General features: G+C 40.4%; 4 protein-coding genes across 4 annotated transcripts; 2 read left to right on the top strand and 2 right to left on the bottom strand.

The window, feature by feature from the left end:
• Positions 1 to 9,356: 9,356 nt before the first annotated feature.
• LOC121449114 (vomeronasal type-1 receptor 2-like) lies at positions 9,357 to 10,271 on the bottom strand. Its single transcript, XM_041653334.1, has one exon. It carries the CDS (start codon positions 10,269 to 10,271, stop codon positions 9,357 to 9,359), a length of 915 nt encoding a protein of 304 aa, XP_041509268.1.
• Positions 10,272 to 20,583: 10,312 nt separating this feature from the next.
• On the bottom strand, positions 20,584 to 21,537 carry LOC121449889 (vomeronasal type-1 receptor 1-like). Its single transcript, XM_041654551.1, has one exon. It carries the CDS (start codon positions 21,535 to 21,537, stop codon positions 20,584 to 20,586), a length of 954 nt encoding a protein of 317 aa, XP_041510485.1.
• Positions 21,538 to 37,947: 16,410 nt separating this feature from the next.
• Positions 37,948 to 47,008, top strand: LOC121449109 (zinc finger protein 551-like). Its single transcript, XM_041653331.1, has 4 exons — positions 37,948 to 38,259; positions 38,851 to 38,889; positions 40,952 to 41,075; positions 42,524 to 47,008. The coding sequence occupies exons 1-4, from the start codon at positions 38,227 to 38,229 to the stop codon at positions 44,311 to 44,313; spliced, it is 1,986 nt and encodes a 661-aa protein (XP_041509265.1). The 5' UTR covers positions 37,948 to 38,226; the 3' UTR covers positions 44,314 to 47,008.
• A 10,893-nt stretch (positions 47,009 to 57,901) lies between these two features.
• On the top strand, positions 57,902 to 61,161 carry LOC121449112 (vomeronasal type-1 receptor 4-like). Its single transcript, XM_041653333.1, has 2 exons — positions 57,902 to 57,980; positions 60,218 to 61,161. The coding sequence occupies exon 2, from the start codon at positions 60,226 to 60,228 to the stop codon at positions 61,159 to 61,161; it is 936 nt and encodes a 311-aa protein (XP_041509267.1). The 5' UTR covers positions 57,902 to 57,980; positions 60,218 to 60,225.
• The last annotated feature ends 10,928 nt before the right edge of the window (positions 61,162 to 72,089 follow it).

The raw sequence follows: 72,089 nt of genomic DNA, 5'->3' as shown, positions 1-72,089 counted from the left end.
GAAATGGATGAGAAATATAACAGAAAGTTTGAAGAATTGAATAAATCAGTGAATGATACCCTAGAAAACCAAGGAAAAACAATCAAACAGATAATGGAAACAGTTCAAGACCTGAAAACTGAAATGGAGGCAAAGAAGAAAACACAAACAGAGGGCCGTCTGGACATGGAAAATCTAGGTAAACGAATAGAGACTACAGAAACAAGCATAACCAGCAGAATACAAGAGATAGAAGAAAGACTCTCGGATTCTGAAGATACCATAGAGAAAATAAACACACTGATCAAAGAAAACAGCAAGTCCAACAAACTCTCATCACAAAACATTCAGGAAATATGGGACACAATAAAGAGACCAAACCTAAGAATAATAGGAGTAGAAGAAGGAGAAGAAGGGCAGCTCAATGGTCCAGAAAATCTATTTAATAAAATTATAGAAGAAAACTTTCCCAACCTAAGGAAAGATTTTCCTATGAAGGTGCAAGAAGCATACAGAACACCGAATAGGCTGGATCAAAAAAAAACATCCCCTCGCCATATAATTATCAAAACACAAAGCATACAGAATAAGGAAAGAATATTAAGAGCTGCAAAGGAAAAAGGCCAAATCACTTATAAAGGTAAACCTATCAGACTTACACCTGACTTCTCCATGGAAACCATGAAAGCCAGAAGGTCCTGGATAGATGTACTGCAGAAACTGAGAGACCATGGGTGCAAGCCCAGATTACTATACCCAGCCAAGCTTTCATTCACTATAAATGGAGAAAATAAAATTTTCCAGGATAAAAACAAATTTAAACAATACGCAGCCACAAATCCAGCCTTACAGAAAGTAATTGAAGGAAAATCACTAACCAAGGAGTCCAACAATGACCACAATAACTCAGACATCTAGAGACCCTTCACCAACACAAAACAAAGAAGGGAAACACACAAACTCTACGACTAAAAAAAAATGACCGGAGTTAACAACCACTGGTCATTAATATCACTTAATGTCAATGGACTCAACTCACCTATAAAAAGGCACAGGCTAAGAGATTGGATAAGAAAACAGGATCCAACATTCTGCTGTTTACAAGAAACACACCTCAACCACAAAGACAGGCACCTACTCAGAGTAAAGGGCTGGGAAAAGGCCTATCAAGCAAATGGACCTAAGAAACAGGCAGGTGTGGCCATACTAATCTCTAACAAAGTTGACTTTAAACTTAAATCAATCAGAAGAGATGGAGAGGGGCATTTTATACTCATAACAGGAACAGTTCATCAGGATGAAGTCTCAGTCCTGAACATCTATGCCCCTAATATAAAAGCACCCACGTACATAAAAGAAACATTGCTAAAATTCAAGGCCGCCATCAAACCGCACACACTAATAGTAGGAGACTTCAACACTCCTCTCTCACCAATGGACAGGTCAATCAGACAGGAACCTAACAGAGAAATAAGAGAATTAGTGGAGGTAATGAATCAAATGGACTTAACAGACATCTATAGAACATTCCATCCAAATAGGAAAGAATATACCTTCTTCTCTGCAGCTCATGGAACCTTCTCGAAAATCGACCACATAGTCGGTAACAAAGCAAACATCCACAGTTACAAAAAAATATTAGTAACCACCTGTGTCTTATCAGATCATCATGGATTAAAGTTAGAATTCAACAATAATGCTACCCCCAGAAAGCATACAAAGTCATGGAAACTGAACAGTCAACTATTGAACCATAGCTGGATTAAGGAAGAAATAAAGAAAGAAATTAAAGTCTTCCTGGAATTCAATGAAAATAAAGAAACAACATACTCAAACTTATGGGACACTATGAAAGCAGTCCTAAGAGGAAAGTTCATAGCACTAAGTGCCCACTTAAAGAAAACAGAGAAAGCCCACATTGGAGACTTAACAGCCCACCTGAAAGCTCTAGAAAAAAAAGAAGCAGACTCACCTAGGAGGAGTAGAAGACTGGAAATAATCAAAATGAGGGCTGAAATCAACAAAATAGAAACACAGAAAATAATACAAAAAATCAATGAAACAAAAAGCTGGTTCCTGGAGAAAATCAACAAGATTGACAAACCACTATCCAAGCTAATCAAACGGCAGAGAGAGAATTTGCAAATTAATAAGATCAGAAATGAAAAGGGGGACATAACCACAGACACAGAGGAAATTCAGAGAATCATTAGATCTTACTACAAAAGCCAGTATGCCACAAAATTGGAAAATGTAAAGGAAATGGATACTTTTTTTAGATAAATATCATATACCAAAGTTAAATCAGGACCTGGTGAACAATCTAAATAGACCTGTTAGTCGCGAAGAATTAGAAGAGGTTATCAAAAACCTCCCTACCAAAAAAAGCCCAGGACCAGATGGTTTCAATGCGGAATTCTACCAGATCTTCCAAGAAGATCTAATACCTATACTCCTTAATGTATTCCACAAGATAGAAACAGAAGGGTCATTACCAAACTCCTTTTATGAAGCCACAATTACTCTGATACCAAAACCACTCAAAGACTCAACCAGGAAAGAGAACTACAGGCCAATCTCACTCATGAATATCGACGCAAAAATCCTCAACAAAATACTGGCAAATCGAATCCAAGAACACATCCGAAAAATTATCCATTATGATCAAGTAGGCTTCATTCCTGAGATGCAGGGCTGGTTCAACATACGAAAATCTATCAATGTAATCCAGCATATAAATAAACTGAAAGAAAAAAACCATATGATCATTTCATTAGATGCTGAAAAAGCATTTGACAAAATTCAACATCCATTTATGTTAAAAGTCTTGGAGAGATTAGGGATACAAGGGTCATACCTAAATATAATAAAAGCTATATACAGCAAGCCGACAGCTAACATCAAATTAAACGGAGAGAAACTCAAAGCCATCCCACTTAACTCAGGAACACGACAAGGCTGTCCACTCTCACCATACCTCTTCAATATAGTGCTTGAAGTTCTAGCAATAGCAATAAGACAACATAATGGAATCAAGGGGATTCGAATTGGAAAGGAAGAAGTTAAACTTTCGTTATTTGCAGATGATATGATAGTGTACATAAGCGACCCCCAAAACTCCACCAAAGAACTCCTACAGCTGATAAACAGCTTTAGTAATGTGGCAGGATACAAGATCAACTCCAAAAAATCAGTCGCTCTCTTATACACAAAGGATATGGAAGCAGAGAGGGAAATCAGAGAAGCTTCACCATTCACAATAGCCAAAAACAGCATAAAATATCTTGGGGTACATCTAACCAAGGAAGTGAAAGATCTATTTGACAAGAACTTTAAGGCATTGAAGAAAGAAATTGAAGAGGATACCAAAAAATGGATGGACCTCCCTTGCTCTTGGATTGGTAGGATCAACATAGTAAAAATGGCAATTCTACCAAAGGCTATTTATAGATTCAATGCAATCCCCATCAAGATCCCATCAAAATTCTTCACAGATCTGGAGAGGACAATAATCAACTTTATATGGAAAAACAAAAAACCCAGGATAGCCAAAACAATCCTATACAATAAAGGATCTTCTGGAGGCATTACCATCCCTGACTTCAAACTCTATTACAGAGCTACAGTAATGAAAACAGTGTGGTACTGGCATAAAAACAGAGAAGTCGACCAATGGAATCGTATAGAAGACCCGGATTTTATCCCACAAACCTATGAACACCTCATTTTCGATAAAGGAGCTAAAAGTATAAAATGGAAGAAAGAAAGCATCTTCAACAAATGGTGCTGGCACAACTGGATGTCATCTTGTAGAAGAATGAAAATAGACCCTTATCTATCACCGTGCACAAAACTCAAGTCCAAATGGATTAAAGACCTCAATATCAGCCCGAACACACTGAACCTGATAGAAGAGAAAGTGGGAAGTACCCTACAGGAGCTGGGCACAGGAGATCGCTTCCTATGTATAACCCCAGAAGCACAGACATTAAGGGCAACATTGAATAAATGGGACCTACTTAAACTGAGAAGCTTCTGTAAAGCAAAGGACATAGTCAATAAGACACAAAGGCAACCTACTGATTGGGAGAAGATCTTCACCAACCCCACAACAGACAAAGGTCTGATCTCCAAAATATATAGAGAACTCAAGAAACTAGACTTTAAAATGCTAATTAACCCAATTAAAAAATGGGGCACTGAACTGAACAGAGAATTCTCAGCAGAGGAAGTTCAAATGGCCAAAAGACACTTAAAGTCGTGCTCAACTTCCTTAGCAATCAGGGAAATGCAAATCAAAACAACTTTGAGATATCATCTTACACCTGTCAGAATGGCTAAAGTCAAAAACACCAAGGATAACCTTTGTTGGAGAGGCTGTGGAGGAACGGGTACCCTCATCCATTGCTGGTGGGAATGCCATCTTGTGCAACCACTGTGGAAGTCAGTGTTTCGGTTTCTCAGGAAATTCGGGATCAACTTACCCCTGGACCCAGCAATACCACTCCTGGGAATATACCCAAGAGATGCTCTATCATATGACAAAAGCATTTGTTCAACTATGTTCATAGCAGTATTATTTGTAATAGCCAGAACCTGGAAACAACCTAGATGCCCTTCAATGGAAGAATGGATGAAGAAAGTATGGAATATATACACGCTAGAGTACTACGCTGCGGTAAAAAAAAATGACTTCTCGAATTTTGCAGGCAAATGGATGGAAATAGAAAACACTATCCTGAGTGAGGTGTCCCAGACCCAAAAAGATGAACATGGGATGTACTCGCTCATAATTGGTTTCTAGCCATAAATTAGCGCCACGGAGTCTACAATAGGTGAACCTAAAGAAGCTAAGTAAGAAGGTGAACCCAAGGAAAAACATATAGTTATCCTCTTGGCTAAGGGAAGTAGACCCAATTGCCGGGGAGAAAATTAGGATCTTGGGGGTGGGGAGGGATGGGGGTAAGGGGAGATGGGGAGAGAAAAGGTAGAAGGGAAGGAGGGGGGATTTGGGGAATCAGGAGAATTGGGATAAAGGAAAGGTGGATAGGGGAGCACGGAACCACAATTCTTAGTTAAGGGAACCACTTTAGGGTGAGCAAGAGATTTGACCCTAGAGGGGCTCCCAAGTGCCCAACATGAGGTTCCCAGTTAGTTCCTTGGGTAGCTGAGGATTGGGAACCTGAAATGACCCTATCCGAGAGCAATACTGACGAATATCTTGCATATCATCATAGAACCTTCATCTGGTGATGGATGGAGACAGAGACAGAGACCCACACTGGAGCACTGGACTGAGCTCCCACGGTCCCAATGAGGAGCAGAAGGAGGGAGAACATGAGCAAAGAAGTCGGGACCACGAGGCGTGCACCCACCCACTGAGACAGTGGAGCTGATCTACTGGGAGCTCACCAAGGCCAGCTGGACTGTGACCGAAAAAGCATGGGATAAAACCGGACTCTCTGAACATGGCGAACAATGAGGGCTGATGAGACGCCAAGGACAATGGCACGGGGTTTTGATCCTACTTAATGTGCTGGCTTTGTGGAAGCCTAGCCAGTTTGGATGTTCACCTTCCTAGATATGGACGGAGGGGGGAGGACCTAGGACTTACCACAGGGCAGGGAACCTGGACTGCTCTGTGGACTGGAGAGGGAGGGGGAGAGGAGTGGGGGGAGGGGTAGAAGGGTGGGAGGAGGGGGAGAAGGGTGGGAGGAGGGGGAGGGAAATGGGAGAAAAAAAAAAAAGATAAAAAAAAGAATAAAAAAAAATAAAGACCTCAAGAAACTAGACACCAAAATATCAAATAATCCAATTAAAAATGGGGTGCAAGTATAAACAGAGAATTCTCAGCAGAAGAATCTCAAATAGCAGAAAGACATTTAAGGAATTGCTCAACATCCTTAGCCATCAGGTAAATGCAAATCAAAACAACTCTGAGATACCATCTTACACTTGTAAGAACAGCTAAAATCAAAAACACTGATGATAGTTTATGCTGGAGAGGATGTGGAGTAAGGGAAACACTCATCCATTGCTGGTGGGAATGTGTAACACCCGATTCTGTGTTAACCCCTCTGTACAGTTCACACGCCACTGTACCGTGGGAGTTGGGCAAGGGCCTGGAGATTAAAAGAACACACAAGGAGATCTGGGTCATTTGAAAGGAGATCAGCCGAATGCCATTTTTCAACCTTGGGGAAATCCTTATATATCTCGCTGCTGCACAAGGATTTCCACCCAGGCAGGTGGGAAATTACCATACCAATGATGGAGTCAACAATGCCCTACAGCTAATCACCAGGCAGGGAAGAGGGAACACAGGAACAAACAATGTTTTAGCTGGCTGACCAGAAACTGTCCTCAAGATGCACCCCAGGAACAAGGGTAGACCCAGGCCCTACAGGAATGCAAACTTATACAACCACCCTGGAAATCAGTATAGCAGTTTCTCAGAAAATTGGGTATCAATCTAACTCAAGATCCAGCAATATTATTCTTGAGCATATACTGAAAGGATGTCCAATGGTACCACAAGGACATTTGCTCAACTTTGTTCACAGCAGCTTTGTTTGTAATAGCCAGAACCCTGAAACAACTGAAAGACCCTCGACGAGGACCTCTTTTCGGGAGGAGACCTCCCCAACGCCAAGGAACAGGCCGAGACCGCAGGGATGCAAATCGCAAGAGGTTTATTGAGTAGACACAGGTACCTGTGGGCAGCAAGATCTCTCGGAAGATTTGCGCACCTGCCAACTGGAGGGCGGGCTTTTTATAGGGAAGAGCAAAAAGCAAGTTTACAGAAGCAAAAGCGTGGTTATCGATCGACCGGAATGAGGCGGGGGCATGAATGGTTTCCCCTCTTAGCATGGGTGTCAGCAAGAAGCAAGTTTACAGAAGCAAAAGCGTGGTTATCGGAATGCGGGGGGGGGGGGCATGAAAGGTTTCCTCTCTCAGCATGGATGCCTGGCAACAATCATCCTGTTCCTATCTTATAGCTAACCTGCTTTGTTGACATCCTATCTTATTGACATCTTGCCTTGCAGTCTTCCTATCTCTATCTCCTGTTCTCTCAGGCACCTGGGATGTTCTAACGGGAGCAGGCTGGCTGCTGATCCGGAGATTTGTTTAAAACAAACAGGACGTTCCCCTGGGAGCATGCTAGCTGCGGGTTTTGGGGAGGGGGTCTGTAGGGTCTTTCACAACCTAGATGCTCTTCAACCAAAGAATAGATAAATAAAATGTGGTACATTTACACAGTAGAGTGTTACTGAGTGGTAAAAAGCCATGACCTCAAGAAATTTGCAGGCAAATGGATAAAATTAGAAAAACAAAAAAACTTAGTGAGGTAACCCAGACCAAGAAAGACAAACACAGTTTATATTCATTCATTCATAACTAGATATTGGATGTAAAACAAAGGATTACCAAATGGCAGTGGTAAACAGGTAAAGGCATCACAGTAACAAGGGACATTCTGGAACTGAAGCCCTTGGGGCCTTACCTAGTCAAGATTTTCCCATCAATGCTTTGCTTCCTGGCACAGCAAACTCCACCAGCTAAAATGCTGCCTGTTGCTCCATTGACATGGCCATTGACAGTATACGATGCTGAAATTCTAAGCCTGTCTCATCACCTAAGTTAGAAAAATATTTACACCTAATGTTGTAAGCCCTGGGGGTCAGCCTGAGTTGAAAGCCTCCCACATATTGCATTATTTACATCATCTGCCACCAAGCATTGTAATCTACATGTCACAAAAATGTTAAAAGAAAAAAATGTCCTCAGTATTTTGCCCTATTTAAATATGCTGGCTCCTCTATGATGATCCATATGATATATCTATATATAATTATCATTTAGGATTAATTACTATTGAATTACTTGTATTTGTTTCCTTAGTATTGTGACAAAAATGACAAAAATAACTTAAGATGGGAAGGGTTTATTTTAACTTGCAGTTTGAGCACACAGTCCATTGTGGAAAGAAATCATGCAATCACCAGGTTGATGCACCTGAACACACAGCATCTGTGTTCAGATAGCAAAGAGAGATGCATACCAGTTCTCAACTTGCTTTCCTTATTTAATTTAGTCCAGGAATCTAATAAGAGTATTGATGGCTATACAGAATTAGATTGGGTCCTCTTCCTCCATCAACCCAACTTAGAAACTCCCTCCAAAATGTGTCCAGATGTTTGTTTCCTGGATGATTTTAGATCTTGTCAAGTGAACTATCACAGTTGACCATCGTGTTACCTAATACCGTGTGGTCAATAATGAGACTTAGATTTAAACAAAGAATAGAAGAACATATTAATATATTAATGAACAAGAATAAATAGAATTAGTGACATAGATAAAATATATTTTATTATGGATGGAAAAACAGAGTGTGGAGACAAAGTCAGCAACATTAATGAGTACAATGAGACAGACTATGGAGACATTTGTAGAATGTACAGGTTAATCTCCATAGGCTTGGGTTGTCATAGGCTGTCATACAGAATACCAGGGAAGAAGCAACTGAATAGGAGGTGACAATGGTACATGGTAAGTTTGGGGTGGCTAAAGATGTCTCTGTGACAATCGAAGAAACAATGAACACAGTAAATAGGCATCACTTAATTTTTCTTCCCATAGAGAAACCTGAAAGTGGAGTCAAAAGCCCAGACCATAAGATCAGATGCAGAACAGTAGTGAAGCAAAAACAGGAATAAATACAGCATCATTGGTCACATAGACATCTTCTTCCCAATATGACACAGACAGCATCATTGGTCACATAGACATCTTCTTCCCAATATGACACAGACAGCATCATTGGTCACATAGACATCTTCTTCCCAATATGACACAGACAGCATCATTGGTCACATAGACATCTTCTTCCCAATATGACACAGACAGCATCATTGGTCACATAGACATCTTCTTCCCAATATGACACAGACAGCATCATTGGTCACATAGACATCTTCTTCCCAATATGACACAGACAGCATCATTGGTCACATAGACATCTTCTTCCCAATATGACACAGATCTTAGAGTTTTCGTTGCCCATCTATTCTCTCATTAAGTTGAAGCAGTGGGACAAGAGTTCAGGCTATTCCTGCAGAAAAATTTATACCTCAACACCTGATTAAGATACTCTTCAGTATATGGGGATCCCTAATTTCATAGCTTTTGTAATGAAAATAAAAAAGTATCTTAATCTCATGGAACTGTTTAGACAGCTTTACAATAGTTATAACAGGTGTCGATGTCAACAGTCACTGACTTGCTTAATAACACCTAGTCATGGGTGAGTCTAAATTTAATAATGGATAAAGGAATATTTGAATTCATCACAACAGACAAGTAACCACATTAAATTACCTTCTCCTACAGCAGGGAAAATGATTCTTGGGAGCAGACTTGTTATTAGGGACAAGGATGAAGGGGCAAAATGTGGGGAAGCACGTGTCTAGTAATGTAAATATGTTGATTATCCACAGCCTTGGATTGTCAACTATCACGGTATAGATAACTAATATGAAGGACATTGAGTAGGAGAGGACAAAGGTGCACACAAGGATCAAGATAGTTTTTGTGGCTCTGTCTTCAGGGGAGACTCTGAGGGAATACTGGGCACTGTGGATGTGCTGTAGCTGACTCTTGTGCCTATAGAGGGTACTCACCATGAAGACACTGGCCCAGACCATGAGACCCAAACACAGACCATCAGTGAAACACAGCAAGGACAAATGTAGCCCAGGTACAGAATTGCGAAAAACAAATGCTGAGCAGTACCCCAACTTGATTTTCTTGGTGAAGTTTTTGTTAGTACCAGATCCAATCACATCTACAGCTGTTTTGCTGTTTAGAAGCAGATGAACAAGCCAGCTGAGTGAGCAGGCCTGAACCATGTACTTGGAGACTGAGTGTTTCAGCTTCATCCACCTGGAGTTGCTGGGGCTGATTGTGATTGCTTGGAAACAGCTCAAGAGGCAGGTGCAGTGCAGGGAAATGCCCCGGGACACCCGGTTACTGTAGAGAGTAAGTTTACATAACAGGTCATCCAGGAGAAATTGTAAGCCCAGCTGTACCATTATGTGAGGAATTACTCTTGAGATGATAACCAAGGAATTGGCTAAAGTCAGATGCCTTAAAATCTGGTCTTTAGGCATCAGACTTTTTCCATTGAATTCAGACACAGCATAAGGAAGAAGAATCGACCAATTGCCCAAGATCCCTACAGCTGTCTGAGAGAAAAACAAAATCCCCATAGGCAAATTCTCTGGAACCATGTTCTCTCCACCTTAGATAAAACAAATTTAACTTTATCAGTACATTCAGAAATAGGACATTCAAAATGTATTAAACTTTAACAGTTCAAACTGTATCACTATCTCACTCTTATACATTGATTATAATAAGATCAGTCACACTTTTGATATGGATAAAGAGCAAAATTTATGAAAGATACCCTTAAGATTCCTCAGGTTTTCAAACTTCTCCACAAATAAAACTGTATCACATATGTATAGTTCATTTTTGGTGTCTTTGCATGTCTCATTTTGAAGATTATTATCTGAAGAGATATCTGTACATTCATTACAATATCAATGAGATTGTGTTAGCCTAGATGCTGATCAATAGATCAATGGATATTAAAAATGTGGTACATCAGGCCTAGAGAGATGGCTCACCAGTTAAGAGCATTTGCTGCTTCTGCAGAGGACTCCAGCTTGGCCCCCAGAAACCACATGGTGCATTATAGCTGCCTGGAACTCCAATTCCAGGGGATCTGGTGCTCTTTTCTGATCTCTGAGTGCATAAGGAATGCACCTGATACACAGACACATTCTGGCAAAACATCAATACACACAAACTTAAATAAATAAATGTATAAAAAGCAAAAAGTAGCACATATATAGAATAGAATTTTATTCACCTGTTAATAGAAATGATATTATGAATTTGTAAAGAAATTATTGGATTTGGAATTTATTATATTATACAATGTGTCCCAGATTCAGGAAGACAAATACCATATGATCTCTCTCATTACCAGGTCTCAGCTTTAATATATTATATTAATATATAATATATGTGTATGTGTATAGGTGTGTGTGTGTGTGTGTGTGTGTGTGTGTGTGTGTGTTTGTGATAGTGTTGATATAAGGCTTGAAATTATAAACATAATCTCAGGAGAAAGAAAAGAGGAGTTGTAGGTGTGAAGGTTGGCCAGTAGAACACACCTGTAAAGTCAAAGCAGAAAAGCAGCCTCTGAAGTTAAAAGAGTACAGGAGGGGATGCAGAGAGGGAGACGAGAACCATCCAAAGCTAATGACAGTTTTGTAAAGCATCACAAGTGCATGCTTGTTAGTCTGTGAAGGAAGCTTTCATGTTGTAGCAATGGAGTGCTACAGGGATGATGATCACATGGAAATGATACAAGCTTCTGGCAGTGAATGGTAAATGATTGAGAGTCACAGATCAAGTAGTCTTCTTCCTGTTGGTGAAAACCATAAAGATCATATTACAGCTTAGCATGTTGTTGTTCGTGGTGGTGTGTGTGTAGTCTGAAGGTCTGTTAGTAATAGCAGTTCCTGTTAAAAGATTTGATTTTGAGAGTGGCTGAAACCCTGTATTGTGGCAATGATGACAGAAAAGGAGGATTCCAAACATACTCCTATATCCTTATAAAAAGTGGTGAACACAACTGTTCACCCTCAGTTACTGTTTGTGTGTCCCACACATAACAGGTGAACACATATATCTGTGCAAGCATTGGTGGAGTTTTTACCAGAAAAGGAAATCAGTAAGACCAAATGTCTGTCATATCTCAAATTACCTAATCCATCAAGATACATACCATGTTCCAACATGTTGTGGTCAACCAGTTGTGAGAGTGAAGAAAACAGTTGAATTTGGTAAAAAAAAAAAAGGCTTACTTTTAATGCTTTTTAAGGAATATAGTCCTTTATGTTCATATTTCATTAATATAGTAAGGATGAAAAAGATTATCCTTCCTATAGGTCTATGACATTTTTCCAGCAGATATACAATATGAAGTTTATAAGTAAGTTGTCATCACCCAGCTGGAAAGCATTAACATATTCCACACAATGTCATCAGATGCTGGTGTCTGTCTGAATCCAGAGCCTCACACATAAGGAGTTGCTACAATGATCTGTTGGTGAACATTATAATCTCAGTCTCTCTGCAACATGAAAAAATAACATGAAATGTTAGCAAGACAGATCTAACAGTCAGTTAAAGAGACAGAGTCAATAACTGTATTGCAAGGATTAGGGTTAATACTGTATCAATGCTTGAATAAATCTGCCTTTGAGGTGCCAACTTAAAAATATAACAGAGAAAGAGGGGAATAAAAGGAGGGAGGGAGAGGACTAGAGAGAGACTATGAGAGTCAGGTTGTGTCAAGGTAACGTCTTTGAAAGGCCAATCCAAGACCATCTCCCTAACCAACTAAAGAACATCTCTGCCCTGAGCTAGCAGGTGCTGTTCCTTGACAGGGTCCTGAGGAGGAAAGTCCAGGGGATCAGAGAAAAGAAGGTAGAATAGGTAGGATTAGGAGGTCTTGTGCAAGCTATGTTTTGTGCCAAGCAAGCTTCTTAAAAAATAAAGTACAACATCTTATATGCTAATTTGGGGAAGAACGGGGATGAAATCAGAAGAAAGATAATCAGGCAGAGTTGTAAAAGGGGAGCACAGACTATCTCGAAAACATCACATTTCAAGCACATAGTTACCCTAGACTGATCATTACCATTTTTTTTCCAGGATGATAAGCCAAGTTCCCAGAAACCATAACTTTAACTCTTCTAGGCCCTGGTCTCTGCTGCAGATTAGCCCTGCCAAGTCTGCTCATTTGCACAGAACTAGGTTTCTTTTACTCTTTCAGTGGGGCTCTGGAGAAGTCTTGACCCAGTCTAGCTTTCAATACATCTCCTCATCATAATGTCATAAATACATGCAAATGAAGAAGATTTTGGTATAAGAAGGTCCTGGTATCAGAAGACATTCCTAGTGGTTCTTCTTTCTTCTTGTCACCACAGAAGTTCATTCGAATCCACATACTTGCTTAATAGACCTTCTGTTGTAAAGAGCTTTTATGAGGTAACAAGAGAGCAATCAAATACATTGTTTAGAACAAGAGACTTAACACAGTGCACTAGCATGAAATTAGACAAAGAGAAGGGAAAAAGACAAAATATATTGCTCTCCAGGGCAACAACTGTAAGGCTATTGAGCAATGTGGGAAAATCCAATAAGGTAATAGACACCATATTCAAACAGAACAGTTCTAACGAGTCGGATTTTGTGATAAATACCATATCTGTGATTAGTCATTTCACCAGTCTACAACAGGCAATTCATTCAACAAACTGGAAATTGAATATATAAAGAGAAAATGAAAAAGCAAAAAACAATGAATTCATCAGTAGACAGATGGTTCCATACAAAATGTCTTCAACAACATGGAGAAAATTTGATAAAAGACCCAGCCCAGAAATTGAATGCTAGTTGTCTACCTGACATACTTCCAAGGAGACTTCTTCATAAATTTATTTTGCAAAACCAGAAAAGTGCCCTTCAGCTTGGGCATCAGGGGAGCCGGAGAAGCTGTGTCTGCAATTATATTCTCTCTCTCTCTCTCTCTCTCTCTCTCTCTCTCTCTCTCTCTCTCCCTCCCATATATCTATCATCTATCTTTCTATCTTTCATCTATATATCTATCACGTATGGATATATCTCTCTTTTCCTATTTTGTATCTACATATCATCGATCCACCCATACATATATCGTGCATCTATCTATAATATATGCATATCTGTATCTCTCTATCTATCTGGACATTTTCATTTAATGTATATTTATATTTTATATAGAAATGAGTGGTGTTGCTATCACCAGATAAGAAGGGGCCCCTTCCTTGGAGGCATCAATTTGCGCAGAGTGGGAAAGGCAGAGGACAGCCCCTCCTTTGCCAGCAGGAAATAGTTCCCATTTCATGTGAAAATATTTTCAGGATCTTACTTAGCAATAATACTTAGCAATAGTGATTTTCTCTTATTCCCTTTTAACTATAGATACTCTGGTTATTCGAGACTTAGTAAAAAGAGAAAATGTACTTACAGTGTGCTCTGTGAAACCGCAGTAGAAGAGTATTGTAGTGAGCACCCGAGTCTGTCTTGACGAGATGAGACTCAGGTCCCTCACTTACAGGTTTATAATTCCTTGGTCTTCTTCCCCACAGGACCTGTAACTTTCAGCACTAGATCCATAACAGCATCTGCATGAGGGATTAAGAACACCTTCTCAACAGCAATGCTCCACTTAGCTGTAAATGAAAACAACCCAGATTAAGACAGCAAATCCACATAAGCAATTAAAGAGATGAGAAAAACTTTTCTGTGAGTCCTTAGAGTACACTGGGTTTTACAAGGAGAGCCACACAAGTCCCACACTAGGAGAGGGAATAGGTGGCATGGGGCACAAATCTATTATATGCTTCTGTTTGGGTTTAGATAGACATGGCAGCTTTTCTTTAACACCTGTTATCTTGGGAGATTTCCAAAGTTAGTAACTAGCATTCAAGAGCATTAAAATTGGATATTCCACAGTTCTTTTGTATCTTACTTTTAAAAGTATTTTTATTAAAAATAGAGTCTTTCTCATACACTATATCCTGATTATAGTTCCCCTCGCTCTAGCCCTCCCAGTTGCTCCATTTCCAGATAAAGTCTCTGTCTTTTATTTGAAAGAAAACAGGATACTAAGAGATAAAAACAAAACATAATAAAATAAAATATAAAAAGACAAAATGAAGATCACCCTATCAAATTTGAACAGCCAAGCCACTAGATAACTAAAAGAGCTCCAAGAGGAGGTACAAGAATCAGAGACCTACTCATTTACATATTCAGGAGGCCCATAAAGGTAATATGGTAATAGTTACAACATAAACACAGAGGGTGTAGACCCATGCAGACTCTGTTCTTGTTGCTTTGGTCTCTAAGTTCAAATGTCCTTACTTAGTTGATTCAGAGGGCCTTGTTCTCCTGGAGTCCTCCATCATCTCTGGATCTTACAATATTTTTGTCTGTTCTTCCACAGGGTTCCTTGATCTCTGAATGGGGAAGGATTTGATGGAGACCTCCATTTAGACTCTCTCTCAACATAATGTTTGGGTATGAATTTCTCCATCTTTTCCGTATACTAATGGAGGAAACCTCTCTGATGATGACTGGATAAAGCACTAATCCCTGAGCATAACAGAATATCATGAGTAATCATTTTATTGAGTTTTTAAGACCCAGAGTTTGGTTTTACCTTAGGATTCTGGGGTATCAAGTCTTTGGTTCTTTGTTTCTCAAGCAGGATCAGGTATGGGTTTCTTCTGATGAAGTGGGTCAAATCAGACTTTGATTGGCTATTCCCAGAAGGTCTGTGCCACCATTTCCCTAGCTTATTTTTCAGGCATCATGGATTGTAGGTCAAAGAATTATTGGCTTATTTGGCATCCACGGTTCTGTTTTGGTGTGCTGCGGATTACCTCCCCACCCAAAGAGACTATAATGTAGGGCTAAAAACTCCAAGTAGGCACCAGAATTCCTCTCCATGTTCAATGAGTTGTATGGTTGTTGTCCTTGGCAATGAGGCCCCACTGTCAGTGTTTGAAGAGCTATAACTCTTTATCTTAACAAAAGCTTGGGTTGTTTGGGAATTTCCATGGAACCACTTTGATCAACAACTCAGCTGAATTTTACTCAGATCTGCTACCTGAAACCTCCCTGGCTGTGAGAGATGGCCTGTTGAGACTCCTTATCACCCATTCATAGGAGTCCTTATTAGGATCACCATCATAGATTCTAGAAAGTTTCCACTGCACTAGGTTTCCACCACTCCCTAAATATTCCTCATTCCAGCTGTCTCTCTCCACACTCGCTCCCTATACTTAATGCTGCCTCCAGTCTGGTACCCCTCACTCTTGTTCCACCCTTTTCCAGTCTGCCTGAAAAGTCAATTCTATTGTCCACTTGCAGAGAGATCCATGTGCTCACTTCCCCCATTAAGAATCTCCACTTTACCCAACCTCTATGGGTTGTAGCTTGGCTATAATGGACTTAATGGTTAATATCCACTTATAAGTTAATACATGCCATAATTGTTTTTCTGGGTCTCATTGCCTCATTTCAGATGGCCTTTTTCCTAGTTTTATCCATTTGTCTGCAAATTTCATTTCTGTTTATAAGTGTTGGGTAATACTCCATTGTATAGATGTACCACATATTCTTTATCTATTATTCAGTTGAGGGACTTCTATTTTTTCTAATTTCTGTCTATTATGAATAAAGTTTCAAAGAATATAGTTGAGCAAATGTTCTTATGCTGGATGGAGTGTCCTTTTGGTATATACCCAAGTGTGATATAACTGTTTCTTGAGATAAATAAATTTTCATCCTTTGAGGAACTCTCCTATTGATTTCCAAAGTGGATGTACATGTTTTCACTCCCATCAGAAATGGAGAAGTGTTTTCCTTATTCCACATCCTCTTCAGCGTGAGCTGTCCCCTGTGTTATTGATCTTAGCTTTTTTGTGATGCATAGGATGAAATCTCAAATTGTTTTGAGTTCCCCTTTCCTTATAGCTGAGGATGTTGACTGTTTCTTTAAGTGTTTCTAAACCATTTGCATTTCTTTTATTGAGAATTTTCTATTTAGATCTATACATCATATTTTAATTGGGTATTTGTGTTTTGACATCTAGTTTCTTATGTTCTTTTTATATATGTTGATATTAGCCTTCTTTCATATGTAGAGTTGGAAAAAAATAAACCTTTGCCCATTCTTCAGGCTGCTGTTTTTTTTTTATGATGGTGTCTTTTTTGGAATCATTAGGTCTCATTTATTAATTATTGATTTTAGAACCTGTGCTAATAGTGTTGTGTTCAGAAAATCTCTCTTGCACCACTGTGTTCTAGGCTATTCCTCACTTTCTCTTCTATCAGATTCAATGTGTCTTGCTTTATCTTATGGTCTTTAATCCATTTGGAATTATTTATTTATTTATTAAAAATTTCCACTTCCTTCCCTCCTCCCATTTTTCGCCCCCCCTCCTCTCCCCCTCCCTCTATAGTTCTAAGAGAAGTCAGGGTGCCCTGCCCTGTGGGAAGACCAAGCCTTCCCCCCTCCATCCAGGTCTTGGAAGGTGTGCATCCAAACAGACTAGGCTCCCAAAAAGCCAGTACATGCAGTGGAATTAAAACCCGGTGTCATTATCATTGGCTTCTCTGTCTGTCCTCATAGTCAGCCACATTCAGAGAATCCAGTTTGATCACATGCTCGTTCAGTTCCAGTCAACAAGGCAACCTACTGATTGGGAGAAGATCTTCACCAACTTCGCATCATACAAAGGTCTGATCTCCAAAATATATAAAGAACTCAAGAAACTAGACATTAAAACTCTAATTAACCCAATTAAAAAATGGGGTACTGAACCGAACAGAGAATTCTCAACTGAAGAAGTTCAAATCACTAAAAGACACTTAAGGTCATGCTCAACCCCCTTAGCAATCAAGGAAATGCAAATCAAAACAACTTTGAGATACCATCTTACACCTTCAGAATGGCGAAAATCAAAAACACCAATGATAACCTATGCTGGAGAGGATATGGAATAAGGAGAGCACTCATCCATTGTTGGTGGGAATGCCAATTTGTGCAACCACTTTGGAAATCAGTGTGGCAGTTTCTCAGGAAACTGGAAGTCAACATACCTCGGGATCCTGCAATTCCACTCTTGGGAGTATACCCAAGAGATGCCTAATCATACTACAAAAGCATTTGTTAAACTATTTCATAGAAGCATTATTTGTAATAGCCAGAACCTGGAAATAACCTAGGTGCCCCTCAATAGAAGAATAGATAAAGAAGGTGTGGCACATAAACACTTTAGAGTTCTACTTAGAGTTAAAAAAAACAATGACATCTTGAATTTTGCATGCAAATGGATGGAAATAGAAAACACTTTACTGAGTGAGATAACCCAGACCCAAAAAGAGGAATATGGTATGTACTCACTCATAAGTGGATTCTAGCCATAAACAAAGGACATTGAGCTAATAATTCGTGATCCTAGAGAAGCTAAATAAGAAGGTGAACCCAAAGAAAAACATATAGTTATCCTCCTGGATATTGGAAGTAGACAAAATCACCAGGCAAAAGTTGGGAGCAGGGGGTGGGGGTAGGTTGGGGGTAAGGAGAGATGGGGAGAGAGAAGGGAGAAGGGGAGAATTGGGAAGAGCTTGGGGGAATGGGGTGGTTGAGATGGAGGAAGGGTGGATATGGGAGCAGAGAAAATATCTTAACTAAGGGAGTCATTTTAGGGTTGGCAAGGGACTTGGCTCTAGAGGGGTTCCCAGGTGTCTGAGGGGATTTCCCCAGATAGGTCTTTGGGAGGCAGAGGAGAGGGTGCCTGAACTGGCCTTCTCCCATAGCCACACTGATGAATATCTAACGTATCACCATAGAACTTTCATCTGGTGATGGATGGAGATACAGACAGAGACCCATACTGGAGCACTGGACTGAGCTCCCAATGCCCAGATGGAACTTACTTTTACAGTGGGTGATAGATATGTGTCTATTTTTATTCCTTTTTGTACAGACATCCATTTTGATCAGAACCACGCTTTGAAGGTGCCATTTTTTTCCAGTGTATATTTCTGTATTCTTTATCAAATTCATGTGATCATACTGTGTAGACTTCTGTCTGGTTCTCTAATTCCATTGCATTAATAATCATTTCTAGGGTTTTTTTGGTAATGCATGATTTCTTTCATAACTATAACCTTGTATTGTGACTTATAATTGGAAATGGTGGGACCTCCACCAGACATTTTATCATTAAGGATTGTTTTAAGTATTCTGGATTGTTTGCTTTTCCTTGTGAAGTTGAGGGTTGTCCTTTTCAAGGACTATAAAGATTTCTCTTGTCAGAGCCTGTATGAGACTGAACTATATATTTTATTCATTTTCTTCCACTTTTTGTTTGTGTTTTTCTTGAGTTTTTAAAAAGGGATTTTTTTCTTCCTTAAGGACCTCTATCATCTTCATACAGGCTTTTTAAATGTATTTTTCTGGTGCTTCAGCTGTGTTGGAACATGCAGGAGCTGATACAGTGGGCTTACCATGTTCTAGTGGGTACATATTGTCCTGGTTGTTTTTGATGGTGTTATTATGGTAGCATGTATGTGTCTGAATCTGGAATTGAAAATCACACTTTTAATGATAATATCTGATTGGTTTTGTCTTTGTTGGATAGGCTTTTGTTCCTTGGTTTCTGTTTTTTTCTGTTTTATAGGAGATTGTGGTGATTGTTTGGTGCCTGGAGGGAAATTTTCTGTGATCCTGATAGTTGTGGTTGCTTGGGTTGCCAGGTAAAATGTATTTCTGTATAATGGAAGTTGACACTTAAGAATGGGGATAAGATAGGGATCTGAGGGTGTTTGGAGGAGGGAGAAGAGCAGACTGTTCTACTAAGTTCTCCTTGGAATAGAGGTAAAAGACAATAAAGGGAGTTCACCCAGAAGGTTTGTAATAGAGCTTTTGGCATGACACTTGGGGATTGGATCTGGAGAAATGGAAGGAGAAAGAAACATCTGTGGTCAGTCTACCCTACTTGCTTTTCTGGCAGAACTGGTCATTGCATTAATGGGAAGCGTCTGTTGCAGTTGGCTGTTAGGATGAAGCCAAGATGAGGGTACAGTGGCTATGAAGGGAAGGTCTGTGACATCTACTGGACATAGGGGTTGGTGGAAGAAGAGGGCTGCAGGAGGTGTTCTGTTGCATAGCATGGGATGAGACTGGGGGACTGTATTTGGAGAAGATGGAGCTGTGGTCAGGTATTCAGTTAGCTTACCTATTTCCCTGGCTTGTGATTCTAGTGTGTTCTCAGGAATGCCTGTTCATATTGGAGGCTGGAATAATAGGATGAGAAGGGAGAAGGAAGCCTGAACAGAAGATCTCTGTGATCTACTGGGGATTCGATCAGTGAAGAAAAGGAGACCACAGTAGGTATTCTGCTACAGAGCTGTGGATGAGACTGGGGGATTGGATCTGGAGGAGCGGAAGGAGAGCTGAAGATCTACAGTGACCCCATCTGCTTCCCTGGCAGGAGTGATCAATTTGTTACAAGGAGAGCATGTTGGGGTTGGGGGCTGCAACAAAGCAACAAGGGGAGGGAGGGGCTCTAGGATGGGGACATCGATGGGATCTACCAGAGATCAGGGTTGGGGCTGCTTACACTGATGTTCTGCTGCAAGTTGAGAATGTGACTGAGGGATGGGCTATGAGAAACACATGAAGAGGTAAGAATCTGTACTCAGTCTTTATGGTTCCTTGGTAGAAGTTTTATGTTCACTTTTATGACAGTCTAACAAGAACTGTGAAGCAATAATTGTTATTTTTTATTAAACACTGAATCTCAAAGATTTTACAGATTAACAAGCATCACAACAAGCATGTAAGCCTAAAAACACTGGGAAAAAGTAAATACATTAAACTTGTCATGTCCTGGAGGGAATTCAATCCTCAGAGACCATAGTTGGTTTGTTTGCTTTCTTTGTCCAAATGACAGAGCAAAAATGAGGGACACATATATTACTGAAATTGAACACGAGGGGACTGAGTGTTGGGAAACTCAATGACAGCAGCACAGAGGTGTTCAGCAGCCAAGGGCTCGGGTTCACAGTCTGGGTTATACAAAATGATAAGATGGAAGCTAGAGAGTAAAAGGACAGAAACATGGTCACCAGGATCAGGATGGTTCGTGTGGCTCTGTCCTCGTGGGAAGGCCTTTGGGAGAGGCTGTGGCTATGGATGTGCTGGACTTGATGCTTGTGTTTACGCAGGGCAAGGATCATGCAGCCACTGGCCCAGGCCATGAGGATCAGGCACATAATATCACTTAGGGATAGAATCACTCCTCTTAGCAGGAAACTTAATCTCTCAGGCATGGTTGAGGAACAGTATCTGTATAATCCTTTAGCGCTCAGGTTTCTGCTATTCTTAGGTCCACCTGCCATCTTTGTAACATGGACATTGAGCAGGAGTTGCAAGGTCCAACAAAGGAAACAGCAGGTTCCTATACACATTGTGGATTTAATTCTGATGCTCAGCCACGGGGAAGTGTTGGGATGAAGCTTAATGGCCTGAAAGCCACTGAGGAGGGAGGTGGTGCTGAGGGAGACCCCTCTAGCCACTCTGTACAAAAAGAGGAGAAGTTTGCACTCAGCTTCCCCCAGGAACGATGTCAACCCAAAGGTGGTCACTGTCTGAGGGATTCCTTTGGAGAAAAGAACCAGAGTGTTTGATATGACCAACTGATTGAGAATCAAGTTCATGGGTCTCACCACTTGTGCAGTGAATAATGGAAAGTTATACAGATGAAAGAGGAAGGAATTGGCTAAGATTCCAGTTGTGGTCTGAATTAGGAATATCATTCCCCAGTTTATGTCCATGTAAACTAATGCATCCATTTCTAGGAGGTGCTTAGAGTTTGCTTTATTTGAATCAGAGACATTCAATAATAGATTGTTACCTGTGGTTTTTTGAGTGAGAAATGTACTCCATTGAGTAAGGTATTTGTGTACTTCTTCCCACTTGTGGTGCTGTCTGGAAAGCTTAGGGAAACGTTAGGAGACAGAGCTTTACTGGATGTAGTCCACCATCACTGAGAGGGAGAGAGCCAACATTGACTATGGATAGCCTGGTCCCACTTGCTGTTCTTTCTCTTCTTCCTGTGTGCATGAACATGTGATCAACTATTTTCCTCATCCTCCCTCAATTCTTTCCCTGTTATCCTGAATCATTTCTTCCTCCCCTGAGAGTCTCCTGTTGTGGAATAATTCTTTATAGTATGTAAAGATCTGTCACTGTGATTGGTTTAATAAAAGTTAAAAGGCCAATAGCTGGGCAAGATTTTGGGGGCAGATAGAATAATGGGAAGGAGAAGGCAGCATTGCCAGCTGAATGCGAAGAAAGTATGGCACATAGGAGATGAAGTAACAAGTCAGGAGCTGTGGCTTAATTTAAGGCGGAAGAGGCAATTAGAAACAATCCTAAATTATTGGATAAACATTCATAATGAATAAGAAGGCTCTGAGTGGTTATTTGGGAGCTGGCCAGTGGGACAGGGAGAGACTCATTACAGATTGTGCTCCTCTGGGCCTAAAGATAAAATAGCCACTTTTCTCCCATTAATTGTGTCTAGTCTTAACATTTTATCACAGCAACAGAAAGGGACATAATAAGTTGTTGACAGACAATGAGATATTTGTGTTCTTATAAAATACATTTTAGCTATGAATTAAGAGCAGGTAATATGTAAATGTGAAGGGACTTTTTATAGCGTTATTTATAGCCACAAAAACTCAGAAACTCTCCACCTCAGTAACCGTAAGATTGAATGAACTATCTTTGCCAGATGTGGAAGTCCTGTTTGCTGTTTCTGTTTGAGGAAACACCATTATTTATAAAACAGAGACACCACAGATTGCAAGTGTGCATCTCTGATGCACAATTAATCAAAACTCAGGGTCACCAATTGGAATTCAACCTGAAGATCCTAAAAGCAAAACAGGCAGTCACTGGCTCTTACTTCGACCTGAGTCTGAAATAGTGATCCTGCTCCAGGAATCTCAGAATGAGTCTGCGCGTTAAGAACTGTTTCCTCTCATTTTAAAAACCTCTCTAGGGCTGGGATTAAAGGTGTGCACCACTGTGATTAAAGACCCGTTTTCTATGGCAACAGTATTGCTACTTGAATTAAAGGTGTGTGTTACCATAACGTGGTCTGTAAGGCTGACCAGTGGGACTGTTTTACTCTCAGATCTTCAGCTGGTCTTTATTTAGTAAAATACAATTGTAATCCCACTATGCGCCTATATTTGCATCTCTTTAAGGAGTCAAATAAGCCATAGCGTCTAAAATTAGTTCTTGCTGGGGCCTTGAGAAGAAGCTAAGAGAAGTGACAGCTCAAGCAGAGGATCTGGGTTTGATGTCCAGTACCCACATGGTGTCTCACAACTGCCTGTAACTCCAGTTTCAGGAGATTCAACTTCCTCTTCTGACCTACATAGACTCCTGAATGCACATGGTGCACACAACCTCATGCCGGTAAACATGCATCACACGAATAAAAACTTAAATAATTTAAAATAAAATTATCCCATGTGTGAGCCTACAAACAATGTGAAGGAGACAACACAAAGCTGGCTAATCACACCCTATCTTGTTTCTAATTTAGATTAAAAATGTATTTGGGGTGACTGGTGAGATGGCTCAGCAGACAATGTTCTCACTGCCAAGCCTGGGGAACTAAGTTTATTCTTGGAACTCATATAGTGGTAAAGAAGAACAAATTCCTAAAAGTTTTCTTCTGACATAAACACTTTAAACATGGCAATTCATACACACACACACATGAACACAAATAAATTTAAAATGTAAAAGTTGGTCTTGAGTGATTGCTCAGTGGTTGAGAGCAGTTTGTGTTCAGCTAGAGGATCTGGGTTCAGTTTCTGGTACCCACCTTAAGCAGTTCAGAACCTCCTGTAACTACAGCTCCCAGGGATCCAATGCACTGGATTTCATAGGCACTGCACTTTCAACTTCCAATCGACATACAGGTACACAAATGTACACAAACACTAATGTTAAGAAATAAGTGTAATAAAATTGAGAAGTAGATTTTCCTTAGAAAAATATATTAAAAGTTGTGTGAACTATAATTCAAAGGCCTAAATGTTAACCTTAAAAAGTAACCAGCCAGTCATGATTGAGAGCACCATTAATCCCCCCACTTGGGAGACAGAGGCAGTGAATCTCTGAGATGCAGGCTAGATTATCTTACAGAGCAACATGTGACTATCCAACATTGTACAGTAAGTCCCCATTTTAAAATAAGTGATTGATCAATCCAAGCATCATGCACCCCCCACAACAGACAAAAAAGATAGAAAATTCACCTAAAATATAACATTTTCCCCAAATTCACCTTCATCAAAACAAGAATGAAAGATGCCATGAAGTTGAAGGGGAGTGATGAGGGCATAAAGGAGAGTTATGAGGGAAGAAAGCAAAGGAAGAAATGGTATAATCAAGTTAGAATAACAAAAATAAGTTAAAGAAAAAAAAACTATACTTAGAGACAGAGGAGATAGTTCAGCAGTTACGAGCACAGTTGTCCCTGGAGAAGTCACAACTTCAGTTCCCTGCACCCAGACAGTGCTCTAGTTCCAGAAGTTCCGATAACCCCTTCTGACACCCATAGGATTCAGCACATACATGGTACACAGACATACATGCTGGCAAAACATTCATACATGTAAAATAAAACCAATAAATACAAAATTGAAAACAGTATTTTTTATCAGAAATTTTATGTGCTTAAAAATTACTGCTACTATACTAATAACTTACCTGACAGTCATTGGGTTTTGGAAAATACTACAATCTAGATAAAGAATAGAAGATATAGAGTTGGAAAGGCTAAAAGTAAAATATGTAACAGAATTTCTTAATGGGCTGGGCATGTAGATAGCAGTAGGATGCTTATCCAGCATGCACAAGGATTCAAGATCAATTCCTGGCATTTCCAAAAGAAAACTATTTCATGTAATTGAAACAACAGATTATTTCCAGTGTTACAAACAATGGGGTAAAAGAGGAGAATGAGAAAGAAAAGAACACTAAAGCGTGTGTAAAAAAAAAATGTCATGATATCCTGAGGAATGAAGTGTAGACACTAGAACAGCACATGAAAACAGGACACTATCTCAGTCCTGGACTTGCTAAGATTCCGGATCCCTGTGTCATTTAATAACTGCAGACATTCCTGGAAAAGCAAACACCTTCCTCCTTTTCTATGTTAAAATATTCCCTGTGGAGACACAAGAAAGAACACATCTTACTTCTAGAATAAGGATAGGAAAATGCTCCTTCTCATCTCTGCTGGTTGGGAACAGACTCTGTGTCCACTGCATGGACACTGGATTGGGTGGCAGCCTTGCAAACCCACTGGACAGGAGACAGGTATAGGAGATGGAGAGCTATGAAGGCACAGTCGCTCTGGTGACTTGTTAGAATCACAGGCAATGTATCTAAGAGTAGTACTTTTTCCTGCCTGGGAATCCTGGAAATGTCTTAATCAATTTTCAGTGATATTTTTATCATATTTCTGAAAGGGTACATAAAATGAAGTTACTGAAATAATATGATTCATCCTGCTGCTAAAGGCCCATAAGAAAAAGAGTGTATTGTTTTGTAGATCTTACAGGAAACACTCAAAAGCATGTTCACAGATGCTACTGAAGATACCATGTTATCACAAATGTTTTCATTGTCCTAGCGAGCCTTGTACACATGGAGGCTAAAATAAGTCAGACATATGAACCCATAGTTTCCTGATCACTTCTGGACACCATTCCTAGAATGTGTCTCATTTTTTTTTTTGTCATTTTACACCACAGTTCTTAAGACATTTCCAGAGAAAAGAAATCTACCAGAAAAGAAGGGAATAACATACCTAGTATGTCCATTGCCTCAGTCCCACTCAGTGTGTACACAGGAGGGCATTTCATCCCTGAGATAAAGGCTTGGCACACAGTGAGGTCCATCTTCTGGGAGGTGATTATCATTTTATCCTTTAGTGCAGTGACAGTGTCTGCATGGAGATTAAAAATTATCTCTGAAAAACACCTGTACCGAGCTCAACTCTCCAAAAGGGATTAGAGTTATTAGTGATAGATCAAGGTTGGGCAGTGGGATTACAGAGGAAAACACCACCTGAAATGGCTGAAAAACACCAGATGAGAGTGGCAAGGACACTGAGGTTAAGAAGTGGGAAGAAGTGTGACTTGCCAACTTTGGGACTTGACCTTTTAACTTTTTACATCATGAAATTTAGACCGTGGATACCAAGAAGTGGGAAGCTGAGTAGAGGGTGGGAGTTAGCAGCTGGGCATGGCAGTTAGTCTTAGCTAAAAGGACAAGAAGTGTCTGACTGTCAGAAGTGAATTTGGAGGAACTGTCAGTCACTGACTAATGTGTGTTGCATGATCTTTGTGGTGTACGGGATGCATCAAGAAAACTCTAGTGTGGGGAGATGGCTGACCAGGTGAACACTTATATCAAAACTAAAGATGACTCCTAAGGTGACTTCTAATTCTTCTCATCCTCTCACCTTTGCTTCCTTATCTCTGAAGTATCTATCATAGTTTGGAGCAGCATTTTTCCTTTCAGTCTCATGCTTCCATTAAAGGTGTTTTTTTTTTTTAATTGTACTAGCTCATCCAGAAATTCCTTTTATTCCTACAGCCAAAAGATCTCAGTGAGCCTGACGAGTTATAGGAACTCCTGAGGCTCCTAAAGATAACCAAATAAAGCTATATCTGTGTACCCATGACAACATTGCAGGGGGCGAATCTTCAAAAATGGTTGGTTGTTACTTTTTATATTTTGACTGTTCCATCCTGGTAAACATGGCTTCTGTATCCCTTTGCTTCTGTTATTCCAGGAATAATCCTCACCAAAGAGGTGAAGGATCTCAATGATAACAACTGTACAACCTTTTAACTCTACAATAACAATAATCCCTGCAGAAGTGAAAGAGAAAGATGCTAGAGATGGATGGGCCATGGATTGAGAGTAAAATTGTGTCAGTCTTTGTAATCATGATACCCATGGCAGAAGAGCTTAGAACCTCTCTACTTAATATAGTTTTTAAGTTGAATTTGCCTCATTTTCTAGTTTCTACTCACATTCTTATTCTACAGTGATAACTGGCTAGATTGACTATTGCTGAAGGCTTTTACCAGATCAATGTTTATTTCTGCATCTTGGATAGAGATTTCATGTCATCTAACATTTATGAACATGTATTTTGAAGTGTTTATTGAGCATTTAATTCATTTGGAGATGTGGTTCAAAGGACAGATATGAGGATGAACCTGAATTTCTCCATTTCTAACACGCTACTTGTGACACTTAGGCTACTGGGATGAGAGAAAACTGTTTAGTGGTGAGAGAATGCAAGAAGCATTCTCAAGATATAACTGGGAGGTTACTTTTGCTCAAGTTGTGGATTGACCCTAGTGTCAAGCCACAAGCTACCACTGAGCTACATCTCCAGAGACTTTTGATATCCAAAGCTGGACTCTATGGAAAGTAAATAGAAGTAACAAGTTTTTAAAATCAGAATTAAAAAGAACAATATCGTATTTCTACTGTGTAACACTGCATACAGTCTCATCTGTTTGAACATATGTTCTTAATTGGTGGCTCTACGTTTGTTTTTTTTTTTTTTGTGGAATCTCTTATTCTTAAAAAATATCCCTGTGGGGTTCCCCCGCCTGCCCGGCGGGCTCACAGCAAACTCCAGCGGGTCCCAGCAGTGCCAGGCGCTGGCTCTAGGATCTGGCACCCGAGCAAGCGGCTACAGCTTCTCATCAGCGGGAGGGCACGCATGCAGCGGGTCAGACATATAAACACAGAAAATAGCCATTAATGTTTATTAAAAAGGAGGAGGGAGGGAGAGAGAGAGAGAGAGAGAGAGAGAAGAGAAGGAGGGAGAGAGAGAGGAGGAGGAGGAGAGAGGCAAAGCCCCGTGTGTACACCGGGAGAGGAAACAGGAAGAGAGAGATGGTAGGGCAGAGGTCAGAAGTTAAAAGGAGTGGGCGTGGCTAGGGCAGGGACCGAAAGAATAACATTCCCACATCTTGCTTTTAATAAAAAAGAAAATTAGACACTCCAGTTTGAAGGAATTGGGGCGGTGAATTCTCAAGACTGCTTCTGGCTGATTGTGGGCGTCATCTTTGGGGGGGAGCGTGAGAAGGCTGGGTGCTGGTCACATCCTGGCATAGCTGGTCTCTTTGTTTCTGACCGATGTCTGTGGCATGGAAATGTCTGGTATCTCTTACCCTGTTTAAGGTATTGGCAGAACAAAGAACAAAGTTAAATTAAGGGAAAAAAAATTTTAGGACCAGGGGATTGAGGGGGTATCTGACCTGTTTAAGATGGATTCTTTAATTCAGCTCACTGGAACTCACAAGAACTCCTTGGGTTTGTGAAAACAGAAATTTTAGACATATAATGACTGTAGCATAAGAGATAAATTTGGTTTGAAATTTGTTTGGTGAGGTCACCTTGCAAAACCTCTCAGCTGTCAAACTATCAGAGATCTTTGAGAAGGATAAGATTTCACTTGAGTTACTGATTAAAAAATGACAGAGAACTTACTTGGTTGGCACCCAGAGCTACTCTTTCAAACTGGAGTGTCTAATTTGCTTTTTTATGAAAAGCAAGATGTGGGAATGTTATTCTTTCGGTCCCTGCCCTAGCCACGCCCATTCCTTTTAACTTCTGACCTCCACCCCACCATCTCTCTCTTCCTGTTTCCTCTCCCAGGGTACACACGGGGCTTTGCCTCTCTCCTCCTCCTCTCTCTCTCTCTCTCTCCCTCCTTCTCTTCTCCTCTCTCTCTCTCTCTCTCTCTCTCCCTCCCCCTTTTTAATAAACATTAATGGCTATTTTCTGTGTTTATATGTCTGACCCACTGCATGCTTGCCCTCCCGCTGATGAGAAGCTGTAGCCGCTTGCTCGGGTGCCGGACCCTAGAGCCGGCGCCTGGCACTGCTGGGACCCGCTGGAGTTTGCTGTGAGCCCGCCGGGCAGGCGGGGGAACCCCACAGGGATATTTTTTAAGAATAAGAGAATTATTCTATTTTTTTGAGGATGAAAGTGTTTATTTGGCTTACACTTTCCTATTTATACATCATGACTATGAAAGGAAGTCAGGGCAGGAAACTGGAGGCAGGAACTGAAGGAGAAACCACGGAGGAATAATGCTTACTGTTACTGACTTGTTCTCTAAAACTTGCCCAGTCAGTTCCCTCTTAAAACCCAGGACCAACTGTCCAGGCATGCAGTTTCCCAAAGTGGACTGAACCAACTATATCATTCTTTAGTCAAAGAAATGTTCCCACAGACATGACTGCAGGACAATTGGATGGAGGTAGTTTCTCAACTGAGGCTTGCTCTTCGGAGATGGCTCCAACTTTTCTAAAATCACAACTAGTTTACAACTATCTAGTTTACATATTTTCATACTTTTGCTTGGGAAACAGACTATTATACTTCTGAAGTGTACACATACTTCTTCTCTCTGACTCATGATCATAACCTAAATGAAAATGAAATCATTAATCTGGCAAGACTTTTTTTAGCTTCTCAGATCACTGTTGTTATTTTTCAATACTCACATACAGTTATGCCAATAATCTATTCTAGAATTTCTTTCAAAAATGATCCTAAGCTCGCTGGTTTTTGGTTTACCAGCTTTCTTTCTCCCCATTTCCCCCTTTTACTGAAAATAGACTTTCTCACACAATATATCTTGATTACTGTTTACCCTCCCTCTACTCCTCCCAGTTCCATCCTAATTTCCTTCCTTCCCATCGAATCCAGTCTTTCTGTCTTTCATTAGAAAAGAACAAGCTTCTTAAGATGATGTAGTCATTTTTAATATCTAACAAAATAGACTTCAAAAACTAAACAATCAGAAGAGATAAGGAATGATACTATATAGTCACCAAAGGAAACATCTGTAGTAGGAGCGGAGGGCTGCATTCCTGCCACCCAGCTCCCGGCTGCCTGTTAAATCATATCAGGAAGCTTAGGGCAGAAAAGGCTGAATGGAATTAGTCATCACCTACACACATAACAGTGAGACATTCTGGAGCTGAAGCTCTTGGAGCCTCGCATTCCCATGATTCACCCATCAGTGCTTTGCCTCCTGGTGGACCAACCTCCATAAGCTCATTTGCTGCCTGCTGCTCCTCTGACACGGTCACTGGCAAAATACAATGCTGAAATTCTAAGCCTCTCCTATCACCTAAGTTATAAAAACACTTACCCCGTGACACGTGGTGTTATAAGTTTTGGGGGATCAGCCTGAGTTGAGGGCCTCCCACAAATTGCATTATTTACCATTATCTGCCATTAGGCAGTGTAATTTTCCTGTAGCAACAATGTGAGGAGAAAAGAATGCCTTCAGTATTTTGCTCCATCTAAATATGATGCAGCCTGTATGCTGGCCCATATGATTTTTATCAGTGTAATTTAGGGTGCTATTGAATTGCTGTCATACTTAATTTCCTCATTATTCTGACAGAAAATGACAAAACAACTTAGGAAGGGAGGGGTTGATTTTAGCTTGCAGTTTGAGTGTACAGTCCCTTTTGGCAGGGAGTCATGGAATCAGGAAGTTAAGGCAGCTGATTACATAGCATCTATAATCAGATAGCAAAGAGAGCTGCATGCCAGTTCTCAACTTGCTTTCCCCACTTTAATTAGTCCAGGAATCTAATCAGAGATTTGATGGCTATGCAGAATTAGGTTGGGTCTCCTAACACCATTAACCCAACTTAGAAACTCCCTTAAAGGCATGTCCAGATGTTGTTTCCTGGATGATTCTAGATCCTGTCAAGTGGACTATCACCATTAACCATCATGTTAACTAATACCGTCTGGTCAACACTGAGACTTATACTTGAACAAAGAAGAAAAGGACATATGAATATATTAATGAATAGGAATGAACAGAATCAAGAACAAAGAAAAATATATTTTCCTATTGCAGGAAAAATAGATAATAATTACCTTTTCCTACAGCAGGGAAAATTATTTTGGAGAGTATATTTGTTTTGGCAGATTAAGATTAAGATGAAGAGGTAAAAATGCGGAGTAGACAGAACAGAATGCTGGGAGAAAGCAGCAGATTCAGGCAGACACGATGAAGCTCCAGTCCAAGATGGATTTAGGCTAGAATCCTTCTTGGTAAGCCACCACCTCGTGGTGCTACGCAGATTATTAGAAATGGGTTAAGCAAGTTATAAGAATTAGCCAATAAGAGGCTGGAACTAATGGGCCAGGCAGTGTTTATAAGAATACACTTTGTGTATTGTTATTTCGGGTATAAATCTAACCATGCGAGAGCCAGGCAGGACGAAAAGCAGGCCTGCCCGCAGCTCCTTCCACACTACAGGTTACCAATGCTGTGGGATAGGGTCTGTACCCTGTAACTTGTATTTTAAATATATGCTGATTGGCCAGTAGCCAGGCAGGAAAGCAGATCTCTACACTTATCTAGGAGAGAGGAAGAAGGCCTGGCAGTGGGAAATTGTTTTCACTAAACAGTTCTGAACTGTGGGAATTTATTTCCAAATACGTAACAGAAAGTCAACTACGGTGAAAAATCTACAGCAAAGGACAGTCGATTTTTTCACAAAGCAAAAATGCCAAAAAGCCTTGCCTTTTGATTTAGCCTTTACCAGATCCCTTGGTTCTGAGAAGCTGCTCTTGAAAAGGTGGCTGAGCAATTACTGTATAATGTCATGTCATGCAGTAATTCCCGTTTTCTCATTTAAAAAATGACATGTGTGAATTTCTCTCGAGTAACGCATATAGTTGATCCTATTTTTTTTTTTGATGATGGCTGGAATAAAGAATAAAAATAAAAGAATTAATGATTCTATAATTACCAAGTAAATAAAAAGGAATTAATATCAACAAAATCTTTGACTGAGTTAACAAAATAATTGGCTATGCCTTCTGCAGAAGAAGGCTGGGGTCTGGAACGGCCAATAGCTATTAATAGCACTAATTTGAGAATGTAATGTGCCTATGTTTATACCTAGCTGGGAATTATTCCAGACACCTCTCAGGTACTTGATTCCAGGACATTCTTATCCATTAAAGAGTAGAGGTGTAACACAAATCCATTTATAATCAGCATGACACAATGTTTTTAAGTGTGCCTTAATATTCTGAATCTGATTGCCGATATAAAGGACAGTTTCTTCTAAAACGTTTATCCTATCTATTAGCCCTTAATCAATTCCTTCCTGAGTTACTAGGGCCATAGAAACATTCTTAGATAAGGTGTTAACATGGTTAGCAGTATATATTTGTTGAATCAGAGCTGTGGTGGAGACCCTACAGAGCCCACAATGGCTATAAGAGCAGTAATACCTAGGATAAGCTCAGCAATAAATCTTTTAGGGTCTGAAAGAGTATTGGCACCATGCTCTGAGGCAAATATGATAGAGTCTTCATACCAGGGCGAAGAAAGATTAACAGGTAGCAGTATGTGGGATGGCCTACAGAGAAGGAGGAATGCTTTAGGGTTAGTAGGTGAGTTAATACAGTTAGTTAGATAAAAATCCTTGCCGGAGATGTCATAAACTGATCTATTAGCAACCATGTTTAAAGTTCCTGTCTGTCCTGTATATAAGATGGCAAAAGGAGACATAATACAGGCCTGACTATCAAAGGAATTGTAGTTCGCCTGTGTAGGTAGTTGAAGGCTAACACGGTATATGCACATACAACCATATATATTAAAAATGTAAAATGGGGCTTGGAGTTTAAGAACACTTCAGAGTTTTCCAGAGGACCCCAGTTTAGTTCCCAACACATACCTTGTTAAGTTCTCATGTTCCTGCAATTATGGCTATAAGAATTTGTATGTTTGTATGTCTCTTCTGAACTCCGTGGGCACTGCACTCAGGTGTACAAATGTGTGCATGTCTGAATACACACACACAAAGAATAAAAAAATAAAATCAACATGCATTTTCTTAAACATATATAATGCCATAACGTGTGTCAAGAATAAATCATAAACCTAAAATTAACCTAAAAAAATAAAGTACCAACCAGGCACCAATCCCAGCATGCGGAAGATCTCTGTCAGTTTGAGGCTAGCCTGGGCAGTCAGACCTTCATTGTAGAGCCCTATCTCAAAAAATACATAAAATATAGAAGCAACCCTAATCTTATAGGAGAATTCAGCATTAATCTATCAATGAGGTATTATTTACACTGAGTTTAAACAGAATTAGTTTAGTATAATTCCATAGGATTCAATAATTAAATAAAAGCAAAATATTAGGGGATGTATGGCTGTGTGGATGTTACAGAAAATGCTCAGAGGTAAATTCTCAGATCTAGGACAACAAGCTACTACAGGTTTTTAAATCTGCTGGCCAACTTCCTTGCAGGTTGAACAAAGTGCATCATTTCAACCCAATAGCTCCTGGCTAGTTCTGAGGAATTTTGTTACAGCCTATCTCAAAAAGATGGCATATTTATACTATATTCTTAAAGATTTCCAGAGAAACCGAACTATCAGAAAAGAAGGGGACAACTTACCGAGTATGTTCGCTAGGTCAGTAGCTACCTTGGTCACATTCAGAGCATGCCACAGGAGGGTGTTTTATCTCTGCTATAAAGGCTTGGCACACAGTGAGGTCAACCTGCTGGGAGGTGATTATCATTTCATTCTTCAGTGCAGTGACAGTGTCTGCGTGGAGATTAGAAACCTCAGAAAAACACTTGCTCTGTGTTCAAATCCCTGAAAGGGATTAGAATTATTAGGGGCAGATCAGGCTAAGGGAGGGAGCTACAGAGGAAAACACCCTCTGAGATGGCTGAAAAACACCAGGTAGAATTGGTGGGGTACAGGAAGGCACTGAGATTGGGATGTGGGAAATACATTTGGCTGTGCATCTTGCCAACTTGAGGGTTTTACTTCTTGTGTGATTATTATTACCTCATGAAAAATTTATATGATGGATTCCTGTTGTAATAGGAGCGGCGGGGCTGCGTCCCCTGCACTCGGCTGCCCACATGGCTAGCTTATGCCCCGAAATAATTACACGGAAACTGTATTCTTTTAAACACTGCCTGGCCTCTTATTGGCTAGCTCTTACATATTGATCTAACCCATTTCTAATATCCCTGTAACACCACAAGGTGTCTTACCAGGGAAGATCTTAACCTGCGTCTGTGTCCGGTAGGAGAATCATGGCGACTCTCGGATTCAGCTTCTTTCTCCCAGCATTCTGTTCTGTTTACTCCGCCTACCTAATTTTTTGTCCTATCAGAGGCCAAGCAGTTTCTTTATTACTTAACCAATGAAACAACAGATAGAAAGATGACCCTCCTCCATCAGATTCCTAGATGGGGAAAGATGAGAATGAGTGGGTAGGAGCGAGTTGCTGGGTATGACATTTGGTCTTAGCCAAAAGGATAAGAAGTGAAGCTTTGACTATCAGAAGTGAATTGGAGGAACTGTCATTCACAAATTCTTTTGTGTGTTGTATGTTCAACACCCAAGAAAAGTAGATTCATCAAGAAAAGACTATGGCCAGAGAGATGGCTTAGCTTGTGAAGACATCGCTGCCAAGGGCTATAACCTGAGTTTGATCCCTGGGACTCATACAGTGGAAGGAAAAGACTGACTCCCCAAGTTATTCTTTGACCAATGTGTGTGTGTGTGTGTGTGTGTGTGTGTGTGTGTGTGTGTGTGTCTGTAAGAAAGTGCCTCAGAAGCATGCCTGGTGCTTGCAAAGTCTAGTAGAGTGCATTAATTCCCATGAACTGGAGTTATAAGTGGTTATTGATGCTGGGAAGTAAACTTTGGTCCTCTGTAAGAGTAGCAAGTGCTCTTCAATAAGACAACAAAAGGAGATCAAGGGGATACAAATTGGAAAAGAAATCAGACTCTCACTATTTGCTGGTGATATGATAGTTTACATAAGTGATCCCAGAAATTCTACCAAGGAACTTCTACAACTCATAAATACTTTCAGTAATGTAGTAGGATACAAGATTAACTAAAAACAGAAATCAGTAGCCCTCCTTTATATGGATTATAAATGGTCTGAAAATAAATCAGAGAAACACCACTCTTCACAATAGCCACAAATAGAATAAAATGTTTCAGAGTAACTCTAATCAAACAAGTGGAAGACCTGTATGACAAAAACTTTAAATCTTTGAGGAAAGAAATAGAAGAAGACACCAGAAAGTAGAAATATCTCCCATGCTTTGGGGTAGGTAGAATTAACATAGTAAAGATGGCAATCTTACCAAAAGCAATCTACAGATTTAATGCAATCCCCAGCAAAATCCCAGAAAAATTCTTCACAGATCTTGAAAGAACGGTACTCAACTTCATATGTAAAAGTAAAAAAATCTAGGGTAGCCAGAACAATCTTGTACAATAAGGAAACTTCTGGAGGCATCACAATCCCTGATTTCAAACTCTACTACAGAGCCATAGTACTGAAAATAGCTTAGTATTGGCATAGAAACAGGCAGGAGGACCAATGGAACTGAATAGCCCCGGATATTAATCCACACACCCGTGAACACCTGATTTTTGACAAAAGGGAAAAATATAAAATAGAAAAAAGAAAGCATATTCAACAAATGGTGCTGGCATAACTGGATATCAACATGTAGAAAAATGAAAATAGATTCATATCTATCACCATGCATAAAACTCCAGTCCAAATGGATCAAAGACCTCAACATAAAGCCAGCCACACTGAACATTATAGAAGAGAAAGTGGGAAGTATACTTGAATGCATTGGCACAGAAAATCACATCCTAAATATAGCCTCAGTAGCACAGACACTGAGAGAAACAATTAATAAATGGGACCTCTTGAAACTGAGAATCTTCTATAAAGCAAGGGACATGGTCAACAAGACGAAATGCAGTCTACAGAGTGGGAAAAGATCTTCACCAACCTCACACCAGACGGAGGTCTAATCTCCAAAATATACAAAGAACTCAAGAAATTGGTCATCAAAAGAACAAATAATCCAATAAAAAAGGGGGAGTACAGACCTAAACAGAGAACTCTCAACAGAGGAATCTAAAATGGCTTAAAGACACTTAAGAAAATGCTCAACATCCTTAGCCATCAGAGAAATGCAAATCAAAACAACTCTGAGATTCCATCTTACACTGCTAAGAATGACCAAGATCAAAAACACTGATGACAACATATGCTGGAGAGGTTATAGGGTAAAGGGAACAGGCTGGTATAACGCCTTTGGATATCAGTATGGCAATTTCTCAGAAAATTAGGAAACAACCTTCCTCAAGACCCAGAAATACCACTTTTGTGTACATACCCACATGCTCAAACATACCACAAGGACATGTGCTCAACTATGTTCATAGTAGCATTGTTTGCCATAGCCAGAACCTGGAAACAGCCTAAATGCCCCTTGAGAATCCAAAGAATGGATAAGGAAAATGTGGTACATTTACACAATGGTGTACTACACAGCAGAAAAAAAAAATAACGACGTCTTGAAATTTGCAGGGAAATTGATGGAGCTAGAAAACATCATATTGAGTGAGGTAACTCAGATCCAGAAAGAAAATTATCATATGTACTCATTCATAAGTTGTTTTTAAACATAAAGCAAAGAAAACCAGCCTACAAATCACAATCTCAGAGAGCTCAGACAATGAGGACCCCAAGACAGACATACATGGATTTAATCTACATGGGAAGTAGAAAAAGACAAGATCTCCTGAGTTAATTGGGAGCATGGGGACCATGGGAGAGGGTTGAAGGGGAGGGACGAGGCAGGGAAGGGAGCAGGGAAAAATATAGAGTTCAATAAAAATCAATTAAAAAACCAATAACATTAACCAATAAATAACAGCTTAAAAGCCGTAAAAAAATAAATCTGCAAAAAGAGTATTTGCCAGCATATATGTATGTATGTGTACCATGTGTGTGCAGGTGCCTGAAGGGACCAGAGAAGCTGTAGGCTCCCCTGGAACTGCAGTGACAGATGGGTGTGAACTGTCATTTGGGTGCTGGAAATTGAATCCAGTCCTCTGCCAGAACAGCAAGTGCCCTTAACTGTTGAATTAACTCTCCAGGTCCCAAAGACAAATATTTTAACAATTATCACGTTGTGTTTTTTTAAAAACTAACAATCAAATTGCACAAGTGTAGCCTCATGGCCATCAATCTAAACTAACTTATAAGACTAACAAATGCCTTTCATAAGCTGCCAAAAAGGGAAACTCACCCAATGTTAGGGCTGGGGCAGGGTTTTGTTTGTGTCTTTCCAGGAGAATAAATATATCCACCTAAAGGAGCATGTAAATTCTTAAGGCAACTGTTTCTTTGGATGTTGAGCAAGAAATATTAAGTGAAAAAGATCAATATGAACTTATGCACTGAATACAATCACTAGAAAATGGGCAGGAGAGCCTCTTTCTGAGAAAACAAGACGCAAAGATGTTTCCTCAATTTCTGCTCTAGAGTAGGCTAAACATCCCTCTTTATATTCCACATTATCTACCCAATTGACATTGTTCGTTTTTCTTTTTGTCTTGTCGTTACTGAACACACAGAGAGTTACAAATTTTGTCACTAATGCTTTTGACTGAAAACAGCTGGACAGCAATAAGAAAATGTTCATTATAGTCTAGCCAATAGTGTGTGTGTGTACACACATACATACGTGCACGCACATTTGTGGTGTGTTTGTGTGTGTGTGTGTGTCTGTGTGTGATATCAATAAACTTACAGAATTTCCTTCCAGAGTACTAGTGAAGGGTTCTTATAGGTGTATGGGTGTGCCATAAATATCTGAATCACCATAAAGTCCTATTCTATCACGGATGCGTTGACCTTATAAGAGCTGATCTTGGTGTCTCTGAGTATGGAATATGTCCATTTGAATCTGTTTCCTTTTTAGCCTCTTGATGTCAATGAGCTTCGTGGTTTCTGAAATAAGTTACCAAACATAGAGATGATGAACCATACAACAAATCCCAGAAATCCAGGAACAGCTTCATTTAAGCATCTCACCCCTGGAAGCTGTAATCCCAGCAGCACGCCCCCTTTCTTTTAAACTAAGTCTACAGGGGTCAAGATGGGGGATGGGATACCTGCCTGGGAAGCTGTGGAAACTACATTTCCCGGAATGCAATAAGCACACGAGATGTTGGGGAGTGAGCTGAGCCAATGAAAACTTGGCATTATTTTTACTTTTGGGTGTGTGTGTATCTGTGTGTCTGTGTCTGAGTGTGTGTACGCGCGCGCGAGTGGTTTGTTCCTGGAGCTGGACTTCCGGCGTGGTTCTCCTCTTAGCCGTGGTTTTGGCGTTTCTGGGGTTTGTTTACCTAGTTGTAGGCTCCGGCCGAGGTGAGCCTTGCAGCGAGCTGCATTGCGGTACCGAGGCCTGGCTGAGGCCCAGCGACTCCGCCCACGTGACCCGCGCAGGGCCTGGGGAAGAGACCAGGACGACCCGGTTCTTGCTCCCGCTGCAGAGTCAGTCCAATGGCCGCGGCCGCATACAGGGACCCGGCACAGGTAAGTGCTGCGTCCTGCGGGTATCACCCTAGTGCTAGAGCCCGGAGAGAGGGCCCCGTCATGACCCTGCAGTACGTAGCTGGTGTCCCGGGCAGAAGATGCTTGTGGGTGGGAGCGGGGAGCCCCATTCATAACATCCGTGTGTTGGGGTTTGTGACTGTTGCAATGTGCAAAGACCTGGAAGGGCGGCTGGGCATAGGAGATAGAGAGTCATAGCGTATACTGAAAGAGTTGTGAGGCCCCGGTGCACCAGAGGGATTTGATTTTAATTCTTAGGACACTGGAACCAGTGAGAATTGTGAACAGTGACCATGTCCGGAAATAGACCATGTTCTGGAAATACTTTCCAGAAGTTACTCAGAAGAAAAACAAACAGGAAGAGACCTAATAGGCAGGAGAGAACAGAGTGCTTGTCACAGGTGTCACATCTCACAGCTGAGATTCAGCGCTGTGGCCCACAGCATAGACACTCCGCAGTCATCCTAGGCAGACATCCTAGGCCACCTAGCCCCAGGGTGGGCACCGAGTCACTGGAGTCTGAGGAACCTGCCTGTGGCTGCCAGAGTCTCAGAGTCTCCTTCTGTTTTTCAGATTCTCTTGACTTCAGAGCCAGTGATGGGGTCAGGCCCGGTAAGCAGAACCTGCCATTACCCTCCTCCTAACGTACACAGTTTTTAGATTAACCGTGTCCTTGGACTGTTCTCTCACTGTATAGCCCTGGGCCTTGCGGTCTTGAACATGTTAGGTGTTCAACACAGTTTTGTGTATAGGCTGAGGGTTGTATGAAATCGCTGGCAGCATGAATGGAGCTGGAGAAGGTTGCTTCTCCCAAGGAGAAAGGAGATCTGCACTTGCCTGCACTACTTCAATCCTCGCTTTAGGCTGAGGCACATACTGGAACGTGGGTCAGGGGTTCCTTTCAGGAGTAGAAATGATTCAAAGTTGAGCTGTGTCAACAGAAGCCCACCCCAGCATGGGTTAATGGCTTATGAAAGGAACCCTGGAGTGCACTGTACAACTTGCAGGTAGCATGGCAGGTTGTAGCATCTTTTCCAGGCATCACAGCTGGTCTGGTTCCTTCAGCAGTTTTTACTGTTTGTATGTACTTGGGGTGAAAGAGGCCTACCATGTCACTATGTAGCCCAAGCTGGCAGTATTCCTGCCCCAGCCTCCCAAGTGCTGGAATTATAGGCACAAGTCAACATACCTGGCTTCTATGAGTGATGGTTGGTAGGTAAGTTTGAACCAAGAAATAGAATAAGGTAGGATCCCATCATAACAGGGTTGGGGCTGCTTTGGAGTGGCATCTGTGAAAGGTTTGGAAGAGGGGGATGTTGGACCCTCTTTGAATTTCCCAAGGACTCCCTGGACCCCACATACTGAGGAACCAGTGGGTAGTCCAAGGAACTGCTCTCAGCGTAGCTGTGGTTGGATGTCAGCAAGAATAGAGTGAGATGTGGAACAGAATCCTATGCACTTGGGATGGAAATAGAAACTGGTAACCTCAAAGCCCTCACATTGAGGGCAAAGGAATGAAGTTGCAGATCTTTATTTGGTTGTATATAGGATGAAGGATGTGGAGGACTACAGGCCAATTCTATGGAAATAAAGCATTCAGCTCCACATATCAGGGCCAGAGTTAGGCCGTGCTTATTGTCCTTCTAGCTATTGGTGCTGTGCATGGTGGTCAGTGATCACTGAGACTGAGAAACACTGCGAGTAAGTGGTGCTCAGGTGTGGTATATACTCATGGCCAGATAGGGTTGGGTGAGGGATGTGCTTTACCTTGGAGTCTTCACAAGAAAATGGATCGTAACGTTTTTTTTTTTTTTTCCTATCATGCAGGGCTGTGTGGTCTTTTAAGGTTGTAGCTGTGGGAATATAGTCATACAAAAAATACATGATTTAGAGTGCTGGGTATGGGACTGGGGAGATGACTCAGTGGGTAAGGTGCTTGCTTTTAATGCACAGGGACCTGAATTCAGATTGCCAGCACCCATATAAAGCGTGTGTGGGATGGGGTTGAGGGTGGGAAACAGAAACAGGCAGATCTCTGAAGTTCACTGGCTAGCCTGTCTGATTGAACAGTGGGCTCCAGGTTCAATGAGAAGGCTTGTCTTAAAAAATAGAGAATAATTGAATGAGACACTCAGCACTCTTGCCTCCACAAATGAATGTATGCTTGTATGCATATGTGCATGTATACACACACACACACACACAAACACACACATATGCGTATACTCATAGAGTGCTATGTACAGATGTAGTACGAACTGATTGCCCCAGGAGCAGTAAGGAGCCATAGGATAAAGGGGGAGCCCGTTTCCTTGTGTCTGGAGGATTTTTAGGATCCTCAGGGATGTTGTCTGATAAGACAAAATTCAAGTTAGCCTATTTTTTCTATGACCATTTTTTTCCCTAACCAGTATCTGTGACAGCCACAGCATTGACAAGAGGGGGTAGTGGCCTTCATCCTAGGCCTAGAGGTTAGATTTCAGCTGTATTTATATCTCCCCCATTTCTGTGGAAGGGCACAATATCATTGAGCAGAGAGTGGACATTGGGCTGAGTGTCTCCTCTGATATGAGATGGAAAATACAGTAAGCAAACGATGTGTGTTGGGTCAACAGGTGTGCTTGGAGTTTGGAAGGGAAGCTGATCATATGATGAATTGTTTGTGTTGCAATAGGGTCTGACCTTTGAGGATGTGGCCATTCACTTCTCCCAGGAAGAATGGGTGCTTCTTGATAAGGCCCAGAGGTTCCTATACTGCAGTGTGATGCTGGAGAACCTTGCACTTGTGGCATCTCTGGGTAAGGTCCTTGCATCCCTCCCAGTGTCCTAAATGGTTTCTACCTTTACTTTTTACCAGAGAGTGACTGCAATCTCTGGAGTCATAACAAGTCTCAAAATGTCTCCCTGTTAGGGTGACTGTCCACATCTGTAGTGCCCCATGCCTTGGTTCCTGCCTAATTCCTATAGTTGTCATCTCTCTCTCTCTCTCTCTCTCTCTCTCACTCTTTTCTCTTTTTTTCTCTCTCTCTTTCTTCCTCTCTCTGGGTCTTTGTCTCTTTTCTTTTGAAACGATCTCTATATAACCCTGGATAGACTGGAACGCACTATGTAGACCAGGCTGTCCCTAAACTCCTCATAGAGATCCACCTGCCCCTGCCTCTCAAGTAATGGAATTAAAGGCATACACCAGGCTTAGTTGTCATTTCTTTATAGCTGCCTAGTGAAGCATTGTAATGTTTATTTTTAAATGAACCGTGGGCTATTCTTGACGAACCCTTAGGAGTTTGGTTCTGTTTTCCTCCCATATACTATTTTATGTTAAGTTGCTGTGAGTTACTACTGGTCACAAACTTGCTTTTTTTTTCTTCTTTTTTAATATTTGTAATTGTCATGTCCTGTGTGGTTAAGGCTGCAGGGTGGAAAGAGTCTTGGTTGCCTCATATGGTTGACATGACAAGATTGTCTTAGAGGAGACCTGACCTGGTACCCAGGAAAGGCATGTTTCCATCATTCCAGGAAGCAGGAGAGTGTCCCACAGTGTTTTAGTAAAGGACTCACCCATCATGCCTTACTTCTACTTTTACTTCTCCTTGTTTAGTACTTTACCAACTTGTAATTTTACCTGTGGCTTCTGGCTCTTGGGTTCCTTTATGCTGTTACAGTCTTAGTTTTGACAAATGGTACTATGAGGCTCTTAACACAGCCCTAATTAGCCATTGACCACTGGCTGTTTGCTTTAACACAGTCTTAATCAGCCCTTGATCGCTAGCTATTTGCTTTTATTTGAGGACTTTTGCTCATTGTAGCCATATCCCCAGTAGGAAAGATCCTGCTGAAGGCTGTTAGCTGAGGAACTTCTTGGAGCCCGTGCTTCTCCCTTCCTGCATCCCGTCCTGTGTCCTCTGTCTAGTGTGAAGTATCCTGTCAGTATTTGAAATCGCTCCCTAAGTTTGTCTACGGCTCTTTTGTTCTTAGAATAGTCCAGGTTTCATTGTTTCTTTTCCCTTTATTTCTTTATTTTTATATTTTGGTGATAAGCTCTTGGTTGTGTAGCACAGGCTAGCCTCAAACTTACAAGCCCTCACCATCTTGCCTTAGATTCCCCAGTGCTTAGTGTGTAGGTGTAACCTGAGTTTAGCTGTACCATTGTTTTCTGTGTCCGACTCACCTTCATGACGGGCTTGTCCTCTCCACTGCTGTCAGTGCCGTTTCATTAGCATTTCAACATTTGTTTCTTTGATTCCAGGGTCCTGTTCCGGAATGGGGAGTGAAGAGGTAAGCTTTGAGCACGATGAGCCTATAGAAGGGGTGATGTCTAAACCAAGTCCCTCCACTCAGGAGACTCATCACTTTGAGACTCCTGTTCCAGCTTTGGAAGGCATTTCGCACCAGAATGAATTCCTAAGCGCACCCTCTGTGCAGACATTGTACTTGGGCAGAACAGGCATGCAAAGCTCCGGTTTGAATGAAGACATTAACCAACACCGGAAGAGTGACAGTGGAGAAAAGCACTTCAAAGGGGATGCTAACAAGGCTTCATTTATGCCAAGTTGCAGACCCCATGTGCTGACGAAGCCATCCATCTTTGAGGAGGATGGGGAGAAGATTCTTGCCTCCACAGACTGTCTTCAGCAGCAGGCCGCCTGTAGCAGTGAGCAGCCTCACAGTAGCGGCAGGGGTGGGGAAGCACTTCTGAGTGGAGAAAAACTGAAGTACAGTGAATGCCAACAGGGTTCAGGGCACAAACATACTCTTGTTCATTGTCACAGTGTGTCGCCTGAAAAGGGGCCTCGTGAGGGTAGCAAGTATGAGAAAGCCTGCAAGTACAAACTAGCTCAGCACCAGGACAGTCACACGGGACAAAGGACATATGAGCATAGTCAGCATGAAAAATCTTTTAGCAAAAAGTGTCACCTCATTGCGCATGATAAAATGTGTCCTCAAGAAAGACCATATAAATGCACTGAATGTGGAAAAGCCTTCATCTATAAATCCGAACTCGTTTATCATCAGAGACACCACATTAATAGAGTACATTATGAGTGTGTGGAATGTAGGAAATCCTTCACCTATAAATCTAACCTCACCGAACACCAGAGAATCCACACCGGAGAGAGGCCTTATCAGTGTGATCAGTGCGGGAAATCCTTCAGACAAAACTCTAGCCTCTTTAGACACCACCGAATTCATACTGGAGAAAGACCGTATGCGTGCTACGAGTGTGGGAAATCCTTTAGACAAATTTTCAATCTCATTAGACATAGGAGAGTCCACACGGGAGAAATGCCTCATCAGTGCAGCAACTGTGGGAAAGCCTTTAGCTCCAAAGCCGAACTCATTCAGCATGAGCGAATTCACAGCGGGGAAAGGCCTTATGAGTGTAGCGAGTGTGGCAAGCTCTTTAGGCAGTTCTCCAACCTCATTCGCCACCGGAGAGTTCATACTGGGGACAGGCCTTACAAGTGCGGTGACTGTGAGAAATCCTTCAGTCGCAAGTTCATCCTCATCCAGCACCAAAGAGTTCACACTGGAGAAAGGCCTTATAAGTGTGGGGAATGTGGCACATCCTTCACCCGGAAGTCTGACCTCATCCAACACCAGAGAATTCATACTGGCACAAGACCTTATGAGTGTGAAGAGTGTGGGAAGTCGTTTAGGCAGTGCTCTAGCCTCATTCAGCACCGGAGAGTTCACACTGGAGAGAAGCCTTATGAGTGTGTCGAGTGTGGGAAAGCCTTCAGTCAGAGTGCTAGCCTCATTCAGCACCAGCGACTGCACACGGGAGAGAAGCCTTATGAGTGTAGTGAATGTGGGAAGTCCTTTAGCCAAAGTGCTAGTCTAGTTCAACACCAGAGAAGCCACAGTGGAGAAAAGCCTTACGAGTGTAGCAAATGTGGTAAACTCTTCACCCACAAGTCAGACCTCATTCAGCACCAAAGGGTTCACACTGGAGAAAGGCCTTATGAATGCAGCGACTGTGAGAAATCCTTTAGCCGTAGGTCTAATCTTGTTCGACACCAGAGGGTTCACACCTGAGAAACTTCTTTATCGTGCAGGAAATGTGCTGCTTAGTGAGTTGGTGTAGTAACACTGGGGGAGACAAGCAGCCTTCTGAGTTTAAAGATAATTCATGTGGGCTTCAAAGGGGGAAAACTTTGAGGAGCTTCATTCCAGTTTCTACTCTGCCAGGGCCATATCCTGACTTATGCCATTGGCAGCATTTGCAGTAGAAACCCCGTCACATTGCAACCTGGAAGATTGTCACGGCGAGGATGGGTATCCTTCCTGTGTACTCAGAGATGCAAACTTCTGTACTCTGCTCTGGCCTTAGCCTTGGAAACCCCTGATTTCCTTTCAGGTCAGGAATCTTATTCGGAAGTATGGTCTGAGTTGTGTTTGCAGCTTTGCTAAGAAACTTGTTCAGGGGAAGTTTGTTTTCATACTGTGCTCGCTATGAATATTTCCAGGTTTGAATTGGCCAACTTGGGAAATGCTTGCTGCCCAGAATCTCTGACTTATCTTTTTGAATAGATAGTTTGTTTATGCATCTCTAATCTTGAAGGTTCTCTTCATTCTGTGGCATGACTTATCACCTGCCCCATGATGTCTGCACGAAGAGGTGGGCCAGTTCCATAGAGATCCTCCCTTTCTGTGTTTCCAAGAGTATGATACACCTGCCAGAAGCAGCTGTGGAGAGCAATGGTCTGATTTTTGTGGCTGCTCCTGCTCTCAGCAATGAGAGCAGGTAAAATGGTGGATTTTTTGTTGTTGGCTTACGGAAGGTGCTGTGATTTTAGTGAGGTAAGAAGTCCTGATAAAGAGGAGAATTCTGACAATACCAAGCACTTTTAAAGCACGTCAACAATTAAACTCTCTTTTCTGCTGGGATGTCACACAATTCCTGGCCTTGTTGAGGGTAATTTCTTTGCAGGCCTTGCATTGGAGCCATTTGCTATATATAGTGTGTTGACTAGTACGCAGGAGCAGTTTGTGATTGGGACAGGAACTGAGTTAACAGATACGGAAATAATCTCACATTTCCCCTATTGTACATGTATGTGTGTTGGTGCACATGTACATGGCACATGTGTGGAGGTCAGAAGGCAGCTTTGCAACATGATTCTGTCCTACCATATGGGCTCCAGGGATTGAGTTCAGGTCATCAGGCCTTGGGTAAGTGCTTTTACCTTCTGAGCCATGTCTCTGGTGCTGGAACAGGCTTCTACTAAAGATTCATCTGTAGATGTTCCAGTGACTTGTGTGAGTACAATCCTCTAGATCTTTATGACTATCTCCCGGGACTGTGGTTTTTGTCAGAGAAATTAGTGAGACATTTTTTGTGGATTCCTGTATTCTTTTCTTTAATTTGGGCTGAAGCTGTACAGGCAGGAGAACAAGAGGGGAAAGATGCTTTTGTGGCATGGGGTATAATTCTGACCTATTTGTGATTCAAGAGGCAGTAACTTTTAATATTTCCCAAGGTGGACTGCCAATGGAGCAAGGCTGTGCCTCTCGGGTTCCGAGATGGTGGAATCCATATTAGGTTGTGAAGAACTTTTGAGAACAGTGGGACATCTAAGTATATTTTTTCAGGTTACTTTTTATAGCTTCATGTATGTGTCATTTGTATAAGTGGCACTCAACAAAGTACATGGCATGGCACTGTGGCGTGTGCTTGCAGTTCCAGTTTCTAAGAAAACAGGAATGAGGATTGCATGGGCCCAGGAGTTTGTGGCTCAGTGAGCGCAACACAGCATGGCCCTAGCTCAAAAAACAAAACCCCGATTGGGAAAGTTTGGAAATCATTATAGTTATGAAAACAAATTCTTTGTTGTCTGTTTATGACATGCCCATTTATTATCTTACATTTCCTACCTCTCCTGACAACCAATGATTTTGTTTTTAATTTAAACTTTATTTTATGTGTGTGTGTGTGTGTGTGTTTTCCTGCATGTATGTCTGTGCACCATGTACATGCTTACTACCTGTGGAGGCCAGAGGGGAAGTAGGCTCTCTGGGGGCTGGCAGTACAGATGGTTGTGGGCCACCATGTGGATGCTGGAAACTGAACCCAGGTTCTCCAGAAGAACATCTAATGTTGTTAGCTTACACACACACACACACACACACACACACACACACACACACACAGTGCATTAGTTTACGTTGTTTGGAATTTTCAGTTATTGTCATCATAACATGTGTGCTTGTGTATGTGTAGATATGTTGTATAATTACTTCAAGATTCAACAATGATTCTTTTATGAAACATTGTGATTGTTGCTGAGTAATATTTTGTGTAGATCAGCTGTTGGCTTATCTGTTAATTTATGTAGAAAATTTTCTTTACAGATTTCACATACTACAAATAAGACTGCTGTGAGTATTTCAGGTTTTATATGGCTATGCATACAATCACTTTGTGTTAATAACTTCAGTTGTGACACCAGAGGAGTGAATGAATATTTTAAAAAGCATTTACGAAATCCCAGCTCTGATGTGTTAACTCCCTTCTCCATTCTTGCCAGCGGTATGTGAAAGTGGCTGCCCCTTTCCATCCTGGCATACACGCAACGGTAACCCTCTAAGACTGTCCTCTGCATCATGAGTGTATTTCACTAAGTATACTGTGACATTTCACTGTGTATTTCATGGCCTTTCCTTAAATATTCTGAAATAAAACAGTTGTTTCGTGTGCTTAATTGCTGCTTGTACATCTCTAATAAAATGACTGTTCACATATTTTTCTTATTTTTCCTTCAGTGAATTTGATTGTTCTTATCATTTTGAGATAGGGGCTCTCTATGTAGTTCCGGTTACTTTGGAACTTGCTTTGTAGACTGGGCTGGCCTAGAGCTCACAGAGATCCTCCACTTTGCCTTCCTGCTTCCTGACTGCTGCGATTAAAGGTTTATGTCACCATGCTATGCCCAAATCTATTTTAACAGATGTGACAGAGCATAACAACAAAGATACACAGGATTTTGCTTATGCTTCAGTGTTATATAGACAGTATCTTGTGCAGAACAACTGCTTTTAAGTAATGAAAGAAGACATTCCCCCCCCCCCCCCAAGGCTTTTGTCATGTGCATAATGGCATGTCTCTGAAGAACGTACATTTGTATGTTTAACATGCATTTTAAACATATCACCCAGCAGTTTTTTAAGTTTAAGCCTTCAGTAATATGTTAAGTCAAGTCCAGTTTTATAGTCTTTGCCGATTTCCTTGTTTAGATTCTGCTGAGGGTCAGTTTTCATCTGCAGAGACATCACCGCACAGGGAGTCTGGAAGAGTGTGTAGTAACTACTTTTTATATTCTGTTTCCAACGTAGTGATTGAATAGCTGCAGATGACCCCAAGAACACAGTATTCACCAAACATAGTGATTAGGAGTGGTAGATCTTAAATAGTTTTAAAATAATTGTGATAAAGTTACTAAATATGTGCATTTAAAATGCCCTTTAATGTCTTTATACATTTTTATATCCCCAAACCAAATGTCTTTCTTGCTCTTTTAATATAATTTCCCCAGTGGATACAATTATTGATTTAGGAACCTATTCTTTTAAAGAAATACTTTTTTTAAAAGAATCAGACATTTTCTTACTTGTGCAATGTACTGGAAACACATCCCCCAAACCCTCATTTCTTTCTCTTATGCTGCCCTCTCCTGGTCTTCCTCCTTTTCCCAGTTAGTCCTTCTCTTGATTTTGTGTGTGTGTGTGTGTGTGTATGTGTTTTATTTTTGTGTCTGTCTGTGTATGATGTTTATGTGTCTATGTGTGTGTGTGTATAAGTTGTGTATGTAGCCATGTATATCTCTGTGTGTTTAGGGGCCATAGCAGGAAGCTGAATGTCCTCCTCTGGCACTTTGTTCTTTTGTTTTTTAGACAGGGTCCCTCACTGCAAATTTGATTGTATTCACCCACCACACCCCTTCAACTCTTCCAGATCTGCTCTCCACTTTTCCATTCTCATGTTCTGTCTGTCTGTAACTTTCCTTACCGCCCCCCCCCCCCAAGTCCAATTAGTGCTCTCATATGCATGGGTGTGGGATTACCTACAGGAGCATGATAAACCTATCGTGGACCACGACCTTACAGAAAATGGCCTCTTCCTCCCTAGCACCTATCAACTGTCGGTAGTTCCCCATCTGAGTGACATTAAGTTCTCCCCTCCCTCTGGAAGGTTCACTGGCTTGATCTCTTGCATGCAGGTTTTACTCAGGCAACCATAGTTCATGAGTGGAGCAGTCCTGTCATGTCTAGAAGGCATTAAAAACTCATGAACTCATAGGACTGGCAAGATGGCTCAGCAGTGAAGAGCGCTTGATAATCTTGTAGAGTTATAGAGTTTGGTTCCCAGCATCTATGTCCTGCTCCTCAATTAATTCCAACTTTGATTTATTCAATTGAATCTTAGAGCCTAATTATCTGACTAGCTCTGATATTACAAAAAAAATGTGTTATTTTAAAACTTTCTTATCATTGGGTACATGATAGAACTTTTTTTCCCTAAACCTTACACTTAATTTTTGCAAACATCACATAAAAGACACTGGTTCCTTGCAGACTCGAGGGCACAGCACATCATAGGTGCACAGGCTCTACATTGATGTTTTTATGGAATCATTTTATGAATCATTTTTGTGACCTAGAGCCAGAACTGTACCTGAAGCTAGACCTGCGACCTGGGTGTGGGATTTGATTTCATTCTTGATCTTAATATTTTACCTGTAGGATGTTGGTGGAATTATTATAACCAGAAACATACTTCGTGAGCCTAGAGTAAGGGATATTCAAGAATGCTTGAATATTTCTGTGGAATTGTCAAGACTGGGTGCCTGTGGTGTGGTTCTTGAACTTGGACATGTTTGCACTGGTAACTCCCTTTTTGGAGACGTTTGGGGATAGACATGATGATCGTTTTGAAGAATTGTCGTTTCGGTAACTTGTCATCTTGTTTCTTCTTTTTTTTTTTTTTTACAGTCCAGGTCTTTTATTTCTTTTTGTACATCAGGCCATGAATTCATAGGGAATGGGCTCCAGCAGCTCAGGCTCCTTCCCGTTAGTCCTCACTAAGTGTGCTTCTCTGGGTGGAACAGGCTGGCGCTTCAGCTGAACCCAGGTGTGCCCTTCTCTTTGGCTTCCTTTTTCTTCTGGTCGTTCTCCTTCACCCGCTTCAGGAAGCTGTTTCTGCTCTTCGAGTGCTTGATGTGTTCAATCCGCACATTCATTCTCTTGGCAAGAATCTTGCCCTTAACTTGCTTGTTTACAATGATGCCTACAGCATGCTGGGTGACATTGTAGCCTCTTCCGGTTTTGCCATGATAACATTTATGGGGCATTCTTTTTTGAACAATGCCCATTCCCTTGATGTCTACAATATCGCCCTTCTTGTAGATTCGCATGTACGTGGCCAAAGGAACAACTGCATGTTTCCTAAAGGGCCTAGAGAACATATAGCGAGTGCCCCTCCTCTTTCCCTTTGTGTTTGTCATTTTTGCGAGTTATTGAAAGATGGCTACTGTGGCCGAAAGCTGTCATCTTGTTTCTGATGAGTGGAGATCATTGATTTTCTTCAGAACTTTGATTTGGGCTATTTCTGGCTTTTGTAATTTTTTTTTGTCAAAGGATAATTTTATAAATACTGTAATCCTTTTGTTCATGTTCCCTGGAAAACAATTGCATCCTTACATTTAATGAAATGATATGAGGGAAGTAAACTCACAAGTCCATATTGTCAAGTTGATACCCCCAAAATAAGACTTTAATTATAGTGCTCATTTAATAAAGTCCACATTTTGAATGGTCAAAATTGCAAATGTTACCCAACTTTAAAATGCATGCTTAACCACTAAGATATAAATTCATATATTACAACAACTGACGTTAAAAACCCAACAGAGAATTTAGAATTAATCCTTGGTTGGCATAGTAAGATGTACCTATAGGTATAATGGGAGGACAGGGTAATCTACCAATTTCTGGTTAGATCTAGGGCTTGCTTCTCAAGAAGAAATGCATGCCTGATGCTGCAAATCTGGCCAAGAACTGACGAGCCCCATGGATGAAGTTACTGCTATTGGTTTTCTAAGTGGACATAGTGTCAAACTGACCTCTAAATCCATAGATCTATATCCCTAGATGAATTCACCATTCAGAATTAATCAGAGGAGTTTCTTCTGTACTGTGCAGGAGGTTATTGCAAAGTGCAAAGAATAAGTGACCCTAATGATCTGTCACAGAGGCGACATCTGTATCATCCTCACTGCAAGGTTCAGGTGACATTATGGATAAAGGGATGGGAAGACTGCAAGAGCCAGATGTCAGGAGCATCAGAGAAACACAGTATGTGTTGTCTCTGACTGGACCACTGCACTCATGAGCTCACAACAGCTTGGTTACCTGTACAGGGCCAGGTTATGTAACATTCTACCATAGGAAGGCATTCCTGAGAGCCCAGCCTGACTGAGGAACTATGACAGGTCATGGCTTCTGGGCTGGGAGAAGTAGTTTTCCTTAAGGGTGTGGCCCCTAGTAGATCAAGCAAGCTTCAGTGGATGGCCTCATACACCTATGTGTATATGGGGAGCAGAAATTGGATTTCGTGGGTTATATATAAAACATGGAGAACATGAAATTGGGAGAGGTTGGAATGTAGAGGTAAATACAGAGGACTTAGGAGTAAAAGTAAGGTGAACATGATCAAAGTGTATTGTATGTATATATGATATTCTCAAGGAATTAATAAAAATTACTCCAGTAACCATAATCTATTCTGAAGTTTGTATTTCAAACATATGCATGTGTGCACTCATTCCACTTATAAGGACGTTCAGAGCAAAGCAACTCTAAATAAGAGGCTACAGTACACATTTAACTATCCATATAAATTATTTTATAAACATGGAAAGGAGTACAGTATAATTGGAAAAAATGTGTGACAATATCACAGTAAAAATCTGTCTTTTAGAAAATGTAGTTTAAAGAAGGGAGACAAAGTTTACCTACAGAGTCCCTTTTTTCATGCCTATTAATTCATTTCCTCAGAGTTTAAAACTTTTCAAAGATGTCTGGGCATTGGAAAAGAAACCTCTCAACTTGTCCAATATTCATCAAGGCCATTCACCTAACTTCCCAGTCTTAGCATTGGCCCCTTGTGCCTTCTGCACTTTTCCTTGTGACACTAAAGCCTCACAGTGATTCTTTCTTCCAAATTACTCCTAATTGCTTCAGTGGATTTGTTCTGGGAATGTGGACACCTTTATACTGACATGCAATTGGTGGAAAGTCGTTTAAAAGTTTTCTCAGCTCCCTATGTAGATGATGGTGTGGATTGAAGTTGAGCTGAAAATCACTCCTGTCGTAGGACAGGAGACCTGGGAATAATAAACGTATACATCAGGGCCCAGAGTTCATCTCAACAAACAGACTCAGCCTTTCAGCTTGGCACTTGCTATTGAGTCATCACACAGTATGCGGATGAGAATTGTTTTCATGTCACAACATGGATAATTATACACTTAAGACTTACATGAGTAGGAGGACTTGACTGTATTGTGTTGAGACTTGAGACTTGAGAATTCTTTAGCAAGAATTGGAGATTGTTTACTGCTGGATACAGACTAGCCTGTTGTCCACCTGTTCTTGTAAAAATTTCCTCACTTATTTAAGTTGGAATTCTTCTCTTTATGTATCCATACTTTCTTTTATCAATTTATTCATTGCTTTCTTCTTACAGTTTCATTTTACCTATGATGAAAATTTGTTAAATTTCTACCCCTAAACAAGAAGTTATTTACAACTGAAACCTACTAAGAGAAAAATACACCAGTTTTCTTCAGTGGAGTGATGCTGTATATTAACCACACTCAAGGGCAGGTTTTATATCAGGAATAGTTAGAATATAATCTAACACAGATTATACTCTATATTATTTTGATGATATTTCCCCATTTGCTTTTGTTCTTAAAAAGGAGAAGGAAAATAAAATTAGGTGAGTAGGGAGTAGGAGAGGATTAGAAAGAATTTGGGGACTGTGGAAGATTGTAAGAGAAGCCTTCTGGAAAGTTGGGAATCTATCTACTTGGAGATCCATGTGTTAGTATCCAGGCACACCTGGCCCCACCAGGTATGCTACTCTTGGGCATAGACTCGCAGGATTATTCATCTGACAACAAGAACACTTGCTATGCTCATTGTGACTTCATTTATAGTAACCAGAAACTGGAAACAACCTAGTTCTCCTTCAACAGAAGAGTGGGTGCAGAAAATGTGTTATATTTACATAGTGGTATATTACTAAGCTGTTTAAAAATGACATCAATTGTGCAAATATCACATTTCCTTTTGATGTAGGAGTGTCTTCTATCTGTTGCTTTCATTGATTAATTAATAAAGAAAACTGCTTGGCCTGATAGGTCAGAACATGGGTAGGCAGGAAAGACAGAACAGAATGTTGGGAAGGAGGGAAGTGAGTCAGATGCCATGCTTCTCCTACCCAAGATGACGGTGGTTAGAATCTTCCTGGTAAGCCACCACTTTGTGGTGGTACACAGATTATTAGAAATGGGTTAATCAAGATGTGAGAGTTAGCCAATAAGAGGCTAGAACTAACGGGCCAGGCAGTGTTTAAATGAATACAATTTGTATTCATTACAATTCATTACAATTCGGGTGTAAAGCTAGTTGTGCGGGAGCCAGGCAGGACGAAAAGCAGACCTGCCCACAGCTCCTTCTACACCCTTTATCCATTCTTCAGCCAAGGGGCATTTGGGTTGTTTGCAGGTTCTGGCTATTACAAATAATGTTGCTATGAACATAGTTGAGCACATGTGCTTGTGGTATGATTGAGCATCCTTTGGGTATATACCCCAAAGTGGTATTGCTGGGTCTTGAGGTAGGTTTTTAATGAAGTACTACACAGCAGAAAAAAATAATGACAACTTGAAATTTGCAGGCAAATGGATGGATCTAGAAAATACCATATTGCGTGAAGTAACCCAGACCCCTAAAACAAATTTAATATGTACTCACTTATACATGGCTTTTTGATATAAAGCAAAGAAAAACCAGCCTATAATTCACAACTTCAGAGAACCTAGACTGCAATGAGGACCCTAAGAGAGGCATTCATGGATCTAATCTATATGGGAAGTAGAAAAAGACAAGATCTCCTGAGTAAATTGGGAATGTGGGGATCATGGGAGATGGTAGAAAGAGACAGGGGAGGAAGGGAGGGGAGCAGAGAAAAAATACATAGCTCAGTAAAAACAATAAAAATGGCATCAAGAAATTTGCAAGAAAATGGATGAAGCTAGAAAAAAATCACGAATGAAGTAATCCAGACCCAAAATGATAAATATGGTGTTTATTCCCTTATAAGTAGATATTAGACATTAAGTAAATAATAACAAAGCTATAATTCATACACATAGAGATGTTAGGAAAAGAGGAGGACTCTAGGAATGACTCATGGATTTCCCTGGGATGGAGAAATATACTAGGCTTTACAGGTAGGTTGGGTAGGTGGGAACAAGAGTGAGGGAATCAGATGGGGAGGAAGATGGGGTTCAGGGAAAGAGTGCAAAGAGAGACTTCTGGAATTGCTGGACATTTGTGGGTGGTGGAAAAGCTAGTTCAGTAGAAACATACTGGAATTTAGGAAGGCAGTCCTTTGAGGGCTCCTAGTAATGGGCGATCCAGAGTCTCAACTGGTCATCTCCTGCCACGAGGTATGGCTTATGGTGGCAGGACTGGGTTGCATTTATAAGTTGTTTTTCAAGGGGGTCCCATGGAAATCCCCCAACTACCTGGTCTGTTGCTGACACAGGGAGTTATTCTCTGTAAATTTACTATGAGGCCCCAGTGCTGAGGACAATACTCACACATATCATTGAACATGGAGAAGGAAAGCTGGTACCTGCATGGAGCCTTCACCCCTACATCCCAGTCTCTTTGGTACAGGACAGTACTCTGCAGGACACAAAAAGAGGAATGTGGAGACCAATGAAATCACAAAACCTTTGACCTTTAATCTGTTCTGCCTCAAAAATATGCTAGGATGACTGTGGCACAAAATTGCTGAAGTAGCCAATGCATACCTGACTTGACATAAGGCAACAAGCCTTGAGAAGGAGCCCATGCCTGACACTGCTTGAGTAAGCAAGGGCCAAAGACTATGTGGCCAGAGACCTAAGGGAAAACCAAACACCACTGGTTAAGAGAAAAGGTATCTACACAAATGACTTCTGATGATATTCTTCTGTTCTCATAGAGATCTCAACACTCAGACTTTTCAGTGTTGTGATTTTAGAGGACTTTAGACTTTAGAATTTTTGATCTCTGCACTTCCAGCCTTTTTTGGGATTGTGACATTTAGGGTTCTGTCTTTTGTGCTGAGGTCGAGGACTTTTTTTGAAATCAGACCACAGTCTTTGTGATTAAAAACTCAACATATTAATTTCAGGTCACCCAATTCAACCTAACAAATAGAGTGCTTGTAGAAAACCAGTCATAGTGGGTGTGGTAGTTTAAATATGATTGGACCCCATAATCTCATAGGGAGTGGTACTATTAGGAGAGGTGGCTTTGTTGGAGTGACTATGGCCTTGTTGGAGGAAGTGTGCCACTGTGGGCACCCTTTGAGATTTCCTATGCACAGGATACTGCCTAGTGTGTTAGTTGACTTCCTGGTGCCTGCAAGATGTAGCACTCTCAGCTCCAGCACCAAGTCTGCTTGCACACCAGCATGCTCCCTGCCATGATGATAACAGATGGAACCTCTGAAACTGAAGCACCACAGATAATGTTTTCTTTATAAGAGTCACAGTGCCTCTTCATAGCAAGAGAACCCCTAACCAAGACAGGGGTTGATACCAGGAACTGAGCTTTTGCTATGATAGGGCCAGCCATGTGTTTGCTTGGAATAATATGGTCTTTGGGACGGTGGGTTAGAAAAGCAGTTGAATGTTTTAAGCGCTGCTTAGAGGACTGTACTATTAGGAGTGTGGAGGACAGTGGTGCTGAGTGCGATTTGATGAATTATGGGCGGCAACCTCAGGAAGAGAAGTCTAACAGAGGAGAAGACTTGTACCATGTTGTCCAAAATCATCCTTGTGATATTTTGGTGAAGATAGTGGCTGCTTATTGCCCATGTCCAAAGATTCTACCTGATGCTAAAGGGAAGGGTTTTGGATTCAATCTGTTGGCAGAGAAATCTCAAAATAGCCTAATATAGACTCTGGTAACTATAACAAAGGGTTATAATGAAAAGGAGCAAGCTGAACAGGGTAAATTAAAAACGTTACTTTTAAGGAGAAAAGGAGCTCCAGGAAGTTGAATAGAGCTAAATCTTGTGTTCAAGGAGATGTACTAATTAAGAAATGGAATAAAAGGAATTGTGATCTCAGGGCAAGATTCCACCCAGATTAGCTTCCAACTTGTGTAAAGAAATAAACAACAACAAAAAAAAAATACTTAGATCCAGGTGTGGTAGGGCACACATTTAATCCCAGTACCAAGCAGGTAGAGGCTAGTGGGTCTGTGAGTTTGAGGCCAGCCTGGTTTAGAGAACAAGTTCCAGGACAGCTAATCTTGGGCAGTGAAGATTTGTCACTTAACTTCTGGATTGTTCCTTCCATCTGTTTTCCCATCCCACTAGCATGTGCGTGGAAAGACAATGAAGAATTTTACAGTTCATTCTCTGAAGTTTACCAAATGCCTAAATATTGGCTGTTATCTTAATTCTCATTAGTAAATAAATGTTGAAGCTTCTGTGTTTCTCTATGTCTTATATTTGTGTGTGTGTGTGTGTGTTATGTGTTAGCGGGTGCCTCTTTGTAGGGCTGTTGGGCCTTACCTTGTACCTTATTTGAGACACACTCTCTTGGTATATGATTTGAACACATGGCAGATGGTCTTGAAGTTCCTAGAGGTCTTCTTGTCTGCCTTTTCCATACTTTTTAGGAGCTGATAGGACAGATTTCTCTGCTACTGTATCTACCTTTCAAATTATTTTATTTTGTTAATTTTATTTCATTTTATTTTATATGTGTGCAATGTGCCTCTACTTTAATAGCACTGGAACCCTGTTCCTTCTGTATGCCTCTGTGCTTTGTGCCCAAAAGAGTGACAGAAAAAGTTCCAATTCTAATTCTTTTTTTTTTTTTTATTTTATTTTCGAGACAGGGTTTCTCCGTAGCTTTAGGTTCCTGTCCTGGAACTAGCTCTTGTAGACCAGGCTGGCCTCAAACTCACAGAGATCCGCCTGCCTTTGCCTCCCAAGTGCTGGGATTAAAGGCGTGCGCCACCACCGCCCGGCCCCATTCTAATTCTTAATTGCTGTCTTGGAGTTGCTTATTTTGTTTTGTTTTGTGACAGGAACTCAGGACCAAGGTGTTTAAAAGTTACTTCAGACCCTTGTGGAGATGCTGTCATCATGGGTCTAGAACTGAGTTAAAAATAACGAGTCTACTGGGATATAATACTAAGAGATCCCAAACCTTTAAATCAGGGAAAGTGTCCCACCACAGTTAAGGCAGAGTCTCACTTTTCATGGCAACACCTACCATCATGGTATCACTCAGCACTAAGGTGAGTGGTCAGAGAATAAGAGTAGGAATAACTAAAGACATTAGAAAACACTCCTTGGAGAAGCCATGGTTGTGCTATTGGATACACCTTATTTTCTTCCTAAGTGCCTCTCTTAATTGTAGTTGTACTTTAAAAATCTGTATTAATAATTTCTTTCAACAGCTCTGCTGAAAGGAAGGAGGGAAGGAGGGGGAAAAGGAAGAAAGGAAAGAAGAAAGGAAAGAAGGAGGAAAGAAAGAAAAGAATGAACGAAAAGAAAGAAAATTCAAGCAACAGTTAGGTTTAGAGGCAGGGAATTTTATGGGTTTTTGGATGAAATTGTGGCTATTTTCCAACTCAGGGTAGAGTCAGCTGTCTCCAGCCTTCCTTAAGCTATGTGAACCCTGCTCCTCCCATAAGCTGCTACTAAATCTCTAACAGTAGAAATATCTTAGTAAGATATCTCTTAGTGATATCATCTCCTTTTTATTTTTCTAGCTTCACTTAGTCAGCCTCTGTCTCTATCTCTCTCTGGCCCAATCTCCATCTCATCTTCCTCACCCTCTCTCACATCTCTTCCTCATTTTTAGTTTGTAAAAGGAGGATCTATTTGGATTCATCTTTTTCTTTACTGATGATACTGGGAATCATTCCCAGGACCTTTCCCCATCTGGACAAGCCAGAGCTATATCCCCATCTCATCCTAATGGCTTGAAGTACTTATATTCTTTTCATTCCTCCTATCCACCAATTTATACACTTCTGGGAAATGTATTCTATTTTTGTGTCTGAATAAATAGATAATAGGAATGGGTAAAAGAAAATATTTATAGTATTAATTAAAATTTTATCAATGATAGAATTATAGGGTGATTATTCTTCTAGGAAAGATGAATTTTATGGATGCTTGAAGATTAAGAGTTAAAAATTTAATGAATTGCAAGTAAGAAATAAATAAATAGGAGTATGATCTTGGTACTTCAGCAATTCTAAAACATGACAGTTGTTTCACTAAATATACCTTCAAGCTGTTGCTTTATGATTTCAGCTCATGTGTTACCTACAAGAAGACAGTGCTCTTGTCCTGTGAAGAGTTAAGCCTGTTCTCATCTAGAAAATACACACAAGTATGTTTGACTTTCTCTATTCCTATTGTCTTGTCACTGTCTAGAGTTTCAGAAGCTGTCATATATCTGCCCTATGTCAGGGAATTCTGTGAATAAGTGAATTCTAAACAAAATAACAGCAACAAATTCTATCTTATTATACACTTACCTAATATACTGCTAACCCTTCAATATACAAAAATGCAAATTTATGAATGGAAACCTAAACTTTATATCACTAACCTATGAGTCTAAGAAATCTTAATTGACTGTCATCTCTATGCTCTGTACTGATGTGGGATTTCCCCTCTGTATGTTGTGAATATGTTTTATTATCATATGTTAAAGGAGAATCTGCTTTGGCCAATGTCAGGGCAGAATAAAGCCAGGTGGAAAATCTAAAAAGCTGGTGGTTTCCCTTAATGTGCAGAAAGTTATTAATTTCATGCCGATCCGCTCATTCATTTTTGGTGCATTCCCTGTGTTATTGAACCTGTTGCCTCTAAGAGTTGTATTACTAGTATTTTCCTCTGAGAGTTTTAACATTTAGCTTTTGAATAATTTAACATTAATTTTTGTGCACTCCAAGGTGATATAGAGATATTGCCATACTTATGCAGGTGGATGTCCATTTTACACAAAGTCATTCGGAATCATACTGTCTGAACACAGAGTCACAGCAAGCATTCAAGAAAAAAAGTGACTGTGTCTTCCTGAGATTCTTCATGAGAACTGCTGAGCCTCTGCAAGGCAGTGACAGGGGATGTCAGACCCCTCATTTATTCTTCTTCCTCAACACTGGCCATTCCCTGTGTTGTTTTTATCCTCTCAGGTTCCCTCATCCTTGTACCACATTGGTCTTTATTAATAACAAGAGTTGTTGGTCCAACACGTGGGAGATGCAGTAACACTCCAATTGGAACTTGGTAATGATTTAGAAATTTTGTTGAAGAAAAACAATACTAATTTGTAGAGCTTCTACAACATTCTACTTTCCTATAGAGTAGACCCTTGGCTCTTATTTGACCACATGCTCAGCAACTTTGACTCCTGCTTTTATTTGTTTTAATTTGTTTGGTTAATACCCGCTTATACTGTCTCTGATGATAGTTCACCGCAACTTTGATTTGCATCACCTCATTGTATTCCCTTAATTAGTGCTGGTGCTGGGCCTCATATTGCTCTGATTTTGGACATTTCTGAATTGTTTACAGGAAGTTCATTCAGGTCTGGAACCCATCTCTTATTTGTTTTATATTTTAGGTGTTTTTTTTTTAAAAAAAAACAACATAGTTTTAACTCTTATTTTTAGGATAGAAAGATAAGTGATTGTTTCAGAGTACATAGAGCTCTTTGAGTGCCGTTCCTAACTTCCTACAGGTGACTCACAACCATCTACAAATGCAGCTCTAGGAGATTCATGCCTCTGGTCCCTGCTGGCCCTCACACTCACATGTAATCACCTCCAGCAACACACAATTAAGACTAAAATATATCTTCAAATAAAATATTCTTTGTGTTCTGAATATTTAACCACTCATTCTAAATATGATTTTCACTTATGTTTGGTTGTTTTTCTTGATGAATTTTGAATTTTGGTCATGTGATTTTCAGAAATAATGGCATGCGTAAATTTTTTTTAATATTTATTATGTATACAATATTCTGTCTGTGTGTATGCCTGCAGGCCAGAAGAGGGCACCAGACCCCATTAGAGATGGTTGTGAGCCACCATGTGGTTCCTGGAAATTGAACTCAGGACCTTTGGTAGAGCAGGCAGAGCTCTTAACCTCTGAGCCATCTCTCCAGCCCTTAAAATTTTTTTCTTTGAAAATTGACTCAAAACCAATGCATAGTCAAAAGCAATGAAAATATTAATCTTTCAGGGGCAGTTTCTTTTGAGACAGGGTTTCACTTTGTGTAGCATATCTTTCCAGGAATTTGCTTCGTAGATCAGGTGAGCTTCAAAATCATAGGTATTTCTGCTTCTTATCTCTTGATTTCTGTTTTGAAGGTCATGTAGTTCCTCGTCCAGAGAAAATATTAATCTTCTGTAAACATACCAAAAACTTTCCATTTAAATAATGCAGAATATTTATTTCAATAAAAATGAAGTTTTAGACATAGTTCTTCAATGAGGGAACTGTATAAATAGAGTAAAGCGATAAATATATTATTTTAGCTAACATCTTGAAATAATGCACACCCATAATGTATTTCCAGGGTCCACTGATCATAATAAATTTTATCTTATATAGGAAAGAAAATGGCTTCTGACAACTTGGCAATGGGAATTTTCCTCTTTTCCCAGATCACAGTGGGAGTGCTTGGAAATTCTTCAATAATATTTTATTATCTGATTTTTATATTCAATGGAAAGCATTTAATGCCCAAAGACCTGATTATAGAGCACTTGACTTTAGCCAATTGCTTGTCTATCATCTCAAGAGGCATTCCACAGGCAATGTCAGATTTCAGATTTAAGGATTTCCTCAATGATGTTGGATGTAAATTGATAGTCTACATTTACCGAATAGCAAGAGGGGTGTCCCTGTATGTCATGTGCCTACTGAGTTGCTTCCAAGCGATCACAATCAGCTCCAGCAACTCCAGGTGGATGAAGCTTAAACACAGAGCCACCAAGTACATCGGTCCCTCCTGCTCACTCAGTTGGCCTGTGCACCTGGTTCTGAACATCTTGACTCCAGCAAGAGTATCAGGCCCCATTTCCAACAAAAATGTGACTAGCAGGCTGAGTTACGGGTACTGCTCATGGTTTGCCTCTGGTAATGTGGTAACGGCCCTGTATATGTCCTTACTGTGCTTCACTGATGGCCTGTGTCTGTGTCTCATGGCCTGCTTAAGTGTCTTCATGGTGAGTGTCCTCTACAGACATAAGAGACAAGTCCAGCACATCCACAGTACTCAATGCTGTCTGAAAGTCTCGCCTGAGGACAGAGCTGCCCAAACTATCCTTACCCTGGTGTGCATATTCGTTATCTCTTATGCATTCTCCTCCATTGTTGTCATCTTTACGACCTACTCAAAAGGTTCAGTGCTATGGAAAGTAGGTGTATTCCTATTTCTAGAAATGTGCTTTCCCATTGTTTGCCCATTTGTTCTCCTCAGCAATATCAAGTCTAGTTCCAGTCTGTTTTTACCATGCTGTGGCAATAGAAAACTTTTTCCAAATTTGACATGAGCGCTGCTTGTATGCCTTTGCTGATTTATTTGCATATTCTTTTATTTATTGTAGAATGCTAAGACTTCAGTTTGAACATGTCAGATATTTTCCTGCCTCTACCTCCTTCAGCAAATCCTGCTTGCATATTCCATAACAACTGGCAATAAAACTCAAGTCCATGTGGATCAAAGACTTCAGCATAAATCAGGTACAATGAATATTCTATAATAGAAAATGGGGCCGGGCGGTGGTGGCGCACGCCTTTAATCCCAGCACTTGGGAGGCAGAGGCAGGCGGATCTCTGTGAGTTCGAGACCAGCCTGGTCTACAGGAGCTAGTTTCAGGACAGGCTCCAAAACCACAGAGAAACCCTGTCTCGAAAAACCAAAAACAACAACAAAAAAAAAAAAAAAAAAAAAAAAAGAAAATGGGGAATAGCATCAAACTCATTGATAAAGGGACAACTTCCTGAACAGAACATGGACAGTGCAAGTACTAAGATCAACAATTAATAAATTTGACCTCATGAATCTGAAAAGCTTCTGCAAGGTAAAGGACACTGGCAATAGGAGAAAATGGCAGCCTACAGAATGGGAAATGATTTTCACCAACTCTACATCTGATAGAGTGCCAATATTCAAAATATATAAATATCTCAAGAAACTAGACATGATAAACCAAACACTCTAATTTAAAAATGAGGTATCGATCTAATCAGAGAATTCTCAGTAGAGGAGATTCAAATGGCTAAAAAAAACACTTTTAAAATGTTCAACTTCCTTTGCCTGCTTTGAAATATTAATCAAAACCACTTTGGGATTCCATCTTATTCTTAGAATGGCTAAGGACATTAACACCAGTGACAGCTCATGATGGTAAGGATGTGCAGCAAAAGAAGCACTCCTCTATTGCTGCTGGGAATGCAAACTGGTAGCCACTGTGGGAATCAGTGTTGCAATTCCCGAGAAACCTGGTAACAGACCTCAAGACACAGTTATACCGTTCTTGGACATATATCCAAAGGATATTCCATTCTACCACAAAGACACTTCATCTACTGTGGTTATAGTGGCTGTATTCATAATAACCAGAAACTATACATGACTTAGCTGGCCTCCGAGTGTAGCATGCTTAAAGAAAATATAATAAATTTACAAAATGGAGTAGTATCATTGGTTATAAAATGACATCATGAAATTTGCAGGCAAATGAATGGAACTTAAAAATCATCTTGTTTAAAGTAACCTGTTGTAAAATATTTGTTTAACTATGTAAAAGTGTGTCTGTTTGTTTATGTCGTAGACTATTTATTTAACTACGTAAAGGTGGGTTGCATTTGTTTAATTAGGTGAAGATGTGTGGCTGTTTTACCTCGCCTGCCTATGGGACCTGATTGGTCTAAAAACCAAGCTGAACAGTCAGTAGTGAGGGAGAAGGTATAGGTTGAAATTCCAAGGTACGTAGGAGGAATTTAAACTTGAGAGAGAAAGGAAAAGAAGAAAGAAGAGAAGACAATAGAGAGTTACCAAGAGCCAGCCAGCCAGCCAGACTCAGAGGAAACAGGAAAGTAGGACATACAAATGAAAGAAAACTAAAAATCTCCAAAACAAAATGTAAAAGAATAGATACAAGTTAAATTAAGGTAAAGTGTTAGTGGGACAAAGCTCATGTTGAATATTTAAGATTAATAATAAGTCTCCATGGTTGGCAGCCCAAAGTAAATGCTATATCTCCTGTAAACCATTTCAGAAAGACAAACATAGTATTTACTCACCTATAAGTGGATATTAGCTGTTAAATAAATGATAATCATGCTACAATCCACAGTCCCAGAGAGACTAAGCTACAGAGATGGTTCAAGAGGGGGCACATGGATCTCTTAGGGAATGGGAAATTGAATAGATTTTGCAGGTGTGTAGATAAAGATGGGAATGGGCAGGACTGGGTGTGGTGGAGAAATGGAGGAGAAATGACTGAAATTAGATGGTATTTGGGAGGAAATAGGGAAATCTAGTGCATTGGAAAAATCCCTGGAATCTCAAGGCTGACCCTAGTGAGGACTCCTACTAATGGAGGATATGGAGCCTGAACTGTTCATTTTCCGGAAGTAGGTAACACTTGTAGTCATGGGACTGGGACACCAACCCAGCCACATAACCTTCAACCAACAACCTGTCCTGACTACAAGATGTGCTGGAACAATGGGTGCACAGAACTTGTGGGAGTGGCCAATCAATGGTTTAATTTGAGGCCCACACTAAAAGAGGGAGTCCAAGTCCAACACTGCCTGGATGACGAGGAATGGAGGCTAGATAGCCTGGAGACCAGGATTAGTGCCTAGCCCAGCCCTCAGCAGAGAGGCTGCCTCTGACAGCTGCTGGGAACTGATATAGAGACCCAAAGCCAAACATTAGTGAGAGAGAGAACCTAGTTTGGTTGTCTCCATCAGGTCTCTCTCCTAAGATCTTGGAGATCTATGGAGGGCGACAAGAGGACTAATGGGAGCCAGAGGGGTTGAAGACCTGAGGGAGTGTCGTCCGAGGAATCAACAAAGCAGGAGTCAACTGAAGCTGCAATTGTGGAGCTTGCATGGGTCTGGGCTTGGTCCTCTGCGTATATGCTGTAGTTGTAGGCTTGGGACTATTGAGGGACCCCTGACTGTAGGCCTGGGGATGTCTTTAATTCTGTTGCTTGCTCTTGGGCCAATTTTCCACCTCCTGAGTTACCTTGCCCAGCCTGCATGTGAGGGTTTGTGCCTCTTCTTATATCTTGCTGTGCTGTGTTTGGCTGATGTTACTGGAATGTACTCTATAAGAGAAGAATAAATAAGAATTGTTTAAAAAGAAATAAAATACCAAGAACCCTAAAATTGACCCTGTGTCATGTGGTATTATAACTCGACATTTTATTATAACATTTTTCTTATGTAATTTACTATAGAGTAGTGAGAAATTTCCAAATATGTAGAATCATCATATTTTACAAATTACTATGTGACAATAGGCAAAATATAGGTGAAAAAAGAAGAAATTAATCTGTGTGGCCAGAAATTATCTTAACACTTAGGGAAGGATCTTCTGCTCTGGTGTGTGTGATTATGTGTGCTGGGGTAAGAGGGCTTATTCTTATTTTATCTGTATAGGTATTTTTATGACATGTATTTTTATGCACCTTGTGATAAAGTACCTGAAGAGGTCAGAAGAGAGCGTTGACCCCTTAGGACTTGGAGTTACACATGGTTTTGAGCCAGCATTGAGTACTGGAAATAAAATTTGTCCCCTTTAGAGGAGCAATCGGTGCTCTTAACCATCAAACCATCTTTAGAGCCCTGAGATGCCTTGATCATATCTTAAATTGATATTTTGTGTAGGTATGTGTGCCATGGTGTATGTATGTGCACCACATATATGCATGCTTGCTACTTAAAGAGGCAAGAACAGCACATTGGATCCTCTGCAATTAGAGTTATAGACAGTTGTCAGTCACTTGATGTGTTTGCTGGGACCTGAACTCAGTTCCTCTGGAAGTCCACTGCACGCTTTGCCCACTTTGCCAGCTCTCTAGCCCCAAGCTGTGGTTTAGTGCGCCTCATACGTAGACACTACAATTCTTCAAGGGTGATCACTGCTCTGAAAATGCTGTAGAAAAATGGATGGAAACAAAATTAACCTTAAGAAAAATGTCAGCCCCACAAAGACAAATCTTACATTTTCTTTCATGTGAAACCAGGGAACAAAAAAGAATCAGAGAAAGATATGAGCTACTGAGAAGAGGAAAAGAACCAGTGTGCAGGAGAGTGGGAACTAGATGAGATGATGAGGGAGGAATGTGACACGAGCACATAGTGCACATATGTGAAAGTATCACAATGTGATAGTGTACTATGTACTATTAATATGTGGATAAAATAAAAATTAACAAAACTTGTCACCACAAGACTGTATCTGTTATATGCCATGTTCTGTAACATCTGCTTTCAGAAGATTCATTAAATGTTTTAGTTGTGTATAATTTTATTCTCTGTTTTTATGCCAATAACAAGCTGTTTTCATTACTGTAGCTTTATAATAGAACTTGATGTCAGAAATGGTGATGCCTCTAGAAGTTCCTTTATTGTATAGGATTGTTTTGGCTATCCTGTTTTCTTTTTTTGTTTTTTTTTCCATATGAAGTTGATTATTGTTCTTTCAATAAACGAAATTTCTGTGACGAATTGTGTTAGTATTTTGATGGGTATTGCATTGAATCTACAGATTGGTTTGGTAGGATTTCCATTTTTATTATGTTGATCCTACCTATCCAAGAACACGGGTGATCTTTCCATTTTCTCATATGTTCTTTCCTCAAAGACTTAAAGTTTTTGTCAAACAGAACTTTCACTTCTTTTGTTAGGGTTACCTCAGCATATTTTATGTTATTTGTTGCTATTGTGAAGGATGATATTTCTCTGATTTCTTTCTCAGCATCTTCATCATTTGCGTATAGGAGGGCTACTGATTGTTTTGAGTTATCTTGCATTCTGCCATATTACTGAAGGCATTTATCAGCTGTAGAAGTTTTCTAAAAGAGTTTTTGGCGTCACTTATGTATACTACCATATCATCTACAAATAACAAAAGTTTGACTTTTTTACAATTTGAATTCCACAGATCTCCTTTTTTTTTTTTTTTTGACTTATTGCTCAGCCAGAACTTCAAGAACTATATTGGATAAATATGGAGGGAATGGAAAACCTTGTCTGGTTCCTGATTTTAGTGGGATTGCTTTAAGTTTCTCTCCATTTAATTTGATGTTGGCTGTTGGCTTGGTGTATATTGCTTTTTATTATGTTTAGATATGTTCTTTGTATCCCTTATCTCTCCAAGACTGTTATCATAAAGAGGTGTTGGATTTTGTCAAATGCCTTTTCAGCATCCAATGAGATGATCATATTGTTTCTTCTTTCAGTTTATTTATATGGTGCTTTACATTGATAGATCTTCGTGTGTTGAACAATCCCTGCAACTCTCGGATGAAGCCGACTTGTTCATGGTGGATGATTTTTTGATGTGTTCTTGGATTTGGTTTGCCAGTATTTTATTGAGTATTTTTGCTTCTAGATTCATCAGGGAGATTGCTCTATAATTCTCTTTCTTGGTTGAGTCTTTGTGTGGTTTTGATATCAGGGTAACTGTAGCCTTATAAAAACAGTTTGGCTATGTTCTTTCTGTTTCTATTATGTGGAACACTTTGAGGAGAATAGGTATTACCTCTTCTTTGAAGTTCTGGTAGAATTCTGCACTGAAATCATTTGACCCTGGGCTTTTTCTTTCTTTTCTTTTCTTTTTTCCAAAGGAAGAAATTAAAAAGGCATAGTTTATTCTGAGAAAAATTGTAATACCCATGGCCATGGCCCCAAATAATGTGTTCCAATGAGGAAGCGGTCACTTGGAGTTTTTTATAATTATTAGAACAAAGGAAGTTATAAATCAAGGCATTTAAAATACTGTCTAGTAGGAACATGATCAAGTCAGTGTCCCAACCCTTTGTCAATACAACACACAACACCTTTTCTTGTTGTTATTATTGTTTTGCTTTTTCAAGACAAGTTTTCTCTCTGTAGGTTTGGCTGTCCTGGAACTCTCTCTGCAGACCAGGCTGGCCTCGAACTCATAGAGATCTACCTGCCTCTGCTTCCCAAATGCTGGGATTAAAGACATGCACCACCACCACCTCCTGGCTCACACAACACTTTTTAAGATATAACCTTTCTTTTCTTTTCTTTTTGATTCATTCCCAAGATCTCAGATTAATAAATACCATATATATGGTATATATAATAAATACCATATATATGTATATATATATATCATATTACAAACTTAAAAGCCCCCCCAGTCTTTACCAATTCAAATACTTTAAAAGTTTAGTCTCTTTAAAAATCCAAAGTCTCTTAAAACTTAAAATCTCTCTTAAAAATTCCAAGTCTCTCAACTGTGGGTTCCTATAAAATAAAAAATAAGTTAAATACTTTCTTACTTCAAGAGGGAAGAACCAGGGCACAGTCACAATCTGCAAAAAGCAAAACCAAACTCCATTGATGTAAATAATTCAGTGTTCAATATCTGAGATCCACTCATGGTCTTCTGGGCTTCTCCACGGAGCGTGGGTCACTACTGACTCTGCCCTCCGCAGCACACACAGCTCATCTTCTAGGCTCTATCTGACTCTTCCGCAGCACACACGGTTCGTCCTCTAGGCTCCATCTGACTCCGCTCCACTGCTGCTGCTGTTCTTGGTGGTCACTCCATGGTACTCGCATCTCCAAAACATTGGCATCTTCACTGCGACTGGACTGCACTTTCACCAACAGGCTTTCTTTATGGTTCCAAGCCTCAGCTTCTTTCCATGACCCCATCCATGCTGGTCCTTCAACTGCCACTGAGGCTGCATCTTCACCAATGGCCTTGCTTGGCCTCTCACAGTGCCAAGTCTCAGCAGCTCTCCATGACCTAGTCATGCCTTCAAAACCAGTGCCACCCAGGTAAATCTTACACTACCAAGTTCAGCTGCCAAAAGGAGGTACAACCTTGGCCACCTCTGGAACACAACCTCTGTGTGCTGTTTCTCAGGAAACACTTCCCAGAAGACTTCACCTCAGTGATGCCGGTCTCTTCTTACTCACAGCTGACTGTTCAGCCCCAGCTGACCAGCACCCATTGTTCCAGCAAAGCAAATGTTTTACTTCAGTGGTTCTGGTCTCCTATTAATCAGAGCTGATTCTTCAGCTCCAGATGAGCAGATGTCACAAATTCTGCATACAATTTCTTTAGGCTATTGACAATCCCAATAAGCCATTCTTTGCCCACCTCTGCATTAGACTGAACATCCAGCTGAGAACCTTTGGAATGTTTTACCTTAACAAACCCTCTTTTCCACTATTGGAAGGGCTAAGACTGGGATCCAGTACAATCAGTGGGTATAGAAGTGACCCCCCTCCCCGTCTTGCTAAAACTCAACTGTGCTGGCAAATTTTATGCAAGCTGCCATAAACCAGAGTCATCTGAGTGGAGGAAACCCCAGTTGAGAAAACGCCTCCAGAAGATTGGGCTGTGAGCAAGTCTATGGAGCATTTTCTTATTGATGGTCGTCTGTGGGAGGATGGTCCTGAGTTCTGTAAGAAAACAGGCTGAGCAAGTCATGGGGAGAAAGCCCCTCCATGGCCTTTGCATTAGCTCCTGTATCCAGGTTCCTGCCCTGTTAGAGTTTCTGTCCTGACTTCCTTCTGTGATGGACTACAGTGTGGAAATGTCAGCCAAATTACCTGTTTCCTCCCCAAGTTGCTTTGGTTGTGGTATTCAATCACAGCAGTGGAAACCTGAAGACAAGTTGCTACCAGGAGTGGGGTCTTGCTATGACAGACCAGACTATGTTGTTTTGGGGAGGATTGTAGAAGGACTTTGAAACTTTGGGCTAGAAAAGCCATTCAGTGTTGAGAGCTCAGCCGGCTGTTCTGTAGGAGCTTGGAAGATAGGAAAGTTAAGAGTGGGCAGAAAATGGAGGCCTCTTTTCTTTCTTTCTTTTTTTTTTTTCTTTTTTGGTTGGGAAGCATTTGATGACAGATTCTATTTCCTTGCAGGTTAAAGGTCTATTTAAATTGTTCACCTGGGCTTGATTTAATTTTGGCATGTGATACCTATCCAGAAAATTGTCCATTAAAAAAAATTCCAGTTTTGTAGAGTAAAGGTTTTTGTAGTGTGACCTAATAATTCTCTGGATTTCCCCATTGTCTGTTGTTATGTCCCCCTTTTCATTTCTTAGTTTGTTAATTTGGATATCCTCTCTCTGTGTTTTGATTAGTTTGCTTAAGGGTTTGTCTGTCTTGTTGATTTTCTCAAAGAACCAGTTCTTTGTTTCATTGATTCTTTGTATTGTTTATTTGTTTCTATTTTCTTGATTTCATTACTTTAATTCGATTATTTCCTCTTATCTACTTCTGGGTGAGTCTGCTTCTTTTTGTTCTAGAGCTTTCAGGTTTCTGAACCTTCTCCACTTTCTTTCTGTAGGCACTTAGTGCTATGAACTTTCTCTTAGCACTGCGTTCATACTGTCTCATAGGTTTGGGTACATTGTGTCTTCAATTTTGTTGAATTCTAAGAAATCATTAATTTCTTTCTTTCTTTCTTTTTTTCTTTATTTCTTCCTTGATCCAGGGGTGGTTCAATAGAGCACTGTTTAATTTCCATGTGTTTGTGGGCTTTCTGAAACTAGTGTTGCTGTTGAATTCTAATTTTAAGCCTTGGTAATCTGATAAGATACAGGGAGTTACTCCATTTTTTTTTTTTTTTTTTTTTTTTTGTATCTGTAGAGGTTTGCTTTGTTACCGAGTATGTGGTCAATTTTAGAGAAGTTTTCATGAGGTGCTAAGAAGAAGGCATATTCTTTTGTGTTTGGGGGAATATTCTGTAGATGTCTGTTAAGTCCATTTGAGTCATGATATCTGTTCTCTTATTTCTCGGTTAGGTTTCTGTCTAGTTGACCTGTCCATTGGAGAGAGTGGGTTATTGAAGCCTTCTGCTATTAGTGTGTGGGGTTTAATGTGTGATTTAAGTTTTAATAATGTTTCTTTTCCATATGTGGGTGCTCTTGGATTAGGGGCATAGATGTTCAGGATTGAGACTTCATCTTGATGGATTTCCTGTTATGAGCATAAAATGTTCTTCTCCATCTATTTGGATTGATTTTAGTTTGAAGTCTATTTTGTTAGATATTAAGATAGTTACACCCACTTGTTTCTTAGGTCCATTTGATTAGAAAACCTTTTCCCAACCCTTTACTCTGAGATAGTGTCTGTCTTTGATGTTAAGGTGTGTTTCTTGTATACTGCAGAAGATTTGATCCTGTTTTTGTATTCAGTCGCTTAACCTGTGCCTCAACAGGTGAATTGAGTCCATTGATATTAAACAATATTAATGACCAGTGATGTTAATTCCTGTTATTTTTCAGTGCTAGTGTGTGTGTTTTCCTTCTTTGGGTTTTGTTGGTGGGAGTTTGTCTGTTACCTGCGCTTTTTGGGTACAGTTAGTTTCCTTGGGTTAGGGTTTTCCTTATAGTACTTTCTGTACAGCTGGATTTGTAGATAGCTGTTTTTTAAATCTGGTTTTGTCATGGAATATCTTGTTTTCTTCCTCAATGGTGATTGAAAGATTTACTGAGTATAGTAGTCTGAGTTTGCATCTATGATCTCTTAGTGTCTGCAGCACATCTATCCAGGACCTTCTGGCTTTCATGGTTTCCATTGAGAAGTCAGGTGTAATTCTGATAGGTCTACCTTTATATGTTACTTGACCTTTTTACTTTGTAGCTCTTAATATTCTTTCTTTATTCTATATGTTTTGAATTTTGATCATTATATCGCAAGGGAACTTTTGTTTTGATCCAGTCTATTTGGCATTCTGTGAACTTCTTATACTTTCATAGGAATATTCTTCCTTAGGTTGGGAAAGTTTTCTTCCATGATTTTGTTAAATATATTTTCTGTGCTTTTGAGGTAGAGTTCTCCTTCTATCCCTATGATTCTTAAGTTTGGTCTTTTCATAGTAAACCAGATTTCCTGGATGTTTTGTGTTAAAAAAAATGGTTGGATTTAATGTTTTCTTTGACCAATGGATTGATTTCCTCTATATCTCAACCCCTGAGAGTTTCTCTTCTGTCTCTTTTATTCTGTTGGTTATGCTTGCCTCTGTAGTTCCTGTTCATTTACCCAGAATTTCCACATTCAGAATTCCCTTGGTTTGTGCTTCTTTTATTGCCTCTATTTCAGCCTTCAAGCCTTGATCTTGCTTCACCAGTTTGATTGTTTTTCTATGGTTTTCTTGGATTCCTTTGAGAGATTTATTAATTTCTTCCAACTTTTTGTTTCTCTTTTCTCCATTTCTTTAAGGGAGTGTTTCATTTTTTTTCTTTAAATGTTTCCATCGTCTTCATAAAGTTATATTTACAATCATTTTCTTCTGTTTCCTCTAGGTTAAGATGATCAAGTCTTCCTGTTGTGTTAACACTGAGTTCTGATGTTACTATGTTGCTTTTAGGTCATTGGATGAATTTATGCATTGGCACCCATCTTTTTGTTCAGTTGATGCTGCCAGTGTCTTTGTGTCCTGGTCCAATCCTTGCAGTGGCTGTCAGTGTCTTGTAAACTGTTCTTGGTCAGTTCTATGCTATCACTTCTGTGTTTCAGGGGTTTGGAGTAGCCTACTTACAGGAAGCTCACATGCTGACTGGCTTTAGAAGCTGAGGTAAGTGGGGGAGGGACCCAGGGTTTTGTCCCAGTATGGAGGGCCTAGGGAGTAGGGTGTCTTGCCTAGTTGCTGATCACTTACCTTTTGGTCCTCTTTGTGCAGTAGCATGCTGTGTTTCAGAGTTCTACTGAGATTGCAGGGGGATAGGAGGGCTTAGGAGGCAGAGACTTGTAGTTTGCAAGGTCCTATTATCGAGATGGAGATTATGGAGCAACCTACCTGCAGGAAACTCTTGCTGGCTGGCTAGTGAAGCCAAGGCAGGTGGGGGAGGTACCCCCGTTTTGATCCAATGTTGAGGGCCTAGAGAATGGCTTGTCCCACCAGATGTCTGGTCACTCACCTCTTGGTCCTCTCTGTGTTATAGCAGGCTGTGTTTCAAAATATCCATAATGGCTATTGATATGTTCCTTTCTAAATAACCAGGACAGCAAGAAACCATAATTAGCACTTTCTGGACTATTTAGGAAATTTACACATACACTTTTATTTTTTTTCATTCTTATACATTATTATTAGTTTTACTTCCATTTTCATGAAATGTTATTTTCTTTTAATTTTATTTTTAGTACAACTAATTTGCTTCTGCCTTCTTTGATATAATTCTATCTTTGTTTTCTTATGCATTGTTTGTGAGAATTCTCTGCATATTACAGAAATGACCTCTTG

This window comes from Microtus oregoni, unplaced genomic scaffold (assembly GCF_018167655.1).
Source record: "Microtus oregoni isolate MIOR12 unplaced genomic scaffold, Mior012 000006F_ref0000085, whole genome shotgun sequence".
NCBI lineage: Eukaryota > Metazoa > Chordata > Mammalia > Rodentia > Cricetidae > Microtus > Microtus oregoni.
This window is presented reverse-complemented; position numbering and strand designations above follow the sequence as displayed.

Coding starts and splice junctions, on each gene's coding strand:
- LOC121449114 (XM_041653334.1), bottom strand. CDS start 10,271: ATGGTTCCAGAGAATTTGCCTATGGGGATTTTGTTTTTCTCTCAGACA.
- LOC121449889 (XM_041654551.1), bottom strand. CDS start 21,537: ATGGATGCATTAGTTTACATGGACATAAACTGGGGAATGATATTCCTA.
- LOC121449109 (XM_041653331.1), top strand. CDS start 38,227: ATGGCCGCGGCCGCATACAGGGACCCGGCACAG. Junction 38,260..38,850: donor CATACAGGGACCCGGCACAG/GTAAGTGCTGCG, acceptor TCTGTTTTTCAG/ATTCTCTTGACTTCAGAGCC. Junction 38,890..40,951: donor CAGTGATGGGGTCAGGCCCG/GTAAGCAGAACC, acceptor GTGTTGCAATAG/GGTCTGACCTTTGAGGATGT.
- LOC121449112 (XM_041653333.1), top strand. CDS start 60,226: ATGGCTTCTGACAACTTGGCAATGGGAATTTTCCTCTTTTCCCAGATC.